General features: G+C 44.8%; 2 protein-coding genes across 4 annotated transcripts in view; both read left to right on the top strand.

Annotated features, from left to right (window-relative positions):
* Nucleotides 1-13999: 13999 nt before the first annotated feature.
* On the top strand, nucleotides 14000-32676 carry LOC129826637 (up-regulator of cell proliferation-like). Of its 2 annotated transcripts, XM_055887576.1 has the most exons (4): nucleotides 14000-14065; nucleotides 26784-26871; nucleotides 26968-27003; nucleotides 28008-32676. In XM_055887576.1, the coding sequence occupies exons 2-4, from the start codon at nucleotides 26844-26846 to the stop codon at nucleotides 32669-32671; spliced, it is 4728 nt and encodes a 1575-aa protein (XP_055743551.1). In that variant the 5' UTR covers nucleotides 14000-14065; nucleotides 26784-26843; the 3' UTR covers nucleotides 32672-32676. The 2 variants fall into 2 exon arrangements, with proteins under 2 accessions (XP_055743551.1, XP_055743552.1); XM_055887577.1 differs by lacking the exon at nucleotides 14000-14065 and having other exon boundaries at nucleotides 26629-26871.
* A 20397-nt stretch (nucleotides 32677-53073) lies between these two features.
* The window catches only part of LOC129826636 (metal transporter CNNM4-like), a 68347-nt gene continuing 49331 nt past the window's right edge, over nucleotides 53074-72089 (top strand). For both annotated transcript variants that reach the window (XM_055887575.1, XM_055887574.1), the window contains exon 1: nucleotides 53074-54498. In XM_055887575.1, coding sequence (XP_055743550.1) covers nucleotides 53103-54498 — 1396 coding nt within the window. In that variant the 5' untranslated portion in view covers nucleotides 53074-53102. The remainder of the gene's footprint in view (nucleotides 54499-72089) is intronic.

Genomic DNA, 72089 nt, shown 5'->3' with positions numbered 1-72089 from the left:
CAGCCCTCACTTCCTCTTCCTGGTTTTCCTTGACCCTTTATGTGTGTGTCGGCTCCACCTTCTGTGGGTTCCCCTTGCTTCTGGGACTTGTAGTTTTGGCAGTCGGCCATTTTGTGATCTGTAGTTCTGATCGGGGTGGCCATTTTAGTGATCGGGCAGAGCCCATTTATTAGTTCTGCTCTCACATATCTGCCATTTATCACTCGACCCCCTTCTTTGCCACATATCTCCCCCCCTAGATCCGACCCCCTAGGTCGGGCTACCGCAGCAAAATATGCGTGCATGCGGGATAACCCATCCACATTTCCCATTTCCTTCCCTGCTTTGTGTTTCAAGTCAAAGTGAAACGGTTGGAGACTCAAAAACCACCGCATCACCCGAGCGTTCTTCTCTTTAGCCCTATGCATCCAGGTGAGTGGGGCATGGTCACTGATGAGGGTGAAGTGGCGCCCCAGCAGGTAGTATTTCAGGCTTTCTAGAGCCCACTTTACTGCCAGCGCCTCTTTCTCAACGACCGCGTAGTTGGTTTCCCGTGGTTCCAGCTTCCTGCTTAAAAACAGGATGGGGTGTTCCACCCCTTCTACCTCTTGGGATAGCACTGCTCCCAAGCCGACCTCTGAGGCATCCGTCTGAACCACAAACTCTTTCTCAAAGTCTGGTACCACCAGCACTGGATTACAGCAGAGAGCCTCCTGTAATGTCCTAAATGCTTTGGTGGCCCTTTCATCCCATTTGACCATGTTTGGCCCTCTGGCTCTAGTCATGTCGGTGAGTGGGGCGGCCACTGTGGCATAACTTGGGATGAACTTCCGGTAGTAACCAGTCAGCCCTAGGAACGCTCGAACTTGCTTCTTATTTACTGGTTTCGGCCATTCTCTAATTGCCTCCACCTTCTTCTGTTGGGGTTTGATTAACCCTCTTCCCACGGTGTATCCCAGATACTCTGTTTCCCCTAACCCCACATAACACTTGGCAGGGTTCGCCGTGAGCCCTGCCTTTCTAAGGGCGTCTAACACCGCCTGTACCCGGGGTAAGTGGGATTCCCAATCAGGGCTGTAGATTCCCACGTCATCTAAATAAGCTGCGGCGTATGCCTGGTGCGGTTTTAGGACCTTGTTCATGAGCCGTTGAAAGGTGGCTGGGGCCCCGTGTAAGCCGAATGGCATGACGGTGTATTGAAACAAACCGTCAGGGGTTGCAAAGGCTGTCTTTTCTTTGGCCCTGGGGGTCAGAGGAATTTGCCAGTACCCTTTTGTCAGGTCCAGGGTCGTAATGTACCGAGCTTTACCAACTTTCTCCAGTAGTTCGTCTACTCTGGGCATGGGGTAGGCATCAAACTTGGAGATTTCATTTACCTTCCGAAAGTCGTTACAGAACCGCAAAGACCCATCGGGCTTGGAGACCATCACAATTGGGCTAGACCACTCACTATGTGACTCCTCGATCACTCCAGCTGTCAACATTTTCTCTGTCTCTGCTCTAATCGCGGCCTGTCGAGCCTCGGGTACCCGATATGGCCTCATGCTCACTTTTCTCCCTGGTAGGGAAACGATATTGTGAGCCGTAACCTCAGTTCGGCCGGGTACCTCTGAAAACACATCTCTGTTTTTCTGGATCAGGGTCTTTACTTCCTGTACTTGTGCCGGGGACAGAGTAGGTGAAATATTTACTTCGGCTGCCCCCTGAGTGTGTGTAGGGTATGTGACCATTAGTGTTTCTCTCTCTCTCCATGCTTTTAACAGGTTTATGTGATAGATCTGTTCCTGTGGCCGTCGACCTGGCTGTCGGATCCGATAATTCACTTCTCCTATTCTCTCCAGTACTTCATATGGTCCTTTCCATGTGGCTAGTAGTTTGCACTCTACCGTGGGGATCAGCACTAACACCTTATCTCCCGGTTGAAATTCCCTCAGGGTAGCCTGCCGGTTATAAGTGTGCCGCTGGTGCTCTTGTGCTTGTCTCATGTGCTCTCGGACGATGGGCATGACTGTGGCTATCCTGTCTTGCATTGCCGTGACGTGCTCTATGACACTAGTATACGGGGTGGATTGGTGCTCCCAGGTTTCCCGGGCGATGTCTAAGATTCCCCGGGGGTGCCTCCCATATACCAGCTCAAAGGGAGAAACCCCCAGTGAGGCTTGAGGAACCTCTCTAATGGCAAACATCAGATACGGCAACATGCAATCCCAGTTTTTCCCATCCTTATCGATTACCTTCCTGAGCATTGACTTCAGGGTCCTGTTGAATCTCTCAACCAGCCCGTCCGTCTGAGGATGGTAAACCGATGTCCTCAACTGTTTCACCTGCCACAATTTACAAAGGTCCGCCATAAGGCGGGACATAAAGGGGGTCCCCTGGTCAGTAAGGATCTCCTTTGGAACCCCTACCCTGGTGAACAAGAGCACTAATTCCTTGGCAATATTTTTGGAAGTCATCGTCCGAAGGGGAATGGCTTCTGGGTAGCGAGTGGCATAATCTAGAATGACCAGAATGTATTGGTGTCCTCTGGCGGACTTGGGTAGTGGGCCCACTATATCCATCGCTATCCTCTCAAATGGCGTTTCGATTATGGGGAGTGGCACTAACGGGCTTCTAACAGCTGGTCGGGGAGCTGTTAACTGGCACTCCGGGCACTCTCCACAATGCCGAGCCACTTCAGCCTGAATTCCTGGCCAGTAAAACCTCCTTACAATCCGGTCTCGGGTTTTATCGATACCAAGGTGTCCACCCAGAATGTGCCCATGAGCTAGATCCAGTACTGTCCTCCGGTACCGGGTGGGGACCAACAACTGTTCAACCACATCAACCCCTATTTTTGAGACTCTGTACACCAAACCCTTTTTCATAATAAAGTGGAGAAAACTATTAGGCCTCATCCCATCATTTATGGGAGTACCATCGACGACCTGCACGTCTGCTCTGGCTTGCTGCAGGGTTGGATCCTGGTTTTGGGCCGTCCCGAAATTAGTCAAGGACCCTGCCAGGTCTGCTGGTTCTAGCTTGTCATCCTCTGGATTCAGATCGACCCCAGCCCCAGTAGTACCAGGCTGTTCGTTGTCAACGAGGTTTGCCACTTCATCCTCATCCTCCCCTACTAGCACCTGTGAGGTTGGCCCCTGGGAGACCTCTTTTCTTGGTTTTGGTTGAAGGCCCCATGCCTCTTCCTGCTTGGTCAGGGTTGTTGGCTTCTCAAATATGCCATTCTTTTGGCCTAACTTCGCAAAGTTAGGAAAGTGTCTACCCAATATTACATCATATGGCATCTTTGGGACCACGCCGACCTCACAATTCAGCAGATCGTCCTCTGTTTGTATGCTCACTAAGGCTGTGGGGTACAGACGAGTATCCCCATGAATGCAGGTAACACTGATATCCTGACTTGTATCCAGTTTATGAGTTGGCACTAGGTTTGCAACGACCAGGGTTAGCATACTGCCGGAATCCAGCAGTGCTTCAACCTCTTTCCCTTCAACTGTCACCCTGCACATATGTTTGTTTCTTGATCTTTCAAGTACAGTGGTTACAACAGGACATGCATACCACATATCATCTTCTTTTTCACCGAGGTTACATTGCATTGGCTCTTCTTTAATAGGGCAGTAGGCTGCAATATGTCCTGGTCGATTACAATTGTAACAGATAATAGGCGTTCGGGCGGGAGACCCCCTCAACCCCCGGTCCCGGTTTCCGTTTTCTCCCTTAGTGTCTCGGCCCGATTCTGATTCTTTCCTCATGCCCCCACGCTGCTCTCTTCCCCCTCCACCTGTTGGGACAGTCTTACCCTGTCCGCTGGTTCGCCCAGGCCTGGGGAATGGGAATCTTTCCTCCTGTGCCTGCTCAGCTGTTCCTGCCGTACAATACCGTTCAACTAGGCCCACGAGATGGTCGGCGGAAAGTACCTCGTTCTGGCCAACCCATCGTCGCACTTCTTGGGGTAGACCTCGCTGAAACTGGTTGAGTACGATGGTCTCGACAATCTCGGCGGAGGAACGGGTCTCCGGTCGTAACCATTTCCGTGCCAGGTGAATCAAGTCGAACATCTGTGTTCGGGGCGGTTGTCCAGATCGGTAGGACCACTGGTGAAAGCGGTGTGCCCTCACGGTATCGGTCACTCCCAGTCTTGCCAGAATCTCTCCCTTTAGTTTATCGTAATCCTGTGCATCTGTCAACTCCAGGTCGAAATACGCTTTTTGAGCGTCCCCTGCCAGGTATGGTGCCAGAAGCCCTGCCCATTCTTCTTTCGGCCACTTCTCCCTCTCTGCAGTCCTTTCAAAGGTGGTAAGATATGCTTACATTTACATTTACATTTACATCATTTAGCAGACGCTCTTATCCAGAGCGACTTACAAATTGGAAAGTTCATACATATTCATCCTGGTTCCCCCGTGGGGAATGAACCCACAACCCTGGCGTTGCAAACGCCATGCTCTACCAACTGAGCCACACGGGACCACATCATCCTGTGCTGTCATTTTTTGAAGAAAACGATTGGCCCGCCTCTGGGTATTTGCAGCTGGTAATTGAGCCCCAATTTGGTCCGCTAGCCCCTTTAGGCCTTCTCTTAACTCCTGGGTGTTTCTCTCTTGCTCTTCTCTGAGCAGCTGGTTGGTGCGGTGCTGGACCTGTAACGTGTCCTGGTACATTCGCATTGCATCCTGATGAGCTATTTGTTGAGCTCTAGTTGCCTCTTGTTGGGTGGCCGCCGCTTGTAACAGGGCTTGTATGGCTCCCTCCATACTCATTTTCCTGAGAAACTGTCCTAACCAAACAAAGCCACAAAAAAAAACCTGACTCCCCTTTGAAGTGCTAACTGATTTTTTTTTTCTTTTTTCTTTTTTTTTTTTTCTCTTTTACCTAGCCAGCGGAATGGTTAGTCCATATGCCCACATTCTCCTACCACGCGTGGCAAACCTCTTCAAGGTTATGAGCATTTGTCACAAATTAAGTGGGAAACTGTCACCAAATTACCCCAGAATGAGAGTTCTTTCGAACAGGACAGTACCTGTGTGTTTGTCTCTCCGTCCTGGTCCACCCAGGTCGTAGGCAAGGTCAAGGATAGCAGGGTTCGGTACACGAATCGGGTTCTCAGTAGGTCCAGGTCCAAACGCCAACAGGTAAGTCCAAAACAGTCCAGCTCATACACAGTAAATCCAGCCAATATCTATTGTCTCTTTCTCTATGGTTCACAGATCCTTCCAGCCCTCACTTCCTCTTCCTGGTTTTCCTTGACCCTTTATGTGTGTGTCGGCTCCACCTTCTGTGGGTTCCCCTTGCTTCTGGGACTTGTAGTTTTGGCAGTCGGCCATTTTGTGATCTGTAGTTCTGATCGGGGTGGCCATTTTAGTGATCGGGCAGAGCCCATTTATTAGTTCTGCTCTCACATATCTGCCATTTATCACTCGACCCCCTTCTTTGCCACAGTATATACATTATTTATACCATCTATTGCACCTTGCCTATGCCACTGGGCCATCGCTCATCCATATATTAATATGTACATATTCTCATTCACCCCTTTAGATTTGTGTGTATTAGGTAGTTGTTGGGGAATTGTTAGATTACTTGTTAGATATTACTGCGTTGTCGGAACTAGAAGCACAAGCATTTCGCTACACTCACATTAACATCTGCTAACCATGTCTATGTGACCAATAACATTTGATTTAAATAAGGCTGGGTGTTTTGCAGATGCAGGAGTTTACGACTGTTCAGAATGATGATATGATACGAGGTCATGATTAATACATTGACTGTTATATGGATGTGATCGGTAAAGACCTTTAGAGTTTAATTCAGGAGTAGGTAACTCTTTAAACAACCGCTTTCGTGGTGCCCCAAATGCCCCTAATGAGTTAAGTGTTACATTATTAATTTAATTGGGTAACAATTAAACACAGTGGATTAGATAAATAACAGTCATCAGATGAATGAAAGTAAAGTCACTACATATTGGAGCCCCCATGCGAGGAATCTGACAGAATTAGGCCTTTCTGTTGAATTCAGTCTATATGAATTGTGTAGCAAATGACGTTATACACCAATAGAGCTGTCAGCAGGATTGTTGAGTGAGTGTGATTCATTCTGACCAAGAATCTAGAGAGATTGACTCCGGTGTTGTATATCTGTCAAAGGGTCAGAGTGAGTAGACTCGCCAATTATTACATTTCCAACGTGAGGGAAAACGTCTTCTCACATTTGTAACAACGGGTTACACTTTATAATATCCAACGAATCTCAACTGACTGGATATCATTATCTCATTCGATTGCCAAACAAACCTTTTTGCCAGGTTGATCACTTAGATAAGGACAACATTTATTTGACATTTTAAACTTGTCAATCTTAACCTAGATTCAACAACACTTTCAGGTTAATTAAAGTTTAATTCCCAGATAGCCTATAAAAAAGGTATGATTAATCATGAACTATAAGTAGATTAAAATGATTTTTGCAGCTGCCAATACTAATAATGTGCAAGCTATCAGAGGCGGTGGTCCCCATTCCCCCACTAATTAGTGAACCCTCACACATATAAAAAGATTGATTGCTGACCTCAGCAGCGATATAAACTTTAAACAAAAAAAACTGTCGAAATTGCAAACTCCAAGTGGGTTGTCATGTGCCTTTTACTGAGGAGTGGCTTCCATCTGGCCACTCTACCATAAAGGCCTGATTGGTGGAGGGCTGCAGAGATGGTTGTCCTTCTGGAAGGTTCTCCCATCTCCACATAGGAACACTGGAGCTCTGTCAGAGTGAACATTGGGTTCTTGGTCACGTCCCTGACCAAGGCCTTTCTCCCAACATTGCTCAGTTTGGCCGGGCAGCCAAATCTAGGAAGAGTCTTGGTTGGTTCCAAACTTCTTCCATTTAAGATAGAAGGCCACTGTGTTCTTGAGGACCTTCAATGCTGCAGAAATGTTTCGGTACCCTTCCCCAGATCTGTACCTTGACAAAATCCTGTCTCTGAGCTCTATGGACAATTTCTTCGACCTCACGGCTTGGTTTTTGCTCTGACATGCACTGTTAACTGTGGGACCTTATATTAACTTGTATGTGCCTTTCCAAATCATGTCCAATCAATTGAGCACGTACACACAGGAATAGATTAGCACACAGACACAAACATGGTCACCATTTCCACAGTCAGCTAATGCCCAAGTTACCAAAATGGGAAATATGCTTTTTCTGTGTACTTCTTAAAATATTATTCAAAGTAACTATAAATATGTTCATTCCATAGATTATGTATGTATGATCAAATATTCAAATTCGCCAGGATTGTACAACCCACCAACAGTAACTGGCACTACTATTAGGCCTACTTCTACCACAATCAATAGTAATACTACTACCACAATCAATACTAATTATTCTACCACAATCAATACTAATACTACTAGCACAATCAATACTAATACTACTACCACAATCAATACTACTACTACCACCACAATCAATACTAATACTACTAGTTCTGCACATACCAGTCTCCACATACGTGAAACCGGCACATTTCTACATTTTGTAGTAAAAATTACAACGTTACAAAGTTCTACCTGATGACATCAAAGCTAAAACATTTTAAAAACACTGAAACGCTTTGAGATACGCAATGACGTGGGCAGCAATAAAATACCTTCCCTCTGACACGCCCGGTCTATATGGTGTACCTAGCTAGCTATAGGTCAGGGGTGTCAAACACATTCCATGGAGGGCCTAGTGTTTGCAGATTTTAATTTTTTTCCTTTCAATTAAGCCCTAGACAACCAGGTGTGTGGAGTTCCTCACTAATTAGTGACCTTAATTGATTACAACGTACAAGGGAGGAGCGACAACCTGCAGACACTCGGCCCTCCGTGGAATGAGTTTGACACGTGATTCAGTGCATTCGAAAAGTATTCAGACCCCTTGACTTTTTCCCCCTCATTAATCTACACACAATAGCCCAGGATTTCGCTCCTACCTCCTACTTGATTAATCAATCCATTTATATTTGACCTTAATTTAACTAGGCAAGTCAGTTAAGAACAAATTCTTATTTACAATGACAGCCTAGGAACAGTGGGTTAAGTGCCTTGTTCAGGGGCAGAATGACAGATTTTTACCTTGTCAGCTCGGGGATTCGATCTAGCAACCTTTCGGTTACTGGCCCAACACTCTAACCACTAGAATACCTGCCCGCACCAATTAAGGTCACTAATTAGTGAGAAACTCCCCAGACCTGGTTGTCTAGGGCTTAATTGAAATAAAAAAACTAAATATATATTTTTTTGCAAATGTATATAACAAAAATTACTGGAAAAATCACATTTACAGTTGAAGTCGGAAGTTTACATACACCTTAGCCAAATACATTTAAACTCAGTTTTTCACAATTCCTGACATTTAATCCTAGTAAAAATTCCCTGTCTTAGGTCAGTTAGGATCACCACTTTATTTTAAGAATGTGAAATGTCAGAATAATAGTAGAGGGAATTATATATTTCAGCTTTTATTTCTTTCATCACATTCCCAGTGGGTCAGAAGTTTACATGCACTCAATTAGTATTTGGTAGCATTGCCTTTAAATTGTTTAACTTGGGTCAAACGTTTCGGGGTGCCTTCCACAAGCTTTCCACAATAAGTTGGGTGAATTTTGGCCCATTCCTCCTGACAGAGCTGGTGTAACTGAGTGAGGTTTCTAGGCCTCCTTGATCGCACATGCTTTTTCAGGTCTGCCCACAAATTTTCTATGGGATTGAGGCCAGGGCTTTGTGATGGCCACTCCAATACCTTGACTTTGTTGTCCTTAAGCCATTTTGCCACAACTTTGGAAGTAAGCTTGGGGTCATTGTCCATTTGGAAGACCTATTTGCGACCAATATTTAACTTCCTCACTGATGTCTTGAGATGTTACTTCAATATATCCACATAATTTTCTTTCTTGCCTCATGCTGCCATCTATTTTATGAAGTGCCCCAGTCCCTCCTGAGAAATAAGTGGGTGTGCCGTGTATACCTGCGTGTGGCCACCACCACCTGCACCCCTGGGTGAGATTGAGGGGAGGGGGGCTCATAATAATGGCTGGAAAGGAGCAAATGGAATGGCATCAAACACATGAAAACCATCTGTTTGATGTATTGTTGTCAGTGACACTACACCACAGGAGGTTGGAGACACTTTAATTGGGGAGGAAGGGCTCGTGGTAATGGCTGGAGCGGCATAAGGTAATGGTAGGCTTTGTATATATTAGACCCCTCAACCTACGTGCGTCAGGGGACCACAGCGAGGCAATACAATTTATGCTACTTAAGTCTCCTCAGGTTCCAGTGGTATTGGGATTCTCTTGGCTCTAGCGACACAATCCTCTCATTAACTGGTCTACTGGTGCCATCATGGGCTGGAGCCCGTTCTGCCGCGCCCATTGTCTGAAGTCAACGCAGCCTGCCCCGGGACTTCTTCCTGTGGGCTCGGAAGTTGCCCCGGACCTCTCTGCCATTCCCAAGGAGTACCAGGACCACCGAGAGGTTTTCAGGCCACTTCACTTCCTCCGCACCGACCCTATGACTGTGAGATCGACCTTCTCCCAGCCACCAAACCGCCCCGGGAACGAATGTACTCTCTGTCTGGTCCGGAGACCTACATCGAGGACTCAGTAGCTGCAGGATATATCCGTCCTTATGACTCCCCCGCCTGCGCCCGTGCATCGACTACCGGGGCCTCAATGACATCACGGTGACTCATCGACCTCGGCCTTCGAGCCATTCCAGCAAGCCACCGTTTTCTCCAACTTCGACCTGCGGAACACCTACCACCTGGTGCGGATATGGGAAGGGGACGAGTGAAAGACTGCCTTCAACATGGCCAGAGGTCACTATGAATTCCTGGTCATGCCATTTGGCCTTACCAACGCCCAAGCTGTGTTCCAGGTCCTAGTTAATGATGTTCTCCGCGACATGTTGAACTGGTTCGTCTTCGTCTACCTCAACAACATCCTCGTTTTCTCCCACTCAGCCCAAGAACACATGCTCCACGTCCGACAGGTCCTCCAGCGCCTCCTGGAGAATCAGATTTTTGTGAAAGCAGAGAAATGCGAATTCCATCGCTCCACCATCCCCTTCCTTGGTTACATCATCGCTGCAGGGAATGAACAGATGGATCCCGGGAAGGTGAGAGTGGTGGTGGATTGGCCCCAGCCTACGTCCAGAGTGCAGCTGCAACGTTTCCTGGGATATGCCAACTTTTATTGCCACTTTATCCAGGGTTACAGCACCATGGCTTCCCCCTTGTCTGCACGCATCTCTCCCAAGGTTCCATTCACGTGGACCCCAGCTGCTGACAGGGCGTTCCGGGACCTCAAGCATCACTTCACCACTGCTCCCATATTGGTTCATCCTGACCCTTCAGTTCGTGTTGGAGGCTGATGCTTTGGATGGCGGAGTGGGGACTGTCCTGTCCCAGAATTCTGCCCTGGACCTCAAGTTACATCCCTGTGCATTCTTCTCCCATCGCCTCAACGCCACAGAGAGGAATTACGATGTGGGGAATCGTGAGCTTCTCGAGGTGAAGATGACGTTGGAGAAGTGGAAACACAGGTTCGTGTGGACGGATCACGAGAACCTGGAATATCTCCGCACCACCAAGCGTCTCAATTCCAGGCAAGCTAGGTGGGCCATGCTTTTCACCCGGTTTAACTTCTCCCTCTATTACCGATCGGGATCCAAGAATACCAACCCAGATATGCTGTCACACCGCTATAGCCATTTATCTACACCTTCAGACCCCAAGACCATCCTTCCTACCTCGTACATGGCGACGGCACTCAGCATAGGGAAGCAGGTCCGTAAGGTGCAGCATTACCAGCCGAACCACGGGGGGTGCCCAGCTAACCGGATGTTTGTTCCTGAAGCTGTCCGTCCATCGGTCCTGGAATGGGCCTACTCCTCCAGGCTTACCTACCACCCAGACTCCCGTCAGACACTGGTCTCTGTGCGGAAGTGCTTTTGGTGGCCTAGCATGGTTCCGGAAGCCTCCACATTCAACACCGCCTGTACGATCTGTGCACAGAACAAGGCTCCTCGGCAAGCTCCGGCTGGTCTCCTTCAACCACTGCCTGTCCCTCACCGTCCCTGGACTCACATATCCCTAGACTTCGTCACGGGTCTCCCCCTGTCTGATGGCAACACCGCCATCCTGACTGTAGTGGACCGGTTTTCCAAAGCTGGCCATTTCATTCCTTTCCCCAAGCAACCCTCTGCCAAAGAGACGGCCCATCTCATGGTGCAGCACGTCTTCCGGATCCATGGACTCCCGTTGGACATGGTCTCCGACCGGGGTCCTCAGTTTTCGTCCCGGTTCTTGAGGGCGTTCTGCACACTCATTGGGTCATCAGACAGCCTGTCCTCCATGTTCCACCCTCAGTCCAGTGAGCCAATCAAGACTTGTAGAAGACTCTTCGCTGCCTTGTCTCCACCAACCCCACCACTTGGAGCCAGCAACTCGTGTCTGTTGTGTATGCCCGCAACACTATTCCCTGCTCTGCCACCGGGCTCTTGCCTTTCGCATGTTACTTGGGTTATCAGCCCCCGTTCTTCACGGAGCAAGAGGTCGGCATACCCTCGGCCCAGATGTTTGTCCACTACTGTTGCCATACCTGAAAGAAAGCCCGGTCGGCTCTTCTCAAAACTATCTCCAGGTATTGGCGACAAGTGGACCAGAGCCCGGCTCCCCAGTATCATCAGGCAGAAGGTATGGCTGTCCACCCGGTATCTGCCCCTCCGGATGGAGTCCCACAAACTGTCCCCCTGTTTTCATTGGTCCTTTTCCCATCTCTAGAGTCCTAGGTTCCACCGCTGTCCGTCTTTTGTTACCCCGTAACCTCCATATACATCCCACTTTTCATGTGTCTAGGATTAAATCTATGTCTCACAGCCCTTTGTCTCCTGTTTCCAGGCCCAACTCTCTCCCCATCTCATCGACGGCCAAACGGTGCCCACGGTGAGGCGTCTCCTGAAGGTTCGACCATGGGGCAGGGGATTCCAGTACCTGGTTGACTGGGAGGGTTATGGCCCAGAGGAGAGGTGCTGGGTTCCCGCTAGGGACATCCTGGACCCAGGCCTCATCGCTGCGTTCCAACACTGGCACCCCGGTCAACCAGGTATATGCCTAGGTAGGACGCCAGGTGGTGCTCCTAGAGTGGGGGTACTGTGACACCCTGATCTGTTTCACCTGTCTTTGTGCTTGTCTTCACACCCCTTCAGGTGTTGCCCATCTTCCACATAATCCCCAGTGTATTTATACCCTAGTGTTCTGTTTGTTGCTATTTAGAATTTTCCAGAACATGTGTGGTCATTATACATTTCAGGATAGTCCGCAAGATGAGTGCACTCTATATGTGGGTCTAGCACATTAGACACCATTAGACATGCATGTCTGGGGAGTGGACATGACTGGTGATTTCTGTAACAAGTGGTACGGCCTAATATGTACTGTTGCTATAGTTACACCTCTTGGGTCTTTTCCAGAACATGGGTGTCCCTTTCAGAGGAGTTAGCAGGATGACATGTCTGGTTATTTCCAAGGATAACAACAAGTGCCAAGGACTGTTGCTATGGTCCTACATTTATTTTTTATTTTTTTTATTTTACCGTTATTTTACCAGGTAAGTTGACTGAGAACACGTTCTCATTTGCAGCAACGACCTGGGGAGTAGTTACAGGGGAGAGGAGGGGGATGAATGAGCCAATTGTAAACTGGGGATTATTAGGTGACCATGATGGTTTGAGGGCCAGATTGGGAATTTAGCCAGGACACCGGGGTTAACACCCCTACTCTTACGATAAGTGCCATGGGATCTTTAATGACCTCAGAGAGTCAGGACACCCGTTTAACGTCCCATCCGAAAGACGGCACCCTATACAGGACAGTGTCCCCAATCACTGCCCTGGGGCATTGGGATATTGTTTAGACCAGAGGAAAGAGTGCCTCCTACTGGCCCTCCAACACCACTTCCAGCAGCATCTGGTCTCCCATCCAGGGACTGACCAGGACCAACCCTGCTTAGCTTCAGAAGCAAGCCAGCAGTGCTATGCAGGGTGGTATGCATGCATGCACCTATCTTAAGGCGAGAACAAGTCTGTATTTTTGAGCTATTGGTGTGGCTCTACAGTTTCCCTAATATGAAACCAAAGTAAAATGAGTGCAAGGCAATAAGATAATGGTGTCTGAATGCCAGAGGGGAGGAGTCATCAAGAGGAGTTACTATGTGTGACTTAAGGAGGAAGAATGTATAAGAAGTATGTGCCCAAACAGGAAGTTGTTGTATTCATGAACCAGCTCAGCTTTTGTTATATTGTAATATAAAATGTAAAATATCTAATGTGTTATAAAAAATATAAAATGTCTTTCTCTAGTTTTGACCATTCTTCCTGCCCTAACTCTGCCTGCCGTTCTGTACCTTGTCACACCACCCTGGATTACTGACCTCTGCCTGCCCTTGACCTGTAGTTTGCCTGCCCCCCCCTGTTTTTGTAATACATTTTTGTTACTTTGAAACTGTCTGCATCTGGGTCTTCTACTGAGCCTTGACAGACCCAGGACCAGTGGAAGCATAAAAGCCCTATAACAGTATAAGGTTATTTTCTGTTTATGCATTCTCATTTCAATGCCAAACCCACCACTGATGTGTGGCAAAATAGCTTTATTTTCCATGTCATCTGAACAAAGCACTTATTCCAATTCAAGTGCCAATGCCATTTAGCAATCTCCAGACATTTGCATTTGTTGTATGACATGAAAATAGAGCTCTTGGAATGCAATGTATCGTGCATCAAGCCTCACAAATTGCCAACGTCTGCTGCTGAATTCTGCCTTGCTTTTGATGATGTTATGCATCTTTAAATTCCTACTGGTCATCATTCCTACACTGCACAACAGTCATTGGTGAGATTTTAACACACTCCAGGAGTCGGATAACAAAATCAACAGACTACTAGGTAAAGAGACCGTGACGGTAAAATGTCTCTCTGTAGACGAACCGTGTTATTTTCATACTGGTCTTCAGCATTCATTCGATAATTCTTACCAGGTAAGTACACTATTTAAAATAATATAACTTTATTGTTTTTGTTGTGCCTTTACTGTAGTTACCATGCTTTGATCCAAGATCACTTGTTGAATGATTATAGCTAAGCCAACCTCACACGAAAACTCCATTAATTACAGCTACAGAAGTAAAGTGGACTACAGCTTTTAAGTCTTGTATTGAGGGTAATTTTCTAAAAAGATGCAAGACAGCTAATTTGACCCGAGCAAGTGTAATGGAGGTGGTTAGGTTAAGCCAATTGGTCGCATTGGTGCCATGACCTTGATGGTTCTCAGTGAGAAGTAGGGGGTCAAACGGCAATAACAAAGGCAGTTTGGCGAACCATGTTTGACCTGAAGACTTGCATTAGGTATAGAGCAAATACAAAGGCTTTTGCTCAGTTGGCTAACACAGAAAGATTGATAATATCTTCTACCAATCAAACGATTGAACATTTTGATTTGATTCATACAGTTGTTTTAGTAACCGCATCAACTACCTTTCAACTTTGAAAAACTGAACTTTTAACCACTTTCCCAACAACACAAAAAAAACATATGAAATCTTGGAATGTTTCAAATGTGAAATCAGAATAGAAATATTTACTTCTACAGTTTGCATTTTCCTTGTGTAGTAATCTGGGTGTAGTTATTTGTGCTGAAATAATTATGTGATCTAAATCCCTCTGCCTCTAAAGTAATAAGGTTGATATAGTAATCTATCAAAGAAATCAGAAAATATATTTTACTAAATTTAGCCACTTAAATGTCATGCATCTATTAGTTTAGAGGGGGAACGAAGTACATGAGGATTGAGGGGGGATGGTCTAGGTCGGAAAATGTAGCTTTTTTCAAACACCTGAAACATATTTTTCCTGCGGTCTAGAGCCTTAATCGTTGTGCCCAATTCTATGTACATATATATATTTTATATATTATCTAAGCATGGCTCTTTACCTGTTTCATTTTAATTAATGATGAACATTGATTCTTTAACATCTTAAATGTAACTCAATTAAATCTAAAATGTAATCTACGTAATCCCCACAAGTAACTATTTATCACGAGAGGGCCATAAAAAAATAACTAGTAATCCTGCATTCTCCAAGAAAGGTTAATGTTAAGGCTGTCGCTCTCCTCATCCTCGGACGAGGTGAGGAGAGAAGGATCTTCAGACCAAAACGCAGCTTGTGGGAAATAAGCCATCTTTTATTTATAAAACCGACGGCAACGAAACAAAACAAAACACTTTCAAAACTACAAAACAACAAAACGACGTAGAACGAAACCTGAACATAAACTCACATCACTAAACGTAAACTCACGGACAGGAACGTTACATCAAAACGCACGAACAGCCAAACAGTCCCGAATGTGAATAAACATCGACAACACGAGAGACATCACAGGAGACAATCACCCACAAACAAACAGTGAGAACGCCCTACCTAAATATGACTCTTAATTAGAGGAAAACGCAAACCACCTGCCTCTAATCAAGAGCCATACCAGGTAACCCAAAACCAACATAGAAACAGATAACATAGACTGCCCACCCAAAACACATGCCCTGACCATAAACACATAAAAAACAACATAAAACAGGTCAGGACTGTTACAGAACCCCCCCCTCAAGGTGCGAACGCCGGGCGCACCAGCACAAAGTCCAGGGGAGGGTCTGGGTGGGCAGTTGACCACGGTGGTGGTTCCGGCTCTGGACGCTGTCCCCACACCACCATAGTCACTCCCCTCTTCTGTCTACCCCTTCCACTGACCACCCTAAAACTACCTTCCCCTAAATAAACGGCCAGCACCGGGACAAGGGGCAGCACCGGGACAAGGGGTAGCACCGGGACAAGGGGCAGCACCGGAACAAGGGGCAGCACCAGGATAAGGACCAGCACCGGAATAAGGGGCAGCACCGGGACAAGGGGCAGCACCGGGACAAGGGGCAGCACCGGGACAAGGGGCAGCACCGGGACAAGGGGCAGCACCGGGACAAGGGGCAGCACCGGGACAAGGGGCAGCACCGGGACAAGGGGCAGCACCGGGACAAGGGGCAGCACCGGGACAAGGGGCAGATCCCGGCTGAAGGACTCTGGCAGGTCCTGGCTGAGGGACTCTGGCAGGTCCTGTTTGGACGGCTCTGGCAGGTCCTGGCTGGACGGCTCTGGCAGGTCCTGGCTGGACGGCTCTGGCAGGTCCTGGCTGGACGGCTCTGGCAGGTCCTGGCTGGACGGCTCTGGCAGGTCCTGGCTGGACGGCTCTGGCAGGTCCTGGCTGGACGGCTCTGGCAGGTCCTGGCTGGACGGCTCTGGCAGGTCCTGGCTGGACGGCTCTGGCAGGTCATGGCAGGACGGCTCTGGCTGGTCATGGCAGGATGGCTCTGGCTGGTCATGGCAGGACGGCTCTGGCTGGTCATGGCTCGCTGGCGGCTCTGGCAGATCCTGTCTGGTTGGCGGCTCTGGCAGATCCTGTCTGGTTGACGGCTCTGGCAGATCCTGTCTGGTTGGCGGCTCTGGCAGATCCTGTCTGGTTGGCGGCTCTGGCAGATCCTGTCTGGCGGGCGGCTCTAGCGGCTCCTGTCTGGCGGGCGGCTCTAGCGGCTCCTGTCTGGCGGACGGCTCTGTAGGCTCATGGCAGACGGGCGGCTTTGCAGGCTCATGACAGACGGGCGGCTTTGCAGGCTCATGGCAGACGGATGGCTCAGACGGCGCTGGGGAGACGGATGGCTCAGATGGCGCTGGGGAGACGGATGGCTCAGATGGCGCTGGGGAGACGGATGGCTCAGTAGGGAGGAGAAGGAGAGACAGCCTGGTGCGTGGTCTAGGCACTGGCTGCGCTGGAGAGGAGGAAACAGCAGGAGAGAGAACCCGGAGAGACAGCCTGGTACGGGGGACTGCCACCGGAGGACTGGTACATGGAGGTGGCACCGGGTCTACCGGACCGTGAAGGAGGACACGTGCTCTTGAGCACCGAGCCTCCCCAACCCTACCAGGTTGAATGATCCCCGTAGCCCTGCCAGTGCAGCGAGGTGGAATAGCCCGCACTGGCCTATGCAGGCGAACCGGGGACACCACCCGTAAGGCTGGTGCCATGTACGCCGGCCCGAGGAGACGTACTGGAGGCCAGATACGTTGGGCCGGCTTCATGACATCCGGCTCAATGCCCAACCTAGCCCTCCCAGTGCGGCAAGGTGGAATAGCCCGCACTGGGCTAAGCACGCGTACTGGGGACACCGTGCGCTTTACCGCATAACACGGTGTCTTACCAGTACGACGCCTTCTACCTCCACGGTAAGCACGGGGAGTTGGCTCGGGTATCCTACCCGGCTTTGCCACACCCCTCGTGTGCCCCCCCCCCAAGAAATTTTTTGGTCTGACTCACGGGCTCCCAACCGCGTCGTCGCGCTGCCTCCTCATACCAGCGCCTCTCAGCCTTCGCTGCTTCCAACTCCTCCTTTGGATGGCGATATTCCCCTGGTTGAGCCCAAGGTCCTCTACCGTCCAGGATCTCCTCCCAAGTCCAGGAGTCCTTGTTGCTCCGTAGAGCATTCCCATACCGCTTGGTCTTAGCGTGGTGGGTGATTCTGTTACGGCTGTCGCTCTCCTCATCCTCGGACGAGGTGAGGAGAGAAGGATCTTCAGACCAAAACGCAGCTTGTGGGAAATAAGCCATCTTTTATTTATAAAACCGACGGCAACGAAACAAAACAAAACACTTTCAAAACTACAAAACAACAAAACGACGTAGAACGAAACCTGAACATAAACTCACATCACTAAACGTAAACTCACGGACAGGAACGTTACATCAAAACGCACGAACAGCCAAACAGTCCCGAATGTGCATAAACATCGACAACACGAGAGACATCACAGGAGACAATCACCCACAAACAAACAGTGAGAACGCCCTACCTAAATATGACTCTTAATTAGAGGAAAACGCAAACCACCTGCCTCTAATCAAGAGCCATACCAGGTAACCCAAAACCAACATAGAAACAGATAACATAGACTGCCCACCCAAAACACATGCCCTGACCATAAACACATAAAAAACAACATAAAACAGGTCAGGACTGTTACAGTTAAAATCTCACCTTTCTGCTAAAAATAGTTATACATTTCTGAGGTGTAGTCACTTTTGAGGACACAGGCTCAGGTACAAGCTACAAATATTATACAAAAATGAAATATTTTATATGATATATTTCGTATTCAACAAAACTGTATGAATAAGGCTTGAAATGACATAAATGCTTTCTAAAAAATTATATAATCATATTATAAAACTACTAACTATACGATTTCACCTTCCTTATAACATATTTTGTATGTTTAGTGTTAGTAAAAATGTGCATATTGTTCAGAACGTCTGCCCAAACTGGCTGTGAACGTCACACAGAGCTTTAGCTTGGCTTCCTTCCATCTCATATTAATATTGTCCATCTATAACAATCATAAAGCTGTTTTTGTTTCAAATCTATTCATTATTTTAGATTACTGGGTAGAAATCAACCTTTGAATGTGCTGGAGGGACGAAACCACTACCTTCTGGGTCATGTCTAGATGGGTTACAGCTTTTATCCAGTTTACGACATAAGTTTTTTATTTTTTGTATTAGAGCTAATCCTAACCTTATCCTAATTCTCTTAAACCAGGTACGAAACCAGGTACGAAATGCTACACTCGCATTAACATTTGCTAACCATGTGTATGTGACAAATAAAATTTGATTTGAAGTCAATTCTGACAAAAAACTGTGTCCCTTCTAGCCAAGACCTTCCTCCTGAAGTGCTACGATGTAAGGATTGCAGTTACGTGTTTGTCAGTAGCTGTGACGTAGGGTTCAGATAGGAGTTGATGAGCAGATGGAAGAGCGAATGAAATTGTAGGAGGGACGTCCAATTGAACCGGGGCTATCACTTGGTGCATTTCGTTCTACGGTACCCACCACAGGCGACCTCTCTAGAAGGCTAGGCTTAACTTCCTCTTAAGTACATTTTATTGAACTGCCAAAAGTATATAGTCTAATTAGCTTACTCCTGTCTATATACAGTGGGGAGAACAAGTATTTGATACACTGCCGATTTTGCAGGTTTTTCTACTTACAAAGCATGTAGAGGTCTGTAATTTTTATCATAGGTACACTTCAACTGTGAGAGACGGAATCTAAAACAAAAATCCAGAAAATCACATTGTATGATTAACCTTTTACGGGGGCAGCCCGACACCGGTACACTTATGACAACATCCAGCTCAAAGTGCAGGGCGCGAAATTCAAAATCTATTTTTTTTTTATATTTAACTTTCACACATTAACAAGTCCAAGACACCAGATGAAAGGTGCACATCTTGTGAATCAAGCCAACATGTCCGATTTTTAAAATGTTTTACAGGGAAGACAAAATATGTAAATCTATTAGCTAACCACGTTAGCAAAAGACACAACTTTTTCTAACTCCATCAGTTTCTTACTCCATCAGGTGCTATCACAAATTCGACCAAATAAAGATATAAATAGCCACTAACCTAACCTCTACATGCTTTGTAAGTAGGAAAACCTGCACAATCGGCAGTGTATCAAATACTTGTTCTCCCCACTGTATAAATCAATAAAATATTTTGAAATAGGCTACTAAAGCATGATTTCGTCACAGAGGATAATTCACTCATTTAAAAAATAAGTTGTGCATTGTTATAAATTGCATAGGAAGGAACGGCAGCAAGTGCAATATGGGCAGATTATTGTTGAGTTGTGACTGTCTGTCACGTTCCTGACCCGTTTTCCGTTGTTTTTGTATTTTGTTTAGTATGGTCAGGGCGTGAGTTGCGGTGGGCATTCTATGTTGTGTTTCTATGTTGGGTTCAATGTATTAGCCTGATATGGTTCTCAATTAGGGGCAGGTGTTTTACGTTTCCTCTGATTGAGAACCATATTAAGGTAGGCTGTTCTCACTGTTTGTTTGTGGATAATTGTCTTCCGTGTCAGTGTTTGTACCACACAGGACTGTTTCGTTTGTTTAGTCTGTACCTGTTTGTGCGTTCTTCGTTATCTGTAAGTTCACTTGTTCAGGTCTGTTGACGTCGTTTGTTGTTTTGTAGTGTGTTAAGAGTTTTTCGTCTTCGTTATTATTATTTAGACGAGGAGGAGAACAATCGTTACAGAATCACCCACCAACCAAGGACCAAGCAGCGTGGGAGAAAGCAGCAGCAGCGATCGCAGGATTTCTGGACATAGGAGGAAATACTGGTTGGTAAAGGACCCTGGGCACAACCTGGAGAATATCGCCGCCCTCGTGAAGAGCTGGAGGCAGCTAAAGCCGAGAGACGGTGGTATGAGGAGGCAGCACGGAAGCGAGGCTGGAAGCCTGTGAGTCAAGCCCAAAAATGTATTGGGGGGTGGCTACAACGGAGTGTGGCGAAGTCAGGTAGGAGACCTGCGCCGACTCCCCGAGCTTACCGTGGGAAGCGAGAGTAAGGGCAGACACAGTGTTATGCGGTAGAGCGCATGGTGTCTCCTGTACGTGTGCATAGCCCGGTGCGGGTTATTCCACCTCCCCTCACTGGCAGGGCTAGATTGGGCATTGAGCCAGGTGCCATGAAGCCGGCTCAATGCGTCTGGTCTCCAGTGCGTCTCCTCGGGCCGGCATACATGGCACCAGCCTTACGCATGGTGTCCCCGGTTCGCCAACACAGCCCAGTGCGGGTTATTCCACCTCCCCGCACTGGTCGGGCTACGGGGAGCATTCAACCAGGTAAGGTTGGGCAGGCTCAGTGCTCAAGGGAGCCAGTATGCCTGCACGGTCCGGTATATCCGGCGCCACCTCCCCGCACCAGCCCAGTACCACCAGTGCCTACACCACGCACTAGGCTTCCAGTGTGTCTCCAGATCCCTGTTCCTCCTCCACGCACTAGCCCTGTGGTGCGTGTCTCCAGCCCAGTACCAACAGTGCCTACACCACACACCAGGCTTCCAGTGCGTTTTCAGAGCCCTATTCCTCCTCCACGCACTAGCCCTGTGGTGTGTGTCTCCAGCCCAGTACCACCAGTTCTGGCACCCCGCACCAAGCCTCCTCTGCGTCTCCAGAGTCCTGTGCGCCCTGTTGCTGCTCCCCGCACTAGCCTTAAGGTGCGTGTCTTTAGCCCGGTACCTCCAGTTCCGGTAGCACGCACCAGGCCTACTGTGCGCCTCAGCCGGCCAGAGTCTGCCGTCTGTCCCGAGCCGTCAGAGCCGCCCGTCTGTCCCGAGCCGTCAGAGCCGCCCGTCTGTCCCGAGCCGTCAGAGCCGCCCGTCTGTCCCGAGCCGTCAGAGCCGCCCGTCTGTCCCGAGCCGTCAGAGCCGCCCGTCTGTCCCGAGCCGTCAGAGCCGCCCGTCTGTCCCGAGCCGTCAGAGCCGCCCGTCTGTCCCGAGCCGCCAGAGCTGTCATCCAGCCACGGCTAAGGGCTATATCCAGGCACTCTGCATTGCGCCGTGCTTAAGAACAGTCGATAGCCGTGTTATATTGGCCATATATCACACCTCCTTTGGCCTTATTACTTAGATACTACCCAGAAACGTCTGCATTTCACAAACGACAATGAGTTCAATCATATATTGTTTGGGCTTAGAACAGGTCAAATAACAATACTCTATTGTTCATCTTGGAGACAGAACGCATGTCCTTCCTGAACGGTATGACGGCTGCGTGGTCCCATGGTGTTTATGCACGCGTACTATTGTTTGTATAGTGGTACCTTCAGACGTTTGGAAATTGCTCCCAAGGATGAACTGTCATGATCGTTTTCAGAAACGGACCAAGGTGCAGCGAATGTTGACATGTTGAATGTCCACAAAATGTATTAACAGTGAAATTTAACAAAAACAATAAATGAACAACGAACCGTGACTACAGAGGTGCTACATACACTTACTCAAAATACAATATCCCACAAACACAGGTGGGAACAAACACTACTTTAATATGATCCCCAATTAGAGACAACAATTACCAGCTGCCTCTAATTGGGAATCATACAAATCACCAACATAAAAACATGAAAACTAGAACACCCACATAGAAAATGTAAACTAGACTAACCCCCCAGTCACGCCCTGACCTACTCCACCATAGAAAATAAGGACTCTCTATGGTCAGGACGTGACATGAACCAGACTTGTGAAGGTCTACAATTTTTTTCTGAGGTCTTAGCTGATTTATTTTTGTTTTCCCATGATGTCAAGCAAAGAGGCACTGAGTTGGAAGGTAGGCCTTGAAATACATCTACAGGTACACCTCCAATTGACTCAAATGATGTCAATTAGCCTATCAGAAGCTTCTAAAGCCATGACATAATATTCTGGAATTTTCAAAGCTGTTTAAAGGCACAGTCAACTAAGTGTATGTAAACTTCTGACCCCCTGGAATTGTGATACAGTGAATAATAAGAGAAATTTACAGACAGATTGTCTGTAAACAATTGTTGGAAAAATTACTTGTCATGAACAAAGTAGATATCTTAACCGACTTGCCAAAACTATAGTTTGTTAACAAGAAATTTGTGGAGTGGTTGAAAAACGAGTTTTAATGACTCCAACCTAAGTGTATGTAAACTTCTGATTTCAACTTTACTTTGCAAACAAACCACTGCCCGTTTGTAAGTAAGAAATCATGAATGTATTTACTTGTGATTGCCTTCGTTCACTGTTTATTTCTGTCGGAACCAGCCCACCTTAGGAAGGGTGATGGGTTTTTCAACGACACGCTTGTAAGGCTCTGATTGTCCCCACTTTCTCGTCTTCTACTGTTGTTCACTCTGGAAAATGCTCATTGAAAATGTCAAACCCTGATCTGTTTCTGTCCTTGTGATTGTCTCCACCCCCTCCAGGTGTTGCTTATTTTCCCTAGTGTATATATTTCCTGTCTCTCTGTGCCAGTTCGTCTTGTATGTTTTTCAATTCAACCAGCGTGTTTTTCCGTAATCCTGCTTCTATTCTCCTTTGCTAGTCCTCCCGGTTTTGACCCTTGCCTGTTTTCTGGATTCCGTACTGCCTGCCTGACCATTTCTGCCTGCCCTGACCTTGAGCTTGCCTGCCACTCGGTAGCTCCCGGACTCTGATCTGGTTTTGACCTTTTGCCTGTCCACGACCATTCTCTTGCCTACCCCTTTTGGATTGGTAATAAATATCAAAGACTCAAACCATCTGCCTCCCGTGTCGGCATCTGGGTCTCGCCTTGTGCCCTTATAACTACTGTGATTTGAGAAGAGTAGTACAGGGATCCACTTAAATTCGCTATTCTTCTCAGGACAGCTAATCATCTGTATCAGTGATTGTCTGAGACGGGAGTTTTTCGCCTCTTCCTTGTGTTGATATTCACAGTTCATACCACTTTAGACATGGGCTGCAGCTTCCCGTCTTTCCTGGTCTGTCTGGGAGTTTTTTGTCTTCATCTCATGTTGAGGTTCAAAGTTCTAACTGTTTCAAACGTGTAGCTACCGCTTCATGTTTTTCTGGTTGAATGTTAATTTCTTTACCAATCCTTTTATGTGCTCCGAGAGAAAGTGCGGTTCCGTCAGGGCGACACGCTCTCTGATTTCACTCGGGGCGTTACTACTTACGGTGCACAGTTTATGAAAGACAATTTCTCTTACGGCTCCTAAAATCCCATTCCTGTCTTAACAGAAATACTTTGATCATTTTTCATATACAACGTGAAGGATGCAAACTTGCCAGATAAAAGGAATGTACTTTCCAAGTTACAGCATTTTCTTTATAGCATTTTTTAATGACATCACAAAATAAAAACCAATATGACATTCGTTTTCTATCGATCATCTCGGACTATTCCCCACATTCTTATGTTAGAAATATTGTTCCAGTACTCGTTTTAAAACTCTTTCGGCAAAAAGACTGTCTGTATAAACAAAGGAACATTCCTTTTGTTAATACTGGAGCGGGAGACCCTAGATCTTCTCTCCTTTAATTTACGACAAGGTGTGAGCTGTCAACCCCCACCAGCTCCCTCCTCCCATCTTCTGTGGGTGAGAGAGGTCTGGTTACTGTCATCCATTGCCAAGCTGATCTGACCCATTGGATCCTCACAGAACAGTCATGACAACTCTCAGATCATGAAACCAAGATTGAACTCTTTGGACTGAATGCCAAAGAGGAAACATGCACCATCCCTACGGTAAAGGTTATAGCAGCATCACTAGTCAGGATCGAGGGACAGATCAATGGAGCAAACTACAGAGAGATCCTTGATGAAAACCTGATCCAGAGCGCTCAGGACCTCAGACTGGGGTGAAGGTTCACCTTCCAACTGGATAACGATTCTAAGCACACTACCAAGACAACGCAGGAGTGACTTCTGGACAAGTCTATGAATGTCCTTGAGTGGCCCAGCCAGAGCCTGGACTTGAACCCAATCAAACATCTCTGGAGAGACCTGAAAATAGCTGTGCAGTGACGCTCCCCATCCAACTTGACAGAGCCTAAGAGGATCCGCAGAGAAGAGTGGGAGGAACTCCCCAAATACAGGTGTGCCAAGCTTGTAGCTTCATACCCAAGAAGACTCAAGTCTGTAATCGCTGCCAAAGGAGCTACAACAAAGTACTGAGCAAAGGGTCTGAATACTTATGTAAATGTGGAATAAGTTTTTATTTTTAATAAATTGGCAAACATTTCTAAAAACCTGTTTATTGCTTTGTCATTATGGGGTATTGTGTGTAGATTGACGAGGGGGAAAAACTACTTAATCCATTGTAGAATAAGCCTGTAACGTCACAATTTGGAAAAGGTCAAGGGGTCTGAATACTTTCCGAATGCACTGTACACTAAACAGATTTTGTTCTGTGGCACATTTTGATATTGTACTAAATATAGTACAAGGACGCAAATGGGTTTTGAAAAGGTATGTAAGTTTGGCTCCTTGTCTTTGAGCTCGGAACAGCACCTGATGTGACAAGCGCGGGGTTCTGGGAAGCCAGGCTTCCCAACATTTTTTTTACCAATATATATTTTTATTATTATCTTTCGTCTGGGTTTCATCACTTTCGTTCAATTTGCAAGAGGCTGAATGTGTCACAGGAGAAAGCATCCGAGCAAGCACCCCTCTGTCTCTCTACATGTAGGCCACATATCTGATGCTGTCTGGTCCAAACGAGTATGACATTGTTGCCGCCTGTAGCATTGAATGCAAAGGAAGCCAGCAAGCATTTGGCCTCTTTTGATTAAAAAGTATAAAAAATATGCCAATCACCATTGAGGTAAACTGAGCGAGCTCAACTGTGAATGGTCCTGGTGCACCAAAAAAAGTGTAAAGGGAAGCCAGCTTGGATTTTGGCATCCCTCCTATCACATCGCATTGAGAGCATACGTCATTGACAGAAACAACTTGAGTTGTTGCATCTTGTTGTGTTGTTGTCCTACGGTGTGGTGTTGTCCTACGGTGGGGACAGTAACATTAGTAATCTAAAAACATACTTTAAAATGTTTTTAATGAGTGTTTCAGTTCACATCCGAAATGGTGTAATGGGGTGTCCACATGCTATTAGAAGTTTGGAGTTCCAACTGGAAAATTTCACTTGAATGACCCTTCAAGTTTTAATTTCTAGTGGGAAACTGAGTTGCCGAATTGTGAAGTTTTACCACTGACCTTTCACCTTTGCAACCAAAAAATTACAACATATCTGTTTTTTGACAATAACAAACTTATCAATGTGGATAATGTAGCTAGTTTGGCCACATTGTCAATGTTAAGCAGTCTAGCTAACTTTTTATTTTATTTGCAGCAACAATAGTTAGCTTTTCCAGCTAGTTAAAATCTTAATGGTTGAATTATTGTTCCGACTTTAAAAGCACTTGACACAATCAAGTCAGACTTACCACCTAATTATTGTAAAGTTACCTACTTCCAAGGAGCATGTGAACACCTCGTGTTTCAGACGCATGTATGTCTCAGCAAACTAAACTCTTGTGAGATCAACTCAGCTATTTTTGTTGCTATTTAAGTTCACACAACATTGTTTTTAAAATTCAACTCACACTGAAAAAGAAAAAAATCATTGGGTTAGTGGAGTATTTGATGTCTGTCACGCTCGTGATAATGGCCAGACCAAAGCGCAGCGTGTGTTAAGTTCCACATCTTTTATTTAAGTGAAACTTACAAACAATAAACAAGCAACAAAACGTAACTTACGTGGTGCAACCAGCACAAACACAAACAATATCCCACAAAGGCAGGTGGGAACAGGGACTCCTTAAGTATGATCCCCAATTAGAGGCAACGATAATCAGCTGCCTCTAATTGGGAACCACACTCAATCCCAAACATAGAAATACATCAACTAGAACACCCCCTAGTCACGCCCTGACCTACAACACCATAGAGAACCAAGGGCTCTCTGTCACGCCCTGACCATAATGTCAGTTCAACAATTTCCCAATTTTAAATCCAGCCAATAAGGATATTGCTACATTGGATTTTTCTAAGTAACTTTTTCCTTTAAACACTGTGTATATGTTTTTTTTTTAATTATATATTTGTTATTCATGTATAGCATCTTAATGCTTTTGGGCTGAAATCACAAACTAATTAGAATAGAATATATCTCAGTAACTGTAATTGCCAAAATATTAACATGATTGAATGTAGATTGTTTTGACTGTTTTATTGTAGGTGCTGTGGCTTGACTAGGCTACATCAGGGATTACACTGTTTGTTTGCTTCTTAGAGGGAAGTCAGGGACACCAGAGAGGGAAGGAAGAAGATAGGAGAGGAATGCCCATTGACCATGGCTTCCCATCCAGAGGGAATAGAAAGTAAGTTAATCCTACATCTACTTGTTGTAGAAAATAACAACACAGATTCCATTGACTTCATTGTAATGCTCATTAAATTGTTATTTTTGTTGACAGTGAAACACTGGCCAGTGGCTTCCGAACTCAACCCAGGTAAAGTTCATGTCACTGTCAGCCGTCACTATATCAATTTGGTCTTCATCTTTAACAACCTAACTAATACCAACATATAACAAATAACAAATTGAGCCAAAGAAAGTCTCTGAAGCCACCAGCCACCATATTGGTACTCCTCAGAAGGAGCAGTCCTCCATAGGAAGGAATGGAATACTACAGTATTTCAATATAATATTTCAAGGACAAAATTACATGTATTAAGTATTTATTTGTTGTAGTTGGAACAGTAACATCGGCACTGTTTCCCCTTATGCAGATTTCAGCTTTAAGGTGTCTGTAATAAACGCCACAACAAGGTGCATGGCATTCAATTTGTCTGCTGAGGGATTGCTAAAGAAATGTTACCATTATTGGGTTGTAATATGATGAGCAGTCAGAGCAGTCAAAAATACTAATTTCTGATTTTAGCTAGCTAGTTGAGGTACCAAGGTTGGTGAAAACAAATCAGAAAATATGTTCGTCTGAGCATTTAAATAAAAATGTTTCTAGCTAGCTAGGCAAATGCAACCTACTGCTACACAAGAAGAGTCTACAATGGATGTGAAATCAACATAATCCACACATACGTACTTGTCAGTTAATAGTACAATTTTATTTTATATCAGTCAAATATTCAAATATTGGTGGCCAATATTGAAAAAAAGAGAGGTGTAATCGAGCTGTATTTTCGCACTGTAATACATGAAGCAGATGTGCTTGACCCCCAAGCACCAGATGTGCTTGACCCCCAGCCGGGAATGGAATGTTCAGAAAGAAGCTAAATATGATGTCATTGATAACAACCTATAGAATATGATTGGGAAAAAACAAATGTAGACATTAATAAATGCATTTCTATATCTTCCAAAATGTTTTAAACAATAGTACAAAGGAGTACAAAGATGGTGGCGCAGTGGCTTCAAAACAGTGCCCTCTGTCAGTCATCTAGTGTTTATATACCTCATTAACAACCTCACTGAGTTTCCCTGTTCTTATTTTAGGTCCTCTGAAGACGTTACTCCACAAACTTGGTCTGGAAAAACAATATCCAAATCAACTGACTCTGAGATCTTTGCTTGAGATCAACAAGGACAGCATATCTGATGACGCTGTTGACTCACTCAAAGCAGTACCACGGTACTTTCTGAGGAAACTATTGATTGTCAATGCAGACTGTAGGAGTTGTACATGTTTACCTGAGGATGAAAGTAGCATTGACCTTTATAGAGATGAGGATAATGAGGTAAATCTTCTAGATCTCATCACTGCACTCTTCCTCTGTGCTGACAGTTTCCTGCAGCAGGAAATGGCCCTCAAGATGTCCATGTGCCAGTTTGCTGTGCCACTCCTGCTACCCCCGGGCACTGGCAGTCAGAGCACCCTCATGTTGTGGGCCTTGAGGGCTATCCTTAAAGAGTGGCGTCCACATGCTCTATCAGAGTCAAAAGGGTTTGAGGAAGGTAATATTGTCTTTGAGCAAATGCCTTTCATCTCCTTTGTCAGGCTTCAAGACTGTAGCATGTCAAAATCGCAGCTCTTGAATAATATCTTTAGCAGTGGCCAACAGATTCACAACATCTTCGCTCACAAAGACATGGATGGAGGGGCAGCTCCAAGGACGATCTCAGGTGGCTTGGTAGAGGCTTGCTGGTATCTTCCATGTGGAAGCAGAAATGGTGATACATTTCCGGAACCACTAACCGTTGCTAACTTGAGAGGAGACATTTGTGCTTCACAAGCACAATTTAGTTTTCTAACTCAAGTGTCAACAGCCATCTTCATCTTCCTAGACAGCGTTGATGAAGATGAACGGAAGTTGTTGCTCTCTCTTGGGGACATGGGATCCAAGCTGTTCTTTGTGGTCAATTCCAAAGAAGAGGTGAGCCGTAATGTCAGGACATCAGTAAAGGAGATAATGGATGCATTCAAACTAAAGTCAAACAAATTACTGATGCAGAGACCAAATGTCAACCGTGCAAGATTCTCACGTCAGATCACCAAAGCCATGAACGATATTTTGAAGGAATCTACTTCAAAAATAAGCATAGAAAGTATGTCAAACAAAGCTATCGAGCTGGGGCTATCTGTTGATGAATGTAAGACTGAGGCCTCAAAATCAGCTGAGGAGATTCTGAAAGGCATTGGAGACCAGAGCATAGTGAATTATAAAAGGTACCAGCTGCCATTGCAAGGTGAACACTGGAAACAATTAGCTAAGATAGAGAAAGAGGAGTGCAGGTTGAAAGACTCAGGGGAAACCAGACTGGAAGAGTACAAGGCCAAACTCCAGGAGGATAAACTGAAGATTAGAAGAGAGCAGAACAAGTACAAGACTACCACAGCCATGGCAAGCTTTCTAGGATTCCTGGCAACAACCGATAAAGAGGAAAAGGCCCTATTTCTGAAATGGTTGCAGTTCAAGCTGGATATGTGGTCACGGAAAGACTTGTCTTCTCTGCGCAACAGATTCAAAGAACAGTCTTTGGTGAAGCAAGATAATACATGTTTGGAAGAGCTAGATCAATGTCTTTTGGACTCATCTCTGGGAATCGAACATTTCATGAGAGAGATGGGACAAATCTATGAGGCATCCAGGCTTGGAAATCCCCAAGCATCATCAGAACATTGCTCTCTACCTGCCCTGGCAGCTGAGCTGCTGTTGGATGGCTATCCATTTGAGCTTTTAGATGGAGATGCCTCCAACATCCCAGAGAAGTGGGTGACTGATGTCCTGATGGAGCTTCACAGAAAGGTAGGAGAGAAAAGTAAGCTGCTTGTACTAACTGTATTGGGGGTACAGAGTACAGGGAAATCCACACTGCTCAACACCATGTTTGGTGTGCAATTCCCCGTCAGCAGTGGCAGATGCACAAGGGGAGCATTCATGCTTTTCCTCAGGGTTGGAGAGGACATGAGAAAAGACCTGCGTTGCGACTTCATCATTCTAATCGACACAGAGGGTCTCAAGTCACCATCTCTAGCACAGCTGGATGAAAGCTGTGAACACGACAATGAGTTGGCAACTCTAGTGATCGGTCTTAGTGATATCACAATCATCAACGTTGCCATGGAGAACTCAACAGAGATGAATGACGTCCTGCAGATAGTTGTTCATGCCTTCTTAAGGATGAAAGAAGTTGGGAAGAAACCAGTTTGTCATTTTGTGTACCAAAATGTGGCAGGAGTGTCTGCACACAACAAGAATGTGACGGACAGAAAATATATTCTGGACCGACTCAATGAGATGACACAGATTGCAGCTGAGATGGAGAAGCGGCCCTCTGTGAATAGATTCACTGATGTATTGGATTATGATGCAGACAAAAACAACTGGTATATTCCTGGGCTGTGGCACGGCACACCACCAATGGCACCTGTCAATACAGGTTACAGTGAAGCTGTTTTTGACCTCAAGAAGAACCTTCTAGAAGTTCTTAAAATATGCAGGTATGAGGAGCCTTCACAGATCCCAGAATTCACTGAATGGATGAAGAGTTTGTGGAAAGCTGTGAAATATGAGAACTTCATTTTCAGCTTCAGAAATACTCTTGTTGCTCAAGCATATGACAACCTCTGGAAAGAAATGACTCAATGGGAGTGGGAAAGCCGAAAGAAAATCTACACATGGCAGACGAAGGCAGACCTACAAATCTCAAACCTTGAGGCAAACAGCTTTGAAAAGCAGGCAGAAATCCAAGACTTGCAGAAATTGGAGGAATCTTTAAAATCTGAGGCATTGAAAATGGTGGTAACTCTAGAGAAAGAGATGACAGAGGAACTAGACGCATACTACAAAAGGAAAGACAGAAATGTATCCCTGATAGAAAAGAACAAAATAGATTTCTTTCATCATATCCGGGATGTTCACAGAGATATCTTAAACACAGAGAATAATAAACTTGACATGGCCGTAAAGCTTAAGATCAGCACAATCGAGGCCGATGATATTCATAGAAAACAGAAAGTCATCATTGAACAGAAGGTATTGCAGCTCCGTCAAAACTCCAGTGACAGCAAAACCCCACTCTCAGACGAGCAGCTGGAAGATGAGTTTGGGAAGATGTGGAGCCGAGAAGTAGTGAAGATTTCAGATTTGGAAGAGCAGGACATTCCTTCTTTTGTTTTCAAGCAGTTGAGAGGAGATTTCTCAAATCGCAATGTGAATGAGGAGTTGCAAAATGCAAAGAATCTCACAGCTTACGGCAAGGAGCCTTTCAAGGCTAAGTCCAGACACATTTGTACCATGACAAAACTCAAACGGATGTTTGCAATAAAAAAAGTTAAACAAAATGTGCAGAGATTTTCAGAGAGTGTTAATGATACCTGTACAAGGTTTATCCTAGATTCTGCAAAATCCCAAACAGATTACCATGACACTCTTACAAAAGAAGTTCTTCAGAAGATAAACGAATCTCTGAAAGAAAACCTCAAGGACCTAAAAACAAATACAAAATTTGAGGTTGACCTGAAACTGCACATATGTGGTATTGCCTCAAGGGAATTCCTTCAAATGCACAGGAATTTCCTTCTTCGCAATGATCCAAAAAAGCGTTTGGAGGAGTCCAGGAATCAATACTTCTCTGATTTCATAGACTTATACAGAGAGAGAGACCATTGCCAACGCAAAGCACAGGATTTTGTTCAGCACGGTCTCCGACCAGCGATCTTACAATACATCAATGGGTTCCTTGGGACTGACATTGTAGATGAAATGGTGAAAAGCAGCCACGCAGCAGAGTACAGCTCACGGTCATCCTTCCAGTACTCTATCCTCAAGGAGCTGCTGGAAAAAGATGACTTCCAGGCCTTTGTCAAATACTTTGAGAAGTACGAAATCTATGTTAAAGATTTGATATGCCAGCACATTAAAGAATGCTTTTCAGCTGAGATGTCGTTTGTCATGTTGAAAACCAAGAGGCTGAAGGAGATCATTCAAAAGATAATGGAGGCCATTGAAAAAGCTAGCCAACCTCTGCCCAATGACACTAAAAGTGTCACAGAGTTTATGAAAAACTTGTGCAAACATCTTGTCAAAGACATCTGCATATCTATGGACGCTGTTGAGGTGGTCCTCTTTCAGATAAGTACTACCTGCGATCCTTTCACCACGAGTCTCCACGAGTCACTGAGTGACTTGAAGCAGCAAATGCAAGATGAATTCTCGAAATCCATTGACATCATTGAATCCCTTTACACCCTTCCCATCAAACCTCAGGACGAGCTCTTCATGCGTGTGTCGGGTTGTACGAAGCAGTGCCCCTTCTGCAAAATGCCGTGTGATGCTGGAGGTAAAGACCACAGACAGCATTATGCAAATGCACATCGACCACAAGCACTGGGCAGCTACAGAAGTTTTCAGACCCAAGAACTTGTTGAAACACTTTGCACAACTGATGTAAATGGTGAAAGATCCTTCATAAATACAGACACTGACTCGAAGCCTCATCCTTACAAAGACTATCGTAGCTATTACCCAGAATGGAACATCCAACCAGACTCAACTGATGAGGCTTCTGACTACTGGAAATATGTCCTGGCGACATACAACGACAGGCTGGCTGGGGAGTACAATGCCAAGCCAGCTGTGATTCCAGAGGCATGGAAGACCATCACAAAAGCACAAGCGTTGGAAGGCTTGAAGGTAGCTTTTAGTATAAAAGTGTAGGTAGTACCAGAATTTGCCAGCTGAGTGCTAATATGGGCGACGACTTCATTTATGAAACTCAATGTTCAGATTTTTTAATTTTTATGTTTCCTTTATTTAAAACTTCTTACGGCTGAGATCCCATTAACGGGATCAGTATGACAACAGCCAGTGAAAGTGCAGGGCGCCAAATTCAAAACAACAGAAATCTCACAATTAAAATTCCTCAAACATAGAAGTATTTCACAATATTTTAAAGATAAACTTGTTTTTAATCCCACCACAGTGTCCAATTTCAAAAAGGTTTCATGACGAAAGCACACCAAACGGTTATGTTAGGTCAGCACCTACTCACAGAAAAACACAGCCATTTTTCCAGCCAAAGAGAGGAGTCACAAAAAGCAGAAGTAGAGATAAAATTAATCACTAACCTTTGATGATCTTCATCAGATGACACTCATAGGACTTCATGTTACACAATACATGTATGTTTTGTTCGATAAAGTGCACATTTATATCCAAAAATCTCCAAAAAGTTTACATTGGCGCGTTACGTTCAGTAATGTTTTGCTTCCAAAACATCCGGTGATTTTGCAGAGAGCCACATCAATTTACAGAAATAGTCATCATAAACTTTAATATAAGATACAAGTGTTATGCACAGAATTAGAGATATACTTCTCCTTAATGCAACCGCTGTGTCAGATTTCATAAAAACTTTACGGAAAAAGCAAACCATGCAATAATCTGAGTACAGCGCTCAGACAACAAAACCAGCCATACAGATATCCGCCATATTAGAGTCAACAGAAGTCAGAAATAGCGTTATAAATATTCACTTACCTTTGATGATCTGCATCAGAATGCACTCCCAGGAATCCCAGTTCCACAATAAATGTTTGATTTGTTTGATAAAGTACATCATTTATGTCCAAATACCTCCTTTTTGTTCGCGCGTTTAGCCCAGTAATCCAAATTCATGAGGCGCGAGCAGACAAAGTCCAAAAGTTCCGTTACAGTCCGTAGAAACATGTCAAATGATGTATAGAATCAATCTTCAGGATGTTTTTATCATAAATCTTCAATAATGTTTCAACCGGAGAATTCCTTTGTCTTCAGAAATGCAATGGAACGCAAGCTAACTCTCACGTGAACGCGCGTGGTCAGCTCATGGCACTCTGCCAGACCCCTGACTCAAAGAGCCCTCCTTCCCCCCGCCTTCACAGTAGAAGCATCAAACAAGGCTCTAAAGACTGTTGACATCTAGTGGAAGCCTTAGGAAGTGTAATAGGACCAGTATCCCACTGTATATTCGATAGGCAATGAGTTGAAAAATTACAAACCTCAGATTTCCCATTTCCTGGTTGGATTTTTTCTCAGGGTTTTGCCTGCCATATGAGTTCTGTTACACTCACAGACATCATTCAAACAGTTTTCGAAACTTTAGAGTGTTTTCTATCCAAATATACTAATACTATGCATATCTTAGCTTCTCCGACTGAGTAGCAGGCAGTTTACTCTGGGCACCTTATTTATCCAAGCTACTCAATACTGCCCCCAGCCATAAAAGTTTATTTAACTAGGTAAATCGGTTAAAGAACATATTCTTATTTTCAATGACTTCCTAGCAACAGTGTGTTAATTGCCTCGTTCAAAACGACAGATTTTTACCTTGTCAGCTCAGGGGTTCGATCTTGCAACCTTTATGGTTACTAGTCTAATGCTCTAACCACTAGGCTGCCTGCTGTGTAAATTAAAATCACGTTGTAAGATTTATTCCCTGAACGCTGAGGAGATGTATAATCTGTGTTCCAGCTACATACGGTATCTCAGATGTTTAGACAGGTTGGCCTCCTGCTAGAATTACTGTCCCATGTACCTGCTTTATCCTCAATGACAGGAAGCTAAATTACTGTAACATAATCCCTTTTTTTTAAAGCTTTGTAACATGCATATCTGTCTCACTGTCCTAGGTAATATCACTGTTCTAGGCAACATTACTGTAAAATAACCCTCCAGATTAAAAATGATTACTCTCTGTAATAGTCTAATCTCTCTTACTGTCCCAGATAATAGCATGTTAAAAATAATTAGAATCGTGTTTAAACTTACTTTGAATAGGTTAGAGATATAATTTTGGGGGGCAAGATGAGACAGATTTTTCATATTAATTTCTTCTTCATTTTGTCTCTTGCTGTTATGGCCTCTCCCACTCTCTCCCATTAATTGTTTGATGTTTGGGTTTGTTTTGCTTTTGCTTTTCTTTATTGTAAAGTGACTTTGGGTTTCAGAAACGCGCTATATAAATACTATGTATAATTATTATTAGATGATGATGACACCTAGAATCTCTACAATGTTCACAAACGGGGAGAGATGACACGACTGAAGATGGAATTGATAAAATGGCACTACCAAGTTCACCCTGAACATGTTCACCCTGAACATGTTCACCCTGATCGTGTTCACCCTGATCGTGTTCACCCTGAACACCCTGATCATGTTCACCCTGAACACCCTGATCATGTTCACCCTGAACACCCTGAACATGCTCACCCTGAACACCCTGAACATGTTCACCCTGATCGTGTTCACCCTGAACGTGTTCACCCTGAACGTGTTCACCCTGAACACCCTGAACATGTTCACCCTGAACACCCTGAACATGTTCACCCTGAACACCCTAATCATGTTCACCCTGAACACCCTGATCATGTTCACCCTGAACACCCTGAACATGTTCACCCTGAACACCCTGAACATGTTCACCCTGAACACCCTGAACATGTTCACCCTGAACACCCTGAACATGTTCACCCTGATCGTGTTCACCCTGAACACCCTGAACGTGTTCACCCTGAACACCCTGATCATGTTCACCCTGAACACCCTGAACATGCTCACCCTGAACACCCTGAACATGCTCACCCTGAACACCCTGAACATGTTCACCCTGAACACCCTGAACATGTTCACCCTGATCGTGTTCACCCTGAACACCCTGAACGTGTTCACCCTGAACACCCTGATCATGTTCACCCTGAACACCCTGAACATGCTCACCCTGAACACCCTGAACATGCTCACCCTGAACACCCTGAACATGTTCACCCTGATCGTGTTCACCCTGAACGTGTTCACCCTGAACACCCTGAACATGTTCACCCTGATCGTGTTCACCCTGAACGTGTTCACCCTGAACACCCTGAACATGTTCACCCTGAACACCCTGAACATGCTCACCCTGATCGTGTTCACCCTGAACGTGTTCACCCTGAACACCCTGATCATGTTCACCCTGAACACCCTGAACATGCTCACCCTGATCGTGTTCACCCTGAACGTGTTCACCCTGAACACCCTGAACATGTTCACCCTGAACATGTTCACCCTGAACATGTCGTCTTATGTCTTAATGGAACTGTGCGTGTAGAAATATTGTATTCAAGACATGATTCAATTGTGACAAGGGGAAGGTTTTTAAACAATGTGTTAAAAGCAAAATATGCTTATTAATTAATGATGATTGGTTATATTTTTAATTGAGAAGGATGATAAAAAGATTAATGTCTGTAAAAAAAAAAAAATGAAGATTTTTCATTTTTCATTAGTGGTACAATATTGGTGAGGTTGTACAATAATGAACATAATTTCCTCTATGTTAGTCACTGTAGTCTTGAGAAAATATGCAGAATGTAATAAACAACCTATTCATTTACTTTGACGTTATCAGTATATTATTTATATAAATCTCTCTCTCACTCTCGTTTATGTCAATGGATTTGATTTTTGTAGTTCACTTCAGTAGAGGACTCCCTCTACTGCTCTATTCTGGTAACTCAAGCCACTACATGTCTATAATGGTCATCAATACAATGTAGCTTAACAGAAAGTCTTACACACACATTAATCCTCTACACTTTTTACATTGAGAGAATCTGCTTAGCAACTGTTTTGAAACAAGACACCAGTCTTCACCATAGTCAATAGTTACACCAACTGGATTGCGGTAACTAGTCACATTGTCGTGTCTTTGGCATCATTAAAACTGAAGACTTATTTATGAAATAACTCTGTAATTATTATTACGCGATTAAACTGATTAATCATGTAACTAATTAAATAGGAAGTCGGGGCACCAAGGAAAATATTCCGATTACAAAGTTATAATTTTCCTAATATAACTTTCAGATATTTTAATATCTGATCAAGTAGTCTTCGAATTGATGAATTATTCTTTACCTCACGATAGTCTCATTCCAAACGTTGTAAATTGTTGGTTATCTGCACGAACCCAGCCTTCACTATGAATCATCCATACATCAATTGTCTTAAATCCTTTATTTACTAACTAAGTAATCACAGAAATGCATAAACAAACAGTAGATATAGTTACAAAAAATGATAGGGGAATGTGCCCTAGTGGGCTAAACCGGCATCGCTGCTTGGTGAACAAAAGGGAAGTGGGGGTCGACTGAGATAAGACACCACAAAGTTGATAATTATAACAATTGAAATGCTAATCCTTTGCACATGAACGCTCACTCATTCGGGAACAATTGCAATCAATATATATATTTACGCTCAGTGTGTCGTCGGGATCTCTGTTGAAAAGTTTGTTTCTGTTGGAGAGTTTGTCCGCCCTCTCTCGCTCTCTGCCATGGTTAGAATGGATAGTTCAGAGTAACATTGTATCGGTCGTTGTATGGAGGAAGAGAGGACCAAAGCGCAGCGTGGTAAGTGTCCATAATGTTTAATTAAAGACAATAAACTGAACACTTCCAAATACAAACAACAAACTTGAAAACCGAAAGCAGTCCTATCTGGTGCAGAGACACAAAGACAGAAAACAACCACCCACAAATCCCAACCCAAAACAGGCTACCTAAATATGGTTCCCAATCAGAGACCATGACTAACACCTGCCTCTGATTGAGAACCATATCAGGCCAAACACAGAAATAGAAAAACATAGAAACACAAACATAGACTGCCCACCCCAACTCACGCCCTGACCATACTAAATAAAGACAAAAACAAAGGAAATAAAGGTCAGAACGTGACAAACATTCTTTAATGTCGTTATAGAATAGATGTTTCGGCAGTTGTCGGTCCTCACATTCACGGGTACATAATTCCTAGCTGCAAACTAGTAATTAGTATTAAAGATTTGTTCTTATTCTGTCGGTATCAATAGTCTAAGAGTTTAACCACATGGTATGGTTAAGAATTCAGCAAGATAAATGCATGGTCTCTACTCAAACCTTAGCCCTCTGTGATGAGGTACTGGTCTGGACTCAAACCTTAGCAATCTCGTAGTTATCGAGGTAAGCTGGTCTGGTCTCAAACCTTAGCCCTCTCGTTATCGAGGTAAGCTGGTCTGAAGTGGGAAAACCCAGGTGGGGGTTTTATTCGGAACATAGAAAAGGGCTGTCCCATGACGCCGGGTCCTGCCTGTGCTCAGGGGGCGGTCCTCTGATTTAGTTAAACTCCAAAGGGAATTGGAGTTTCCTTCATTAAACAGTCTATAATCACATTACATAATTTCACAAATAGTTTCATCTTTACTCATTCATTTTATACAACAATTAGATGTAAGCCTCATAACTGAGACTGTTGTATAAACAGGATTATGGTAATGAGGCTGTATTTTCTCTCATGAGTTCCACACAATTGTACCAAACGGACCAGTTCATAGCTCGTTACTTCACCGATCTTTTATACATTCTCCAGAACATGAATATTGTTCGGACCTCAAGTTCGTGAGGTGGAAGAAATGCCTTTGTTTTCTCTATGAAACTCACTCTCTCTCTATACTGTCTGGCCATGAGGAAGATTCTCCTCTAGGAATTCACGACCTCTCTGACAGAGCCTGGTGTAAGGAGTATAGAGGGGGAGAGGGGGATGGTGCTCGCTGTACCCAAAGAGGGCAACGTCATGACAACATGTAGACTACATTACGATGACTCTAGGTATAGTCTTCATAATTCCCACTGTCATGACATCACCTATAAATGTATGGTCTATTACATGACTCGCATCACTGCTTTGCTCTCTACATCAGTGAGTTTGTTTTGCGTTGTTTCTGCAGCACTGAAGATGGTATGAACTAATGTGAGATAATAAACCCAACGTCTTTTACATAATACAACAACATTGATGATCTCAGCAGGGACAACAGGAGGACTTACACGTGTATGAATAATTCTAACAAACTGTTAAATAATGTTTCTAAGTAGTTTATAAACAGAATGGGCTACAGTAATGGGTTCACTGAAGTGTGGAGCCACCACACTACATCTTAATGAGTACAGGGTTTGGCAGGGATGCCCGGGATTAGTCAATCACAGATGCACCAGAGAATCAGTCATCATTACAACACCTGGAAAGTCTAACAGATGTACTGATGATACGATAGGAACACCCAGAGCCTTCTATTAGTTAGAGTTGAGTTAAAGGAGCAATCTGTAGTTCAAACAATAATGAAGCGCCCACCCTGCAACTATTTTGAGTAAAAAGCTAAGGGAAGGGGCTGGAGAAATGTAACCACTCTCAAATTCATAGACAGTGTTATGGAGGCAAGGACTGACCCTCCATGATATAAAACGTATTGTTTTAATCCCTGTTTCGAGACGATACAGTTTTTGTTTACAGTTTCATTTTGGGTTCTGATGGGTGTGACAGTTGATCTGAGTTCACGAGGCATTTATAAGTTATATTCTTCAATAATCAATGAGTGCTTAAATGCAGTAGTTGGGTACTCATCACTGCATAAATGAGGGAAGATTCAACACTGCTGTTAATCATTGTCACGTTCCTGACCTGTTTTCTGTTGTTTTGTATGTGTTTAGTCGGTCAGGGCGTGAGTTGGGCTGGGCATTCTATGTATCTATGTTGGTTAATGGGTTACCTGATATGGTTCTCAATTAGAGGCAGGTGGTTTACGTTTCCTCTGATTGAGAGCCATATTAAGGTAGGTTGTTTCACATTGTTTGTTGTGGGTGGTTGTCTCCTGTGTTTGTATGTTGGTACCACATGGGACTGTATCGTTAGTTCGTTTGTTTTGTAGTCTTTACCTGTTCGTGCGTTCTTCGTTGTATGTAAGTTTCTCATGTCCAGGTCTGTCTACGTCGTTTTGTTATTTTGTTAATTATCAAGTGTCGTTCATTTTCGTCTTGTTTAATAAATTTCATTATGTCCAACTATCACGCTGCATATTGGTCATCTGATCCGTCTCGCCTCTCCTCGTCTGAGGAGGAGGACGAAGTAGACGTTCGTTACAGAACCACCCACCAACCAAAGACCAAGCGGCGTGGGAGAGCGCTACAGCGAAACCAGGACTCGTGGACATGGGAGGAGATATTGAATGGAGAAGGACCCTGGGCTAAGACAGGAGAGAATCGCCGCTCTCAGGAAGAGAGGGAGGCAGCTAAAGCCCAGGAGCGGTGGTATGAGGAGGCAGCAAGGAGACGTGGCTGGAAGCCTGTGAGTAAACCCCAAAAATTTCTTGGGGGGGGGGGGGGCTAGAAGAGAGAGTGGCGAAGTCAGGTAGGAGACCTGCGCCCACTCCCTGTACTTACCGTGGAGAGCGAGAGTACGGGCAGACACCATGTTACGCAGTAGAGCGCATGGTGTCTCCTGTACGTGTGCACAGCCCGGTGCGGTACATACCAGCTCCTCGTATCCGCCGGGCCAGATTGAGTATTGAGCCGGATGTCATGAAGCCGGCCCTACATATCTGGCCACCAGTACGTCTCCTCGGGCCGGCTTAAATGGCACCAGCCTTACGCATGGTGTCCCCGGTTCGCCTACATAGCCCGGTGCGGGTTATTCCACCTCCCCGCACTGGTCGGGCGACGGGGAGCATACAACCAGGTAAGGTTGGGCAGGCTCAGTGCTCAAGGGAGCCAGTACGCCTGCACGGTCCGGTATTTCCGGCGCCACCTCCCCGCTCCAGGCCAGTACCACCAGTGCCTACACCACGCACCAGATTTCCAGTGCGTCTCCAGAGCCCTGTTCCTCCTCCACGCACTCTCCCTGTGGTGTGTGTATCTAGCCCAGTACCTCCAGTTCCGACACCACGCACCAAGCCTCATGTGCGTGTCCAGAGCCCTGTACGCACTGATCTTTCTCCCCGCACTCGTTCTGAGGTGCGTGCCCTCAGCCCGGTACCACCAGTCCCGGTACCACGCACCAGTCCTATAGTGCGCTTTGAGAACTCAGTGTGTCCTGTTCCCGCTCCCCGCACTAGCCTTGAGGTGCGTGTCTCCAGTCCGGTACCACCAGTTCCGGTACCACGCACCAGGCCTACAGTGCGTCTCAGCCGGTCAGAGTCTGCCGTCTGCCCAGCGGCGCCTGAACGGCCCGTCTGCCCAACGGCGCCTGAACTGCCCGTCTGCCAAGCGGCGCCTGAACTGCCCGTCTGCCAAGCGGCGCCTGAACTGCCCGTCTGCCAAGCGGCGCCTGAACTGCCCGTCTGCCAAGCGGCGCCTGAACTGCCTGTCTGCCAAGCGGCGCCTGAACTGCCCGTCTGTATTGAGCCTTCAAAGCCGCCCGTCTGCCATGAGCCTACAGAGCCGTCCGCCAGACAGGAGCCGCTAGAGCCTTCCCGCCAGACAGGAGCCGCTAGAGCCTTCCCGCCAGACAGGATCAGCCAGATCCTTCCGCCAGACCGGATCAGCCAGAGTCTTCCGCCAGACCGGATCAGCCAGAGCCTTCCGCCAGACCGGATCAGCCAGAGCCTTCCGCCAGACCGGATCAGCCAGAGCCTTCCGCCAGACCGGATCAGCCAGAGCCTTCCGCCAGACCGGATCAGCCAGAGCCATCAGCGAGCCATGACCAGCCAGAGCCGTCATCCAGCCAGGATCCGCCAGAGCCAGCCAGCCAGGATCCGCCAGAGCCAGCCAGCCAGGATCCGCCATCCAGCCAGGATCCGTCCCTCAGTCCGGAGCTGCCGTCCCTCAGTCCGGAGCTGCCCCTTATCCTGCTGCTGCCCCTTAGTCCGGTGCTGCCCCTTAGTCCGGTGCTGCCCCTTAGTCCGGTGCTGCCCCTTAGTCCGGTGCTGCCCCTTAGTCCGGTGATGCCCCTTAGTCCGGTGCTGCCCCTTAATCCAGTGGGGTTAATGTGGAGGGTGGCCATTTGGAGAAGGCTACGAAAGCGGGTAGTGACTATGGTGGGGTGGGGAACTCGCCCAGAGCCTGAACCACCACCGTGGTCAGATGCCCACCCAGACCCTCCCCTAGACTTTATGCTGGTGCGTCCGGAGTTCGCACCTTGAGGGGGGGGGTTATGTCACGTTCCTGACCTGTTTTCTGTTGTTTTGTATGTGTTTAGTTGGTCAGGGCGTGAGTTGGGGTGGGCATTCTATGTTATCTGTATCTATGTTGGTTAATGGGTTACCTGATATGGTTCTCAATTAGAGGCAGGTGGTTTACGTTTCCTCTGATTGAGAGCCATATTAAGGTAGGTTGTTTCACATTGTTTGTTGTGGGTGGTTGTCTCCTGTGTTTGTATGTTGGTACCACATGGGACTGTATCGTTAGTTCGTTTGTTTTGTAGTCTTTACCTGTTCGTGCGTTCTTCGTTGTATGTAAGTTTCTCATGTCCAAGTCTGTCTACGTCGTTTTGTTATTTTGTTAATTATCAAGTGTCGTTCGTTTTCGTCTTGTTTAATAAATTTCATTATGTCCAACTACCACGCTGCATATTGGTCATCTGATCCGTCTCGCCTCTCCTCGTCTGAGGAGGAGGACGAAGTAGACGTTCGTTCCAATCATATTCAGGCAATGATTGGTGGGTATGAAGATCAAAAGAATAACATTGTTAGAGGTTACTTCCTGTAGCGTTTCACCAACCAATAGTAAGTGGTCACAGGGAAGTGATGAGGGGTAATATGTCAGGAAGGATAAGATTAAATGTCTGGGGTGTACATTTGGCCAGGACATCAAATGTGGGTCAAGGCACTGTCTGCCACTCTGTACCTCTTGGACTCAGAATCTGGTTTTGACCTTTTTCCTGTCCACGACCGTTCTCTTGCCTTTTGGATATAAATAAACAACTAAGACTCGAACCATCTGCCTCCCGTGTCTGCATCTGGGTCTCGCACTGTGTCCTTATAATGTTCGTTGTTTCTTTTCATGTTCTGTTATGTTCTAGCACTTTGAAAAGGTGAAGTAGGTCCCTTTTTAGATCATCTTAAAGCAGCGAAATGTGAAGACTGTCCAAGAGGTTTGCAGACTGACACCAGGCACCTACAAACCTAAGTCTAACAATTCCAATCATTTGACCAGTGTATCCTGTTTCCTTTGTTCTGTGGTTTATTATCTAGGCCCAATAGGCTATGGGTATTTTCACATACCATTTTATCTTTAAATACCCATTTATTTCAGAATGAATGTATTACCTACTTCTTCTGTATACTGTCTTTCTTAGAGGAACAACTGAAATCATGAACAGAAGTCACATAATCCATTAAATCAAATCAAATTTATTAATCACATACACCGACTACAACAAGTGTTTCTGCATAAATTGGTCATAAAATGTTATCTGATCTTCATCTAAGTCACAATAGACAAATACAGTCTGATTAAACTAATAACACACAAACAATTATACATTTTCATGCCTTTATCGAACACACCGTGTAAACATTCACAGTGCAGGGTGAAAAAAGTATGTGAACCCTTGGATTTAATAACTGGTTGACCCTCACTTTGGCAGCAATCACCTCAACCAAACGTTTTCTGTAGTTGTGGATCAGACCTGCACAACGGTCAGAAGGAATTTTGGACCATTCGTCCTTACAAAACTGTTTCAGTTCAGCAATATTCTTGGGATGTCTGGTGTGAACTGCTCTCTTCAGGTCATGCCACAGCATCTAAATCGGGTTGAGGTCAGGACTCTGACTGGGCGTATTTTGTTCTGTTGAAGCCATTCTGTTGTTGATTTACTAATGTGTTTTGGGTCATTGTCCTGTTGCATCACCCAACTTCTGTTGAGTTCCAATTGGCGGACAGAGAGCCTAACATTCTCCTGCAAAATGTATAGATAAACTTGGGAATTCATTTTTCCATCAATGATAGCAAGCTGTCCAGGCCCTGAGGAGGCAAAGCAGCCCCAAACCATGATGCTCCCTCCACCATACTTTACAGTTGGGACGAGGTTTTGATGTTGGTGTGCTGTGCCTTTTTTCTCCATACATAGTGTTGTGTGTTCCTTCCAAACAACTCAACTGTAGTTTCATCTGTCCACGGAACATCCAGGTGCACTTTTGCAAACTTCAGACATACAGCAATGGTTTTTTTTGGACAGAAGTGGCTTCTTCCGTGGTGTCCTCCCATGAACACCATTCTTGTTTAGTGTTTTACGTATCGTAGATTCGTCAACAGAGATGTTAGCATGTTCCAGAGATTTCTGGAACTGTGCAGCCGTCTTCATCGACCTGGCCAAGGCTTTTCAATCACCGCATTCTTATCGGCAGACTCGATAGCCTTGGTTTCTCAAATGACTGCCTCACCTGCTTCACCAACTACTTCTCAGATAGAGTTCAGTGCGTCAAATTGGAGGGCCTGTTGTCCGGACCTCTGGCATTCTCTATGGGGTGCCACAGGGTTCAATTCTCGGGCCGACTCTTTTCTCTGTATATATCAATTATGTTTTTGTGTGTGTTTTTTTCACCTTTATTTAATTAACCAGGTAAGCTAGTTGAGAACAAGTTCTCATTTACAACTGCAACCTGGCCAAGGTAAAGCAAAGCAGTGTGACACAAACAACAACACATAGTTACACATGGAAGATACAAACATACAGTCAATAACACAATAGAAAATAACTCTTGCTGCTGGTGATTCTCTGATCCACCTCCACGCAGACGACACCATTCTGTATACTTCTGGCCCTTCTTTGGACACTGTGTTAACAACCCTCCAGACGAGCTTCAATGCCATACAACTCTCCTTCCGTGGCCTCCAACTGCTTTGAAATGCTAGTAAAACTAAATGCATGCTCTTCAACCGATTGCTGCCCGCACCCGACCGCCAGACTAGCATCACTACTCTGGACGGTTCTGACCTAGAATATGTGGACAACTACAAATACCTAGGTGTCTGGTTGGACTGTAAACTCTCCTTCAGGACTCACATTAAGCATCTCCAATCCAAAATTAAATCTAGAATCGGCTTCCTATTTCGCAACAAAGCCTCCTTCACTCATGCTGCCAAACATACCCTCTAAAACTGACCATCCTACCGATCCTTGACTTCGGCAATGTCATTTACAAAATAAACTCCAACATTCTACTCAGCAAATTGAATATAGTCTATCACAGTGCCATCCGTTTTGTCACGAAAGCCCCATATACTACCCCCCACTGCGACCTGTATGCTCTCGTTGGTTGGCCCTCGCTACATATCCGTCACCAAACCCACTGGCTCCAGTTCATCTATAAGACTTTGCTAGGTAAAGCCCCGCCTTCTCTTAGCTCACTGGTCACCATGGCTACACCCAACCATAGTACGCGCTCCAGCAGGTATATTTCTCTGGTCATCCCCAAAGCCAATACCTCTTTTGGCCGCCTTTCCTTCCAGTTCTCTGCTGGCAATGACTGGAACAAATAGCAAAAGTCACTGAAGCTGGAGACTTATAGTTAGTGAGATCTCCCTCACTAACTATAAGCATCAACGGTCAGAGCAGCTTACCGATCACTGCACCTGTACACAGCCCATCTGTAGATAGCCCACCCAACTACATCATCCCCATGTTGTTTTTTTTGTTGCTCATTTGCACCCCAGTATCTCTACTTGCACATCATCATCTGCACATCTATCACTCCAGTGTTAATGCTAAATTGTAATTATTTTGCCACTATGGCCTATTTATTGCCTTTCTACATTTGCACACACTGTACATAGATTTTTCTATTGTGTTTTTGACTGTGTTTATTTATCTCATGTCTAACTTTTATCACACTGCTTTGTTTTATCTTGGCCAGGTCGCAGTTGTAAATGAGAACTTGTTAATCAGGCCTACCTGATTAAATAAAGGTGAAATAAAAATGATGTAAGTCTTTAGTTGACACTCTAGGATTCTTCTTAACCTCATTGAGCATTCTGCGCTGTGCTCTTGCAGTCATCTTTACAGGACGTCCACTCCTTGGGAGAGTAGCAACAGTGCTGAACTTTCTCCATTTATAGACAATTTGTCTTACTGTGGACTGATGAACATAAAGGCTTTTAGAGATACTTTTGTAACCCTTTCCAGCTTCATGCAAGTCAACAATTCTTAATCTTAGGTCTTCTGAGATCTCTTTGGTTCGAGGTATGGTTTACATTAGTCAGTGCTTGTTCTGAAAAGCAAACTCAGATTTTGTGAGTGATTTGATTTTTATAGGGCAGCTCTAACTAACATCTCCAATCTCGTCTCAATGATTGGACTCCAGGTTAGCCGACTCCTGACTCCAGGTTAGCCGACTCCTGACTCCAGGTTAGCCGACTCCTGACTCCAGGTTAGCCGACTCCTGACTCCAGGTTAGCCGACTCCTGACTCCAGGTTAGCCGACTCCTGACTCCAGGTCAGCCGACTCCTGACTCCAGGTCAGCCGACTCCTGACTCCAGGTCAGCCGACTCCTGACTCCAGGTCAGCCGACTCCTGACTCCAGGTCAGCCGACTCCTGACTCCAGGTCAGCCGACTCCTGACTCCAGGTTAGCCGACTCCTGACTCCAAATAGCTTTTGGAGAAGTCATTAGCCTAGGGGTTCACATACTTTCCCCAACCTACACTGTGAATGTTTAAATTATATATTCAATATAGACAAGTAAAATACAATTATTTGTGTGTTATTAGTTTAAGCACACTGTGTTTGTCTATTGTGGTAATTTAGATGAAGATCAGATCAAATTTGATGACCAATTTATGCAGAAATCCATGTAATTCCAAAGGGTTCACATACTTTTTCTTGCCACTGTACGTATTTATCCCTTACAATGCAAAGATTGAATATTGGTTGTGACAAGAGTGGCCTAATATTTACAAGTAAGACCACAAGAGGCTTGAGCAAATGTTAGCTCACAGCAAGTGAAAACATGGAATTTAGCCAAAAGAAGTGTGAGAATAGGGTCATATAATCTCAAAAGAACATTACAAAATTCTACACATAACCACAGTGGCATGTCAAGACATACTTCATCCTTCACAACACAGACTATTGTCTATCGGTAAGATATCCTGATATTTACAAAGTACTAATTCATTGAGCAAATGCTTGGTCACAGAGAGTGAAAACGCACACATGGCATTGGACAAATTTCCACCCCAACTTTGGTGGAGACGAAACAGTGAGACGACACAGAGAAGATGGTCATTATTCACATCCACCTCTCCTGTAACAACTTTAAGTTTTCACTCTGTCTGTGTCTTTTCACTTGCTAATGGTGTGAGTACCCAAACAAGTCTGAACTAGTCCATTCAGGATTTAGTCCATTCACACTCCTATGGAGAAATTCCATTCAAATTGAAGTACAGGAATTGACCCCAACTCTGGCTGACAGACCTGTGGTTTGAAAACAAGAGGGTGTACTAGCACTGAAACATAAGCCACATCAGCCCACATTGTTTAAATAGGGGAGTTGGAACATGTTAAATGAAGAACTCAACTAAAACGCAATTCATTATTTTCATCTCACACCACACTATTATGAGACCCAAGGGACCAGGATCAGGATCGATTATGAGACCCTCAGGACCAGGATATTATGAGACCCACAGGACCAGGATCTATTATGAGACCCACAGGACCAGGATCTATTATGAGACCCACAGGACCAGGATCTATTATGAGACACGCAGGACCAGGATCAGGATCTATTATGAGACCCACAGGACCAGGATCTATTATGAGACCCACAGGACCAGGATCTATTATGAGACCCACAGGGACCAGGATCTATTATGAGACCCACAGGACCAGGATCTATTATGAGACCCACAGGACCAGGATCTATTATGAGACCCACAGGACCAGGATCGCCTGGTTCACCAACTACTTCTCTGATAGAGTTCAGTGTGTCAAATCGGAGGGTCTGTTGTCCGGGCCTCTGGCAGTCTCTATGGGGGTGCCACAGGGTTCAATTCTTGGACCGACCCTCTTCTCTGTTTACATCAATGATGTCGCTCTTGCTGCTGGTGATTCTCTGATCCACCTCTACGCAGACGACACTATTCTGTATACTTCTGGCCCTTCTTTTGACACTGTGTTAACAACCCTCCAGGCGAGCTTAAATGCCATACAACTCTCCTTCCGTGGCCTCCAACTGCTCTTAAATACAAGTAAAACCAAATGCATGCTCTTCAACCGATCGCTGCCTGCTCCTGCCCGCCTGTCCAACATCACTACTTTGGACGGCTCTGACTTAGAATATGTGGACAACTACAAATACCTAGGTGTCTGGTTAGACTGTAAACTCTCCTTCCAGACCCACATCAAACATCTCCAATCCAAAGTCAAATCTAGAATTGGCTTCCTATTCCGCAACAAAGCATCCTTTACTCATGCTGCCAAACATACCCTTGTAAAACTGACCATCCTACCAATCCTCGACTTCGGTGATGTCATTTACAAAATAGCCTCCAAAACCCTACTCAATAAATTGGATGCAGTCTATCACAGTGCCATCCGTTTTGTCACCAAAGCCCCATATACTACCCACCACTGCGACCTGTACACTCTCGTTGGCTGGCCCTCGCTTCATACTCGTCGCCAAACCCACTGGTTCCAGGTCATCTACAAGACCCTGCTAGGTAAAGTCCCCCCTTATCTCAGCTCGCTGGTCACCATAGCAGCACCTACCTGTAGCACGCGCTCCAGCAGGTATATCTCTCTAGTCACCCCCAAAACCAATTCTTCCTTTGGACGCCTCTCCTTCCAGTTCTCTGCTGCCAATGACTGGAACGAACTACAAATATCTCTGAAACTGGAAACACCTATCTCCCTCACTAGCTTTAAGCACCAGCTGTCAGAGCAGCTCATAGATTACTGCACCTGTACATAACCCATCTACAATTTAGCCCAAACAACTACCTCTTTACCTACTGTATTTATTAATTAATTTTATTTTGCTCCTTTGCACCCCATTATTTCTGTCTCTACTTTGCACTTTCTTCCAATGCAAACCAACCATTCCAGTGTTTTTTAGTTTTTATTTTACTTGCTGTGTTGTACTCACTTCGCCTCCATGGCCTTTTTATATTTTATTTATTTATACATATATCTGTTTGCCTTCACCTCCCTTATCTCACCTCACTTGCTCACATTGTATATAGACTTATTTTTTTTCACTGTATTATTGACTATATGTTTGTTTTTTACTCCATGTGTAACTATGTGTTGTTGTATGTGTCGAACTGCTTTGCTTTATCTTGGCCAGGTCGCAATTGTAAATGAGAACGTGTTCTCAATTTGCCTACCTGGTTAAATAAAGGTTAAATAAATAAATAAATCTATTATGAGACCCACAGGACCAGGATCTATTATGAGACACGCAGGACCAGGATCAGGATCTATTATGAGACCCACAGGACCAGGATCTATTATGAGACCCACAGGACCAGGATCTATTATGAGACCCACAGGACCAGGATCTATTATGAGACACGCAGGACCAGGATCAGGATCTATTATGAGACCCACAGGACCAGGATCTATTATGAGACCCACAGGGACCAGGATCTATTATGAGACCCACAGGGACCAGGATCTATTATGAGACCCACAGGACCAGGATCTATTATGAGACCCACAGGACCAGGATCTATTATGAGACCCTCAGGGACCAGGATCTATTATGAGACCCACAGGACCAGGATCTATTATGAGACCCGCAGGACCAGGATCTATTATGAGACCCACAGGGACCAGGATCTATTATGAGACCCACAGGGACCAGGATCTATTATGAGACCCACAGGACCAGGATCTATTATGAGACCCACAGGGACCAGGATCTATTATGAGACCCTCAGGACCAGGATCTATTATGAGACCCACAGGACCAGGATCTATTATGAGACCCACAGGACCAGGATCTATTATGAGACCCACAGGACCAGGATCTATTATGAGACACGCAGGACCAGGATATATTGTGAGACCCACAGGACCAGGATCTATTATGAGACCCACAGGGACCAGGATCTATTATGAGACCCAAGGGACCAGGATCTATTACGAGACCCACAGGACCAGGATATGAGACCCACAGGACCAGGATATATTGTGAGACCCAAGGGACCAGGGTCTATTATGAGACCCACACGACCAGGATCAGGATCTATTATGAGACCCGCAGGACCAGGATCTATTATGAGACCCAAGGGACCAGGATATTATGAGACCCACATGACCAGGATCTATTATGAGACCCACAGGACCAGGATCGGGATCTGTTATGAGACCCACAGGACCAGGATCTATTATGAGACCCACAGGACCAGGATCTATTATGAGACCCACAGGACCAGAATCAGGATCTATTATGAGACCCACAGGACCAGGATCTATTATGAGACCCACAGGACCAGAATCAGGATCTATTATGAGACCCACAGGACCAGGATCTATTATGAGACCCACAGGACCAGGATCTATTATGAGACCCACAGGACCAGAATCAGGATCTATTATGAGACCCACAGGACCAGGATATTATGAGACCCAAGGGACCAGGATCTATTATGAGACCCACAGGACCAGGACATATTCTAGCATGTATTTTCTCCTGACTCCAGTAATATGACAGCTGGCCCAAGACTCAGCTACAGTGCTTTTCCAGGAAAAAGTGTGTCAGCGCAGGTCATGGGCAGGGTAACAGGGGCAATGGACATACAAACCTCAGATGCCACGCGCACCACGCATACTAGTACACAGTGCCCTGCTGCCAGTTACTCACATAACAGTCGAGATGGGTATTGGGTAGCTGCATTGACACTGCAGCAGACCTGGGCTCAAATACTATTTAAGGTATTTCAATTGTTTTTCAATACATTTCAAAATAAGTATTCAGGTTAGGGTTGCAAAACTACCGGTAATTTATCAAAGTTGCAGGAATCTTCAGTAATATTGGTAATTAACAGAAAATCTAGGGCAATCTATTGTAACTTTGGTAATTTATACTTCAATAACTCTTTAAAAATGTTTTCATATATGGTATTCATTTTTCATATCTGTCCATATTATCCATGAGTTTCTAGTAGATATGGAACAATGGAGATTTTTTTTTAATTATCTCTGCAACTTATACAACTATTGACTTTTTTAACAACTGCCACCAGTTTGACGCCAAAACATTGATAACAAATACATACTGACATAGTAAAAAAATAAAAGTGTCTAACATTTTTTGAAGCCTATTTCATGCTGAAACACAAATATGAAACACCAGTTAATGGTTTATATTTAGGATATTGTTTTACAGATTTGTCATTCCATTTGTTTTCTATATCATCTTATTTGATTATTTCATATATTTTAAATGTGATAAGGCCGGAGATAATTACAGACGCCTGGACTACAGGAAAAGGAGGGCCGAACACGCCCCCATTCACATCGATGCGGCTGTAGTGGAACGGGTCGAGAGTTTTAAGTTCCTTGGTGTCCACATCACCAACAAACTATCATGGTCCAAACACACCAAGACATTCATGAAGAGGGCACGACAACATCTTTTCCCCCTTAGGAGACAGAATATTTGTCATGGGTCCTCAGATCCTCAAAAAGTTCTACAGCTGCACCATCAAGATCATCCTGACCGGTTGCATCACTGCTTGGTATGGCAACTGTTCGCCATCCGACCGTAAGGCGCTACAGAGGGTAGTCCGTACGGCCCAATACAACGCTGGGGCCAAGCTTCCTGCCATCCAGGACCTCTATACTAGGCGGTGTCAGAGGAAGGCCCAAGAAATGGTCAAAGATTCCAGCCACCCAAGTCATAGACTGTTCTCTCTGCTACCGCACGGCAAGCAGTACCGGAGCGCCAAGTCTAGGTCCAAAAGGCTCCTTAACAGCTTCTACCCCCAAGCCGTAAGACTGCTGCACAATTCATCAAATCAAACCCCTGCACATACCCCCTGCATATAGCCTCGTTATTCTTATTTTGTGTTACTTTTTTGTGAACATTCTTTAGTTTATTTAGTAAATATTTTCTTACAGCATTGTTGGTTAAGGGCTTGTAAATAAGCATTGTATTCGGTGCGTGTGACAAATACAATTTGATTTGTGATAATCTTAAATACCCAAAATGGCCACTAATGTCTTAAAATTCTGTTAGTTTACAGGTAAACTTTGAAAGATACCAGTAATAAACATTCCCTTTGCAACCTTAATTCAGATAGCCTTTATCTGAAAATATTCAAATACATTGACTCAACTAAACTCCCATACACTTAACCCAGGTATTTCAAATAAGTGTTTGAAAATACTTTCAAATACAATTTGCTAGACTATTTATTTTTATTATTATTATTATATATTTTTTTACAAGTAATGATTAAAATACTCAAATAAAAGTACTTAACGTATTTAAATAACAAATACTAAAATACATTAATAAATCAATCGAAAAGATATGTCCAAATGTTCAGAAATATCTTACAGGTTAGTGGTAGAGCAGTAGATCATCATGTCGTCGGTTAGAAATACCAATAAACCACGTTCAATATCAGAATCATCTCGTCACTACAATCAGAAAGCCATGTATGTGATGAGGATGTTTACTACCAACAAGGTGCTGTTGACTGCAAATAGGAGCAGGTGCAACACAATTCAGACTTTAAAGGGGAAATCTGCTGTTGCTACATCCATTTTTGGACTTATAAAGTTAATTATATGTACCCAATGATTCTTGAAGAATATAACTTAGAAATGACTCATGAGATTAGTTCAACTGTCGTACCAGAACCCAAAATACAACATTGATTAACTTCAATGTTTGTAAACAAAGAATGTAAACAAACACTGTATAGCCGAATATCTATCATTTTGATACCATGGAAGATCAGTTCTTGTAACCATATAACGTTATGACTATGAATTTAAGAGTGGCTACATTTATTTCTGCGGCCCCAAACGTGAACTTTCTACCGAACCAGTGGCGGGGACAAAAACGCTTGGTTATTATTTCAAATGTAGATTGCCGCTTTAAACACCAATACCCGCTGTTCCATCTCAATAACTAAAATAACATTTATACATGCCAGAAATGCTATTGATACCCGTGTGTACGTCCACCTTAAAAACAATACTAGCAGTCCACCTTAAGAAAACAAGAGGGGCTCGCTCAATTTTATTACGTGACGTCTCGGATGCGGATTGGACGCTCCGCAGCATTATGTTAATGCGGGTGGGCTGTGCAAAGTGCGTAGGTGACGTCATCTCCGAGTTGGCTGAGAGTGAAACAAACATGGCGACAGACTGGAGTGGTTGGCAGGGGTATACGCTAACTTTAATCGTTTTACTATGGTGTACGGCGAGCACAGAAGCCGAGACGGGGATCCCGGAGACCGGTAGCCCCACCCAGGTCTTCGGCATGCGGCTGGAGAGGAGCGACAAGCCGGCCACTACCACCGACGACGGGGTGATCCAAGTAACAGAGGAGAGCAACATCTTCATGAGGTTCTACGGGCTGCAGATTCTTCCTGACACCTCGTCACAGATCAAGTTCATGGAACATGAACATGTTGATGTTACTAGCAATAATGCTAATTTTAACAGGACTTGCGCCGAATATACCAAAGATATCGTTATTCGGGGTGGCATGAACGTGAGCCACCTCGGAACCTCCGGGGTGGTGAGTTTGAAAATCAAGCCGCTACGGAAGCGCGAGCTCAAGAAGGAGTATGGGCTCTGCGTCCGGGACAGTCAAGATGGCAAGTGGTACCTGTTGGGTGAGGATGACGGGAGGCTGCGAGTGGTTGAGGAAAAGAAATCCATGCTTCCTATGTGGTTCCAGTGTATCCTCATCTGCACTCTGTTGGTACTGTCAGGTATGTTCAGCGGGCTCAACCTGGGACTCATGGCCCTGGATCCTATGGAGCTCCGGATAGTCCAGAACTGCGGTACCGAAAAGGAGAAGAGGTACGCCAGCAAGATCGAGCCCATTCGGAGAAAAGGGAACTATCTTTTATGTTCCTTACTCCTGGGTAATGTGCTAGTCAACACAACGCTCACCATCCTCCTGGATGACTTGATAGGGTCAGGTCTGGGAGCAGTGGTCGCCTCCACTATAGGTATTGTCATATTCGGGGAGATCGTTCCCCAGGCGCTGTGCTCTCGCCACGGACTGGCTGTAGGAGCCAACACCATCATGGTGACCAAGTTCTTCATGTTGGTGACTTTCCCCCTGTCATGGCCCATCAGTAAACTCCTGGACTGCATCTTGGGCCAGGAGATCGGTACCGTGTACAACAGGGAGAAGCTGGTGGAGATGCTGAGAGTAACGGAACCGTACAATGACCTGGTCAAAGAGGAACTCAACATGATCCAGGGTGCGCTTGAGCTCAGGACCAAAACTGTTGAAGATGTCATGACGCCGATCAGTAATTCCTTCATGATCCACAGCGACGCCGTGTTGGACTTTAACACCATGTCAGAGATCATGGAGAGCGGTTACACGCGCATACCGGTGTTTGAGGATGAGAGGTCTAACATTGTGGATATCTTGTTTGTCAAGGACCTGGCTTTTGTTGATCCAGATGACTGTACGACGCTGAAGACCATCACCAAGTTCTACAACCACCCGGTTCACTTTGTGTTCCATGACACCAAGCTGGATTCCATGTTAGAGGAGTTCAAGAAAGGTTTGTTTGGAGGCTGAATCCCAAATTACACCCGATTCCATTTATAGTGCACTACTTCTGTCTGGGGCTCACGTGGAGGGAAGGTGGTTTTGTTTACATTAATTTGTTTGTTTACCTGATCAGTAAATAAGTTATTTACCTAGTTTACTACCTTTTACCTAGTTTGTTTACCTTGTCAGGGACAGCAGTGGCTGATGGGGGCTCTTCCAATGGAAGAGGGAGGTCAGGTGATAGGGCCTAATAGGATTTAACGTGTGTGTGTGTGTGTGTGTGTGTGTGTGTGTGTGTGTGAGTGAGTGAAATAGAGACTTGTCACTTTTTATCAGACACACACATCCAAATATTTGGGCCCAGAAATGCATGTTTTCTCTCCATCAGTTTCAGTGAACTTTGAGAGAGATGTTATGGATTCTTTGTGGGCTTGTTTTACGTTTTTATATGGCATCGATCTGGCCTTGAGTAGGCTGTATTCTATGAGCCGCTCGACTCTACCCTGTTACTGGTTCACCCCATTAGATTCCATATCTCACACACTGTAGTGTACAAACTTCTCATTCACCTAGCTTCTTTAGACACACACACACACACTCTCTCTCTCTCTCTCTCTCTCTCTCGCTCTCGCAGGGATGTGTTTTAATTAATCACTCTCTCCCAGGGTTTTGTCTCAAGGTCAGACACCTAGACAGACTGTAGATGGCTTCATCAGCTCTCATTCGCTGCCAGGCAGACAGACAAACAAATGGTCACACTGTATGTGTTTCTCTATATATGAAGAGGGGCATCTCCTCCTCTTCGTTATCAGTCATGTGACTGGGATGACATTGTGTCTAGTTCTCTGTTTTCATTGATTCAGAATTAGAACCTCAGTAGCCTTGTAATTCTCATTCAGACCTCTCACTCAACCTTGAACAATGTAGGCCCATACAGACATTAACAAGGCAGTCTGCATCCTACTACGGTCTGGTAATGTAGCTGAGCCAGCCTATCACAATAGGACTGAGTAAAGTTGTAGTTAATGTCATTATAAGTGTCATTATAGCAGCACATCAGCTCCTTCTCTGGAAGGTCTTCAGAGGTGGCTGGCAGGCAGGCAGGCAGGCAGGCAGGCAGGCTGGCAGGCAGGCAGGCTGGCAGGCAGGCAGGCAGGCTGGCAGGCAGGCAGGCAGGCAGGGCTACGGGACGACGAGTGAGATTTGGCTGGGAAACATTGTTCCACCTAATCTCTATTGGCTTACCCAGTACACCGTAGAAGGATAGTGGATATACATGACAAGGGTTGACACATTTACAACATGATCCCTCCACTGTGTTGTCTGGCTCTGCATCTGTCCGTTTCGTATCCATGGTGAGTTGGCGAAACACATGACTCCTGCATGTCGAGTTCCACTCCCTGCCGTTTGGCATCGGTTGCCATGGCACCCAACACTGTCTGCCATTTGCTGTTGTCCTGAGTGTTCTGTCTGTACGATGCCCCACACCTTGTCTCTGGTCCAGTCTAAAGGTGAATAGGGTCTAATGTGTTGTCATGGAGAGCAGAGACCAAGCTATTCCATTGTAAGGTAATATCCCACACAGAGTTGTGGTGGAAACCAGAGCTATATGTGAGCTGGTAGATCAGAGGCCGTTCAAGATGAGGGAGGACCATTATTTGTTTCATGAGCATGTCCTTATTTCTATTACAGCATATTGGATGACTGTCATTCACATTCCATTCACCCAGTTCAATGTAACATCAATAGGTTTAGGCTACTACATAATACTCAAATTGTCCCTATACCCAACATGATGTTGCTACAACGTAGCATATGAATGAAAGTTTATAACGTAGGTACACAGGTTGAGAGACAAGTGGGAATAATCAAGGTGACAGATAGTGACACATGCAATACTGCCATGTACTCTCTTGCCTGCGTCTAGCTGTTCTGGGGTGGAATCATTAGTCCTAACAGTTGCAAAATCATTTTTTGCAGTTAGCTCTCCCTGTTTCGTTTGCTTCTGTATAAGAAATGTTTTGCTTCAGCACGTGCTCACCCGCACACACAGTTCACTTTAATAGCAGCCACATACAGATAAATCACTTTACTCGTTGTAAGATTCCTTCTCGCATCTAACCGCTCTCCATCTCTCACCTTTTTTCTTCGCTTGTGGACTTCAGTGCACAACACAACAGCTTACTGTGACCAGGCACAAAGGACCTCTCCAAACCAAACCTTCATACCCATAAGCACTAACCTCTACACAGGCTACGCTGTTGCCAACCTGTTAACATTAGTCAACAAACTAACGCTCTAGTAAACCCACAATCCAAACCATGTGTACAATCACGCAGTACAGCGTACAGCTAGCTAGCAGTTACACCGACAGGCCCCGGTGGCAAAAAATATAACCGGAAGCTGACCTTGACTTGGAAGAGGTGCAGCGTTGGATAGCCTTAGCCAGCTAGCTAACATACACTACAGTTCAAGAGTTTGGGGTCACTTAAAAATGTCCTTGTTTTTTAAAGATAAGCTACATTTTTTTTGTCCAATTAAAATAACATCAAATTGATCAGAAATACAGTTTAGACATTGTTAATGTTGTAAATGACTATTGTAGCTGGCAACGGCTGATTTAAAAAAATAATAATGAAATATCTACGTAAGCGTATAGAGGCCCATTAATCAGCAACCATCACTCCTGTGTTCCAATGGCATGTTGTGTTAGCTAATCCAAGTTTATCATTTTAAAAAGCTAATTAGATCATTAGAAAACCCTTTTGCAATTGTTAGCACACCTGAAAACTGTTGTTCTGATTACAGAAGCAATAAAACTAGCCTTCTTTAGACTAGTTGAGTATCTGGAGTAGCATTTGTGGGTTTGATTACAGACTCAAAATGGCCAGAAACAAAGCCCTTTCTTCTGAAACTTGTCAGTCTATTCTTGTTCTGAGAAATGAAGGCTATTCCATGTGAGAAATTGCCAAGAAACTCTGGGATACTGGCCTTCTATGCAGAGTTGGAAAGAAAAAGCCATATCTCAGACTGGCCAATAAAAAGAAAATATTAAGATGGGCAAAAGAACACAGACACTGGACAGAGGATTTCTACGTACAAGGCCAGCATCCCGGAGTCGCCTCCTCAACTGTTGACGTTGAGACTGGTGTTTTGCGGGTACTATTTAATGAAGCTGCCAGTTGAGGACTTGTGAGGTGTCTGTTTCTCAAACTAGACACTCTAATGTACAATGTGATTTTCTGGATCTTTGTTTTAGATTCCGTCTCTCACAGTTGATGTGTACCTATGATAAAAATTACAGACCTCTACATGCTTTGTAAGTAGGAAAACCTGCAAAATCGGCAGTGTATCAAATAGTTTTTCTCCCCACTGTATGTATATATATATGAAGCCTGCATTCCGTTGCCTATGCATTTGCTGTTTGAGAAAAAAAAGAAGCATTTTGCTCTTGTGTGTGTAAGTGTAAGTTTGTGTGGGTAGAGACACGTGTGTGTGTGTGTGTGGGTGTGTATAGAGTCAGTGCAAGAGAGTTGGTGTAAAAACATAATAAATACAGGTAGTCCAGGTAGCCATTTGATGAACTATTTAGCAGCCTTGTTCAGCAGACTTATGGCTTCGGGGTAGAAGCTGTTCAGGGTCCTGTTGGTACCGCTTGCCGTGCTGTATCAGAGAGGACAGTCTATGGTGTGTGTGTGTGTGTGTGTGTGTTCCTGCTGTGAGTCACCCTGACGATCCTCCATAGTGTCTCATTGTTTCCTCATCAGAGAGAAAGATAATGCCAGCTGACCTTTTAAAACCACTCTGTGAAGCCCTTCTGTCACACCTGACTGAATCACTGAGAGATAGAGTGAGTTATAGACAGACAGGCAGACAGACAGATTGACTATTGTTTATTAACTCTTTAGTAAGTTGACTGATAGGGAACACATTTACAACAATGACCTTGGAAATGACCTGAGCTCATCAAATCAAATTTTATTGGTTGCATATATATATTTAGCCAATGTTATTGGTCGCATATATACACTGCTCAAAAAAATAAAGGGAACACTAAAATAACACATCCTAGATCTGAATGAATTAAATATTCTTATTAAATACTTTTTTCTTTACATAGTTGAATGTGCTGACAACAAAATCACACAAAAATGATCAATGGAAATCAAATTTATCAACCCATGGAGGTCTGGATTTGGAGTCACACTCAAAATTAAAGTGGAAAACCACACTACAGGCTGATCCAACTTTGATGTAATGTCCTTAAAACAAGTCAAAATGAGGCTCAGCAGTGTGTGTGGCCTCCACGTGCCTGTATGACCTCCCTACAACGCCTGGGCATGCTCCTGATGAGGTGGTGGATGGTCTCCTGAGGCATCTCCTCCCAGACCTGGACTAAAGCATCTGCCAACTCCTGGACAGTCTGTGGTGCAACGTGGCGTTGGTGGATGGAGCGAGACATGATGTCCCAGATGTGCTCAATTGGATTCAGGTCTGGGGAACGGGCGGGCCAGTCCATAGCATCTCTTGCAGGAACTGCTGACACACTCCAGCCACATGAGGTCTAGCATTGTCTTGCATTAGGAGGAACCCAGGACCAACCGCACCAGCATATGGTCTCACAAGGGGTCTGAGGTTCTCATCTCGGTACCTAATGGCAGTCAGGCTACCTCTGGCGAACACATGGAGGGCTGTGCGGCCCCCCAAAGAAATGCCACCCCACACCATGACTTACCCACCGCCAAACCGGTCATGCTGGAGGATGTTGCAGGCAGCAGAACGTTCTCCACGGCGTCTCCAGACACTGTCACGTCTGTCACATGTGCTCAGTGTGAACCTGCCTTCATCTGTGAAGAGCACAGGGCGCCAGTGGCGAATTTGCCAATCTTGGTGTTTTCTGGCGAATGCCAAACGTCCTGCACGGTGTTGGGCTGTAAGCACAACCCCCACCTGTGGACGTCGGGCCCTCATACCACCCTCATGAAGTCTGTTTCTGACCATTTGAGCAGACACATGCACATTTGTGGCCTGCTGGAGGTCATTTTGCAGGGCTCTGGCAGTGCACCTCCTTGCACTAAGGCGGAGGTACCGGTCCTGCTGCTGGGTTGTTGCCCTCCTACGGCCTCCTCCACGTCTCCTGATGTACTGGCCTGTCTCCTGGTAGCGCCTGCATGCTCTGGACACTACGCTGACAGACACAGCAAACCTTTTTGCCACAGTTCGCATTGATGTGCCATCCTTGATGAACTGCACAACCTGAGCCACTTGTGTGGGTTGTAGACTCCGTCTCATGCTACCACTAGAGTGAGAGCACCGCCAGCATTCAAAAGTGACCAAAACATCAGCCAGGAAGCATAGGAACTGAGAAGTGGTCTGTGTTCACCACCTGCAGAATCACTCCTGTTTTGGGGGGTGTCTTGCTAATTGCCTATAATTTCCACCTTTTGTCTATTCCATTTGCACAACAGCATGTGAAATTTATTGTCAATCAGTGTTGCTTCCTAAGTGGACAGTTTGATTTCACAGAAGTGTGATTGACTTGGAGTTACATTGTGTTGTTTAAGTGTTCCCTTTATTTTTTTGAGCAGTGTGTATATATACATACACACACCAATAGATGAATAGGATGGCATTGACTAGAATACAGTATATACATAAGAAATGGGTAAAACAGTATGTAAACATGATTAAAGTGAGCAGTGATTCCGTGTCTATGTACATAGGGCAGCAGCCTCTTAGGTGCAGGGATGAGTAACCAGGTGGTAGCTGGCTAGTGACAGTGAGTACGTTCAGGGCAGGGTACTGGGAGTGGTCTGGCTACTAGTGGCCAGAGATTTGAGTCTGTATGTTGGCATGAGCCAGTCTGTTAGTGATGGCAGTTTAACAGTCTGATGGCCTTGAGATAGAAGCTGTTTTTCAGTCTCTCGGTCCCAGCTTTGATGCACCTGTACTGTCTCCATCTTCTAGATGGTAGCGGGGTGAACAGGCTGTGGCTCTGGTGGCTGTGGTCCTTGAAGATCTTCTTGGCCTTCCTGTGACACCGGGTGCTGTAGATGTCCTGGAGGGCGGGCAGTGTGCTTCATTAAACCATCTCAAATATCCCCCCAAAAATAAAACCACAGAATGCATAAAAAAAAAAACTAATGACAAGTTTGGAAGCCATAGAGCCTGAAGGTACTGTACAGCTACTGTATGTGGTTGTTTGAATGTTTAAAACACTGTTTCAGATTGAATATCTCATGCCAACCCTCTCCCAATGTTCTGGTGGGTTTTTCAGGTGTCTGTAGTTTGTCATTGTGCACATGGACCTTGTAGTCTGTATCTGTGCTGGCAGATAGGCCTGTCTCACCACGTACTGTGCTTTTGTCAGTTGTTAGGGACATTGCAGTATGTGTGCTCGTGCGTGCGTGCGTCACAGACAGTTCAACGACATTCCTTCACGTTGACCCAGCCCAATGTTTTTCATTGTCCATGACATTTTATGACACTAGTTATGTTCTGCCTCTGCCAGGTTAGCCTAACCCTGAGACATAGTGTCTGTTGCAAGGCTGTGCCTATAACCTTTAAGCTCATATCTAACGAAAAGCAGGTTTTTCTTTTACACGTGTGTGCAGGCTGGAATTAGAATGCATGGTAGTGAATGAGAGAGAGAACACATGCCGCGAGTGTCAAATCCAATCACATGTTATTTGTCACATGCGCTGAATACAAGAGTTGTAGACCTGACAGTGAAATGCTGATTTAAAAGCCCAACAATGAACAATTAAAAGCCCAACAATCAAGAAAAAAGTGTTAAAGTATTTACTAAAATCTGTTGAAGTAAAATATACACTGCTCAAAAAAATAAAGGGAACACTTAAACAACACAATGTAACTCCAAGTCAATCACACTTCTGTGAAATCAAACTGTCCACTTAGGAAGCAACACTGATTGACAATAAATTTCACATGCTGTTGTGCAAATGGAATAGACAAAAGGTGGAAATTATAGGCAATTAGCAAGACACCCCCCAAAACAGGAGTGATTCTGCAGGTGGTGAACACAGACCACTTCTCAGTTCCTATGCTTCCTGGCTGATGTTTTGGTCACTTTTGAATGCTGGCGGTGCTCTCACTCTAGTGGTAGCATGAGACGGAGTCTACAACCCACACAAGTGGCTCAGGTTGTGCAGTTCATCCAGGATGGCACATCAATGCGAACTGTGGCAAAAAGGTTTGCTGTGTCTGTCAGCGTAGTGTCCAGAGCGTGCAGGCGCTACCAGGAGACAGGCCAGTACATCAGGAGACGTGAAGGAGGCCGTAGGAGGGCAACAACCCAGCAGCAGGACCGCTACCTCCGCCTTTGTGCAAGGAGGTGCACTGCCAGAGCCCTGCAAAATGACCTCCAGCAGGCCACAAATGTGCATGTGTCAGCATATGGTCTCAAGGGGTCTGAGGATCTCATCTCGGTACCTAATGGCAGTCAGGCTACCTCTGGCGAGCACATGGAGGGCTGTGCGCCCCCACAAAGAAATGCCACCCCACACCATGACTGACCCACCACCAAACCGGTCATGCTGGAGGATCTTGCAGACAGCAGAACGTTCTCCACGGCATCTCCAGACTCTGTCACGTCTGTCACGTGCTCAGTGTGAACCTGCTTTCATCTGTGAAGAGCACAGGGCGCCAGTGGCGAATTTGCCAATCTTGGTGTTCTCTGGCAAATGCCAAACGTCCTGCACGGTGTTGGGCTGTAAGCACAACCCCCACCTGTGGACGCCAGGCCCTCATACCACCACCCTCTGTTTCTGACCGTTTGAGCAGACACATGCACATTTGTGGCCTGCTGGGCTCTGGCAGTGCTCCTCCTGCTCAAAGGCGGAGGTAGCGGTCCTGCTGCTGGTTTGTTGCCCTACTACGGCCTCCTCCACGTCTCCTGATAGCGCCTAGATGCTCTGGACACTACGCTGACAGACATAGCAAACCTTCTTGCCACAGCTTGCATTGATGTGCCATCCTGGATGAGCTGCACTACCTGAGCCATTTGTGTGGGTTGTAAACTCCGTCTCATGCTACCACTAGAGTGAAAGCACCGCCAGCATTCAAAAGTGACCAAAACATCAGCCAGGAAGCATAGGAACTGAGAAGTGGTCTGTGGTCACCACCTGCAGAACCACTCCTTTATTGGGGGTGTCTTGCTAATTGCCTATAATTTCCACCTGTTGTCTATTCCATTTGCACAACAGCATGTGAAATTTATTGTCAATCAGTGTTGCTTCCTAAGTGGACAGTTTGATTTCACAGAAGTGTGATTGACTTGGAGTTACATTGTGTTGTTTAAGTGTTCCCTTTATTTTTTTGAGCAGTGTATTTTAAAAAATACACACAGTGGCAGGAAAAATTATGTGAACCCTTTGGAATTACCTGGATTTCTGCATAAATTGGTCATAATATTTGATCTGATCCTCCCATGAACACCATTCTTGTTTCGTATTTTTCGTATCCTAGGCTCGTCAACAGAGATGTTAGCATGTTCCAGAGATTTCTGTAAGTCTTTAGCTGACACTCTAGGATTCTTCTTAACCTCATTGAGCATTCTGTGCTGTGCTCTTGCAGTCATCTTTGCAGGACGGCCACTCCTAGAGAGAGTAGCAACAGTGCTGAACTTTCTCCATTTACAGACAATTTGTCTTACTGAGGACTGATGAACATTAAGGCTTTTAGAGATACTTTTGTAACCCTTTCTTGCTTAATGCAAGTCAACAATTATTAATGTTAGGTCTCCGAGATCTCTTTTGTTTGAGGCAATGTAAATAGTCCGGTTAGCCATTTGTTTAGCTGCTTGGGGGTAGAAGCTGTTGAGAAGCCTTTTGGACCTAGACTTGGCGCTCCGGTTTTGCTTGCCGTGCGGTAGCAGGGAGAACAGTCTATGACTGGGGTGGCAGTTGTATTAGGCAATTTTTTGGGGCCTTCCTCTGACACCACCTGGTATAGAGGTCCTGGATGGCAGGAAGCTACTACCCCCGGAAGTGCCTTGCGGTCAGAGGCCGAGCATTTGCCAGTGATGCAACTGATCAGGATGCTCTCTGTTGCCAAATCTTTTCAGTCTATTCAGGGGGAATTGGCGTTGTCGTGCCCTCTTCACGACTGTCTTGGTGTATTTGGACCATGTTAGTTTGTTGGGGATGTGGAAGACAAGGAACTTGAAGCTCTCAACCTGCTTCACTTCAGCCCTGTTGATGAGAATGGGGGCGTGCTCGATCCTCCTTTTTCTGTAGTCCACAATCATCTCCTTTGTAATTATTCACATTGACGGAGAGGTTGTTATCCTGGCACCACACTGCCAGTTCTCTGACCACTTCCCTATTGGCCGTCTCATCGTTGTCGGTGATCACTGTTGTGTCATGATGGTGTTGGAGTCGTGCTTGGCCACGCAGTCATGGGTGAACAGGGAGTACAGGAGGGGACTGAGCATGCACCCCTGAGGGGGCCCCCATGTTGAGGATCAGCTTGGCAGACGTGTTGTTACCTACCCTTACCACCTGGGTGCGGCCCGTCAGGAAGTCCATGATCCAATTGCAGAGGGAGGTGTTTAGTCCCAGGGTCCTTAGCTTAATGATGAGCTTTGAGGGCACTATGGTGTTGAACGCTGAGCTTAAGTCAATGAACAGCATTTTCACGTAGGTGTTCCTTTTGTCCAGTTGGGAATGGGTAGTGTTGAATGGGTAGTGTTGAATGGGTAGTGTTGAGTTGAGATCCGCAGATTGCATCATCTGTGGATCTTTTGGGGCGGTATGCAAGTTGGAGTGGGTCTAGGGTTTCTGGGACAACGGTGTTGATGTGAGCCATGACCAGCCTTTCAAAGCACTTCATGGCTACATATGTGAGTGTTACAGGTTGGTAGTCAATTAGGCAGGTTACCTTGGTGTTCTTGGGCACACGTGAACATCGTCAACGGAGTCATGCGCTTCTAATTAGAAAGCAAGTTAATTTTTTTTGCGTCTATGCGAAGCAATGCTGGTAAAGTGAAGATATATTCCCAGAAAATAGACTGTTGTGTGTTGTTATGTCTGAAATTGTGACATGTGTAGTTCAAAAGTGCCTATTTAGTGTTTATTTGAGCTTCCAGTGCCAATGATACGTGTTTATTTGAGCTTCCAGTGCCAATGATACGTGTTTATTTGAGCTTCCAGTGCCAATGATACATGTTTATTTGAGCTTCCAGTGCCAATGATACATATTTGAAAACAATAACTTTATGCCTAGCTTTTTTTTATTTTGAGCACAGGGATATAGCCTAGGCAGGCGACAGTTGGGAAACTGTCAAATGAACACCTGCCACCTGCGGGTAGATGTCTATTTCACCAGCCACGTTGGTGGGTGGTCAGGGCTCCACAGTGTTGAGCATTTCACTAGCATTTGTGATAAAAAATTGTCAAGTATGATCACATTTATAGTAAAATAAATGCTGCAGTAGCTGATTTCAAAGTATTTCTGCCGTTTTGTTTCACAGTAAATGAACAGCTGTTGAATTAACTATGAATCCTATACAGCCTATTCCACCTCACGCTGCAACACTGCCAGGCTGGGAGCTGTGCGCATGTGAAGAGCTGAGTTAAAGATTCATTTTCAGAAGCGCTGCTTACAGGCATAAAAGTTGGTCTAATTCACTTGAAACTAAAGTCTACTGAAGTGAGACTTTGTTCTTGTGTTTCTTGGCTATTTATTTGTTTTTTTTTCACAAGCTATGTTATTTTTCACTGTTTGAGTTTCAACTGCTAGAGAAGACAAGGCTGCTACTGGTCAGACTCTCAATCTCACAGGCACAAACACGTCTGAGTCGCGTTACCAAGGTAACCTCCCGCCCTTAAAGGGACAGGTGAACATTTTTGTCTCATCTGTGATATTTTGGTTAAAAGACTCGGGTCACAAAAATTTAATTAAACAATACACCACATTACTTACTGGTAATACATTTATTGTTAAAGAAACATTACAAAGCATGCTTATCCATTTTTTGGGGTATTTTGTTGATGTAATTCTTCACTGTCTGCACCCCCTTCCCTCAGTCTGCCCCTCGCCCTTTCCTCTCCTTTCCTCAGTCTGCCCTCTCCTTCACTCAGTCTGCCCCCCACCTCCCTTCCCTCTTCTTCACTGTCTGCCCCTCCCCCTTCCCTCTTTTTCACTGTCTGCCCTCCACCCCTTCCTTCTCTCTCAATTTAATTCAAGGGGCTTTATTGGCATGGGAAACATATGTTTACATTGCCAAAGCAAGTGAAATAGATAAACAAAAGTTATCCCCCTCCGCTCTTATCTTAAATGGTTGCCTCATTGTCTCATGTTTACTCATGGCCCTCTGACCCTTGTCCCCAACACGCCCCACCTGTGCAGGGAACCCCTCCCCCTCAACTTACTAGGGTTAGATTCAGGAACAGCAGGTGATGTCCAGCTGGCTGCTGAGTGTTGGACACTTTGACGTACACACACCTTTTATAACTGTCTGAGGTTGCCCAACTCTCATACTGATAAGACTAGTCACAGGTCAGTGGGTTTCTATTCACTCCTCCTTTCTGCGCTGGCTGTTAGCTAAGAGCGTTGGCTGTTAGCTAAGAGCGTTGGCTGTTAGCTAAGAGCGTTGGCTGTTAGCTAAGAGCGTTGGCTGTTAGCTAAGAGCGTTGGCTGTTAGCTAAGAGCGTTGGCTGTTAGCTAAGAGCGTTGGCTGTTAGCTAAGAGCGCTGGCTGTTAGCTAAGAGCGCTGGCTGTTAGCTAAGAGCGCTGGCTGTTAGCTAAGTGCGCTGGCTGTTAGCTAAGTGCGCTGGCTGTTAGCTAAGTGCGCTGGCTGTTAGCTAAGTGCGCTGGCTGTTAGCTAAGAGCGCTGGCTGTTAGCTAAGAGCGCTGGCTGTTAGCTAAGAGCGCTGGCTGTTAGCTAAGAGCGCTGGCTGTTAGCTAAGAGCGCTGGCTGTTAGCTAAGAGCGCTGGCTGTTAGCTAAGAGCGCTGGCTGTTAGCTAAGAGCGCTGGCTGTTAGCTAAGAGCGCTGGCTGTTAGCTAAGAGCGCTGGCTGTTAGCTAAGAGCGCTGGCTGTTAGCTAAGAGCGCTGGCTGTTAGCTAAGAGCGCTGGCTGTTAGCTAAGAGCGCTGGCTGTTAGCTAAGAGCGTTGGCTGTTAGCTAAGAACGTTGGCTGTTAGCTAAGAGCGTTGGCTGTTAGCTAAGAGCGCTGGCTGTTAGCTAAAAGCGTTGGAGAGAGGGCCCTAGCGGAGCCAGCCGGCTGAGAGAGAGGGCCCTAGCGGAGCCAGCCGGCTGAGAGAGAGGGCCCCCACTAGGTCCCTCTCATTTGCCCATATATATATTATATTATATTAGTCATATGGTTATTGGCCTATATATTAGTCATGGTTATTGGCCTATATATTAGTCATGGTTATTGGCCTATATATTAGTCATGGTTATTGGCCTATATATTAGTCATATGGTTATTGGCCTATATATTAGTCATGGTTATTGGCCTATATATTAGTCATATGGTTATTGACCTATATATTAGTCATTTGGTTATTGGCCTATATATTAGTCATATGGTTATTGGCCTATATATTAGTCATATGGTTATTGGCCTATATATTAGTCATATGGTTATTGGCCTATATATTAGTCATATGGTTATTGGCCTATATATTAGTCATGGTTATTGGCCTATATATTAGTCATATGGTTATTGGCCTATCTATTAGTCATATGGTTATTGGCCTATCTATTAGTCATATGGTTATTGGCCTATCTATTAGTCATATGGTTATTTGCCTATATATTAGTCATATGGTTATTGGCCTATATATTAGTCATATGGTTATTGGCCTATATATTAGTCATATGGTTATTGGCCTATATATTAGTCATATGGTTATTGGCCTATATATTAGTCATATGGTTATTGGCCTATATATTAGTCATGGTTATTGGCCTATATATTAGTCATATGGTTATTGGCCTATATATTAGTCATATGGTTATTGGCCTATATATTAGTCATATGGTTATTGGCCTATATATTAGTCATATGGTTATTGGCCTATATATTAGTCATGGTTATTGGCCTATATATTAGTCATATGGTTATTGGCCTATATATTAGTCATATGGTTATTGGCCTATATATTAGTCATATGGTTATTGGCCTATATATTAGTCATATGGTTATTGGCCTATATATTAGTCATATGGTTATTGGCCTATATATTAGTCATATGGTTATTGGCCTATATATTAGTCATATGGTTATTGGCCTATATATTAGTCATATGGTTATTGGCCTATATATTAGTCATATGGTTATTGGCCTATATATTAGTCATATGGTTATTGGCCTTTCTATTAGTCATATGGTTATTGGCCTTTCTATTAGTCATATGGTTATTGGCCTTTCTATTAGTCATATGGTTATTGGCCTTTCTATTAGTCATATGGTTATTGGCCTATCTATTAGTCATGGTTATTGGCCTATATATTAGTTATATGGTTATTGGCCTATATATTAGTCATGGTTATTGCCCTATATATTAGTCATGGTTATTGGCCTATTTCTGCCCTGCATGTGTTTTTTGGCGCTTTTCTCTGTACTCCAATAATGCTTTTGTATAATTCTGCATGCAGGATTTCAGTTCCATGTTTGTCCCATTTAAAATAATATATATCTTTATTAGTTTGCGGACCCCACACTTCAATTCCGTATAGGGCAATGAATTTGTTCAATTATAGATTGGAATATTTTGAGCCAGGTTCTATTTGCAATGTTAATTTGATTCAAAAAATAATTATTATAGCGTAAAAAGCCCTTCTTGCTTTCTCTTTTAGTTCATTGACAGCCAAACATTAATTACCGGTGGAACTTATTTTAAGCCCAGATATAAATAGACTTTAGTGTGTTCTGTCTTTTGTTCCTAACTGTGAAATTGTGTTTTAAGTCTTGGGATTTTGATCTATTTTTGGAAAATGTTGTTTATCTTGTTGAAGTTTACTGTCAGAGACCATGTCTGACAGTACTGATGTAGGATATTTAGATTGTGTTGTAGACCTAGTTTTGTGTGTGACAACAGAACTAGATAGTCTGCATACAGCAGGAATTTAACTTCCCTCTCTCTGTCTCCCCATGTCTCTCTGTCTCCCTCCCTCTGTCTCCCCCTGTCTGTTTCCGTGCTTCTACACCTGCATTCTAGCTGTTTGGGGTTTTAGGCTGGGTTTCTGTACAGCACTTCGAGATATTATCTGATGTACGAAGGGCTATATAAAATAAAATTGATTGATTGATTGATTGATTGATTGTTTCCCCATGTCTGTCTGTTTCCCCATGTCTGTCTGTCTCCCCATGTCTCTCTGTCTCCCTCCCTCTGTCTCCCCATGTCTGTCTCCCTCTGTCACCCTCTCTCTGTCTCCCTCTGTCTGTCCCTCTCTCTTTGTCTCCCCATGGCTGTCTGTCTCCCCATGTCTGTCTGTCTGTCTCCCTCTCTCTGTCTCCCCATGTCTGTCTCTCTTCCCCTCTCTGTCTCCCCATGTCTGTCTGTCTTCCTCTCAATTGGCCACCTGACCGGAGAGTGAAGGACAGTGCCTGTTGCACATCACCCACCTATCTAAGCAGAGGCGGTCAGCATTTTTAAAAAACTATTTAGGCCTAACCATAGACATAAATGTTTAAAACCTAGATGTTTTATAACATTTTTTTAAGCATTTCTTCCCTTGTTTCAAAGTAGCTTAGCCAAAACACAGCCATATAAATGTTGAGGTAATTATTTTATAAAGACTTTTATAAAGACTTGAAACCAGCATTTTTCTCATGTTCTATTGGTTTTCAAATCAACGTTCTTTTATTGACCAGCAGCCAAAGGCATAATTCTGGTCATTATAGTAACCTTGGTTACTGTAACCCTAGTTGTTGCATCTTTAGATCTCCCCTTACTTCATTTCTAAGGTATTTTCATCTCTAACATGAAACCACTCCCGCGTGTGGTGCGCGTTTCAGAACAGTGTTTTCCCGCTCATTTCATTTTCTAACATTCGCAGTAGCCTACAGGCATGTGCACATTGTTGAACTTATAATATGAAGAAATCAAATGTTATCAACAGTTTAAGCTCATCTGTTGCATCAGCCTCATTGCTTTACTTTTTAAAATATATTTTTTAAATGTTTGTCGTGGTTGTATGAATTTCGGATCTGCCGTCCCAGAGTCTGTTTTGAAACGTACACATTTTTTTGCGTCCCAGGGATGATGGGATGCCCTTAATTTTGAGCTCTGGAGGGAATTATTTTACAAAGACATAAAAAGTATTTGGTTGTAATTGTAGTGTTGGGTGGCCAACCATCCTCCAGGAGAGCCTTAAAGGGGCGGTGTTGTATTTCGAGACAAGCTTGAATAGGCAGAGGGCAGCCTACATTTTAGTCTGAATCTCTATGGTGAAACAGATAGTCATGCATTTTATTTTGTAAATTGGTTCCTTGCATCTTACAAAGTAAAAATAACAGTCCTTGTCCAAAGGACAAGTGGCAAAAAAAAGTTCATGTCAAGCCCTTAACTATTGGGCCAATAAAGGTATTTTGAAATCACTCACTCACTCACTCACTCACTCACTCACTCACTCCTTCACTCACTCACTCCTTCACTCACTCACTCCACTCACTCACTCACTCACTCACTCACTCACTCACTCACTCACTCACTCACTCACTCACTATGGCCTTTATTGGTATGGGAAACAGATGATTACATTGCCCAAGCAAGTGAAATGGATAATAAACAAAAGTGAAATAAACAATAACAAATTAACAGTAAACATTACATTCACAATAGTTTAAAAAGAATAGAGACATTTCAAATGTCATATTATGGCTATATACAGTGTTGTGTGGATGTGCAAATGGTTAAAGTACAAAAGGGAAAATAAATAAACGTAAATATGCGTTGTATTTACAATGGTGTTTGTTCTTCACTTTCTTGTGGCAACAGGTCACACATCTTGCTGCTGTGATGGCACACTGTGGTATTTCACCCAGTAGATATGGGAGTTTATCAAAATCGGATTTGTTTTCGAATTCTATTTATCTGAGGGAAATATGTGTCTCTAATATGGTCATACATTTGTCAGGAGGTGAGGAAGTGCAGCTCAGTTTCCACCTCATTCTGTGGACAGTGTGCACATAGCCTGTCTTCTCTTGAGAGCCAAGTTTGCCTACGGAGGCCTCTCTCAATAGCAAGGCTATGCTCACTGAGTCTGTACATAGTCAAAGCTTTCCCTAATTTTGGGTCAGTCACAGTGGTCATGTATTCTGCCACTGTGTACTCTCTGTTTAGGGACAAATAGCATTCTAGTTTGCTCTGTTTTTTTGTTAATTCTTTCCAATGTGTCAAGTAATTATCTTTTTGTTTTCTCATGATTTGGTTGGGTCTAATTGTACTGTTGTCCTGGGGCTCTGTGGGGTCTGTTTGTATTTGTGAACAGAGCCCCAGGACCAGCTTGCTTAGGGGACTCTTCTCCAGGTTCGTCTCTCTGTAGGTGATGGCTTTGTTATGGAAGGTTTGTGAATCGCTTCCTTTTAGGTGGTTGTAGAATTTAACAGCTCTTTTCTGCGTTTTGATAATTAGCGGGTGTCGGCCTCATTCTGCTCTGCATGCATTATTTGGTGTTTTACGTTGTACACGGAGGATATTTTTAGCAGAATTCTGCATGCAGAGTCTCAATTTGGTGTTTGTCCCATTTTGTGAATTCTTGGTGAGCGGACCCCAGACCTCACAACCATAAAGGGCAATGGGCTCTATAACTGATTCAAGTATTTTTAGCCAGATCCTAATTGGTATGTTGAAATTTATGATCCTTTTGATGGTATAGAATGCCCTTCTTGCCTTGTTTCTCAGATCGTTCACAGCCTTGTGGAAGTTACCTGTGGCGCTGATGTTTTGGCCGAGGTAGGTATTGTTTTTTGTGTGCTCTAGGGCAACAGTGTCTAGATAGAATTTGTGGTCCTGTCAAATGGACCTTATTATTTTGGTCTTACTAAGATTTACTGTCAGGGCCCAGGTCTGACAGAATCTGTGCGGAAGATCTAGGTCCTGCTGTAGGCCCTCCTTGGTTGAGGACAAAAGCACCCGGTCATCAGTAAACAGTAGACTCTCGCTCTCTGTCTCTGTCTTTATAACACTTCCTGTCTTGTCACCAGAGGAGTGCTGACAGTGCAGTCACAATCCACTCACATCCTCAGTGTGTGTGAGTGTCAACACTTTAGATTGTAATCTAATGATGTCAGTTGGTGTCGAGAAGCCGCAGAAAAATTATTTGTCGTCTCTTGCGCTTCCTCAGTTGTGATTTTATTCTGCTTCTAGTGGAACAGAATAGCGTAGCTAGGCTTACCTAGATATTCTTCCAGAACTGTAATGAAGTCTTTGAGAGGATTTCAGAGTCAGACTATTAGGTTGTGACCAGGGCCTGTCGGTAGGCTGCTGAGGCTGGAAATGCAGGTTGGAACAGTTGAACTGACCCCCAACCTAGAAGGGATGTAGGCAGGCAAGTCTCCTATCAACATAACACTACAGGAGTAGCCTAACCTAGTGTTCATACTGACCCAAGCCTCCCAGGCAGAT

The sequence above is a fragment of the Salvelinus fontinalis genome, chromosome 28, assembly GCF_029448725.1.
Source record: "Salvelinus fontinalis isolate EN_2023a chromosome 28, ASM2944872v1, whole genome shotgun sequence".
NCBI lineage: Eukaryota > Metazoa > Chordata > Actinopteri > Salmoniformes > Salmonidae > Salvelinus > Salvelinus fontinalis.
The sequence above is the reverse complement of the archived record's forward strand: the minus strand, read 5'-3'. Positions and strand labels throughout refer to the sequence as shown.

Bases quoted from the DNA above. Each gene is read 5' to 3' on its own strand.
- LOC129826637 (XM_055887576.1), top strand. From the start codon at position 26,844: ATGGCTTCCCATCCAGAGGGAATAGAAA. The intron at 26,872-26,967 runs GTAAGTTAATCC...TTTTGTTGACAG, and splicing joins CCATCCAGAGGGAATAGAAA to TGAAACACTGGCCAGTGGCT. The intron at 27,004-28,007 runs GTAAAGTTCATG...TTCTTATTTTAG, and splicing joins GGCTTCCGAACTCAACCCAG to GTCCTCTGAAGACGTTACTC.